The following is a 72,089-nucleotide window of genomic DNA, read 5'->3' on the forward strand; positions in this document are numbered from 1 at the left end:
CGTTTCGATAAAATATCCCCCTTTCCCTATTTGTTTCGATAGAAAAATCAGTTCGCATATATACATATATATTTGGTTCATTCATCCTACTCTTCATCTTCATCGTGTCAATTGTTCTCCGTGGTTTTTTTTGGGGAAAGTTTTTTTTGTTGCTAGTTAAAACCGTTCTAATTTTCCTATCCTTCCGGTGAATCATTCTTTTGCGTGATCTTTGTGAGTATTTTGGGAAATCAATCGATTAGTCGAGTTAAGTTTTTTATAAATCGAATCCGTAGGTTTGAAATTTGTTTAGAGGCGGTCTAGAATCAAAATTCGTTTGAAATAATCCTTTGTGCAAGTACAAGTATTCCGATAAATATAAAACCAAGTTCTATATAATATTAAGATATATATATATGAATATATTTATTTATTTAGTAGAAAGATAGAAATATAAAATTATAAATAAGTTCCACCTTAAAAATTATATAAGATACAAAAAAACTACAACCGAATACATCCTATAGTCTTTTTATCGAGCTCTGAACAACTGATTCTCTCTATGATAATTTATTCAAACCTATTTTTCTTCAACAAAAATATATATTTAACTATATCTATACGACTTATTTCAAGTGTTTAGCGAACCATTTTAACATGATCTTGTGAGCCTTTTCCGCTCTTCTTACAGCTCTCTTGTCCGTCTCGTTATAACCTAATGTCCAACCATGTTCGGCCTTAGGGAAGATCTTCACATAGCTATCAACCTGCGGAAAAGTAAAGAAAAAATCACCACTTTCTTTTTCATAAGATAGAAACATCTCAATTTTTCGAAATTTAATGTTATTACATTGGGCTTTGTCTCCAAAATTTTGTCAAACTCCTTTATAGTGGCCGGAGTTGTGAGGTTGTCCTTCCCGCCTCCCAAAATGGCAATCGGAGAATTAACTTCTGCAATATTTTTCATGTAAAAATTAATAGGTTAGTTATTTATGATAAATCTTATAACTTTTTCTAAAAATATTATTCAAAAAATATAATATATATAAGTAATAATAAAAGTTGAACAATAACACACTTATGATGTAAAAGATAATGCATTAATTAACTTAATATTAATCATAATAATATCTAAAACGCCCTTATAGAATGAACTATGATCGTGAGATAATGAATTTAAAAATATCTTAGATTATCGAGAATTTATCTACTACACATTCAAAAAATAGTAATTGCATACTCCATGTCCCAAAAATAAATAAATAAAATAAAAAATCTAAAATGTCTAAATTTATATAAACATTTTTTACCAAATAATTTTTTTTTTCAAATTTTATTAATACAAATATAAATAATATAATAAATAAAATAATACATTATAATATTATTTTAATATTTAAAATATTTTATTACAAATCAAAGCTAATTATTATTATTATTTTTTTATTATTATACAATCATCTTGGACTTTTATATTTGTATTTTGGGTTTGTTTGATTTTGGCCCAAACAAAAATCAATAATGTATGTATTTAATATATGTATTTATTATTATCTTTTTTTACAAAATATCATACAAAAATACCGATATAAATTAAAATTCAAATAAACTATTTTTATAGAAATGTTATAATTGTATAATAAAAATAAAAAATTGAAAAAGACAAAAGTCAAGTAAACAGAGCTTAAACTAATTAAAAATTAATTTAATGTCGGTAACAAATTTGATTAAGTGAGATTAAATTTTAAATTTAATAAATTAATTAAAAAATGCAAATTAATCGAGATAAAACTCATAATAAAACAATATATATATCTTACTTTCAATATCCGTATGATTTACGAACGAAGGATGGAGAAGGACACCCGTGTCTACCCGACTATCTTTGTTCAACACTTCTATGGCAACCTTACCTAAAACAACATTTTGATTAGAAAATTGAACAAATATTTATTATATCATAAACTATACGATAATATAATAGATAACGAACTAACCTCCCCAACAAAAGCCGGCAACTCCAAACTTTGTCACACCTTTTCTTTCGAGGCTGTCAATAATTGTCTTAACATCTTTATACTTTCCGTCCTAAGGAAATAAAATTGAGTTTTTAAATACTCCTCGATGAAATGATTATTGACAAAAACATATGTTCTTACACGGAATATTTTCTTACTACGCGAAACATTCGTATTATTTGTAAGTATATCTTTAAGATATGAGAAAATTATAATTTGGAATCTTTCAAAATTTATGATTTGTACATTGTTCATTGAAAAAAAATATATATATAATATTACATATCACGAAAATGAATTCAAAATTTTGAAAGTCTTATTCTTGTTGTCTACTTATAATTTCTAATTTATTTTCACACTATTTAACAAACATCACATCAAAATTTATTGTTTTATTTCAAATATTACTTCAAAATTTTAGTTTCTATTATAAATACTCCATCCGTCCAATTTCTGTTGTCCTAAAGTATATTTGCACAATTTTTCAGGTGATTGTCTTTTTGTTATGAAGGGACAAATTTGCCCTTAATTGTATGGTAGAGATTAAAAGTAATAAATGAATGAAGGGTAAAAATGTAAAATTTGTGTTTAAGAAAAAAAAAATAGTACAATAGTTGTTAGACGTCTCAAATAGAAAAATAGGACATTAGTTTGTGAACGAATGAATGATTAAATTGAATAGCTATTTACACCACAACAAACATCTATTTTTATTTAATTGCATACTAATATTATTTTTGAATTGTGATTTTGCAAAATTAATAATTAAAAATATAAATATTTTTTTATAAAAATTAAAATGTAAAAAAATTCAAATACTCATTGCAAAAAATTAAAAGATAAAAAGAAAAACTCCAAATACTTATACAAAATGTCATAAAAAGTCAAATATTCGATTTAAAATAATATATTTTATATTTTTTACATAATTCTTTATACCATACATCAAAAATAATTTCATCTAAAAGCCTTGGATGAACAGATTATTTATAAATATTTTATTTTAATAATAGTTAATGATATTATTTGTATGAAAAAAAAAAATTATTTTTGTCATTGTATATTATTTCGATGTAATAAAAATAAATATAAATTTGATGGTACGTGTAATAGTATATAAATAGTAATAAATACTTTGATTTATTTACTTTAGTAATCTAAAGCGTATAAAATTGAATAAAATCTCACCGTTTTATGATTCTTGTACCATTTGGTCATATTTTGATCGCTCGTATAAGCATCTCCATCGAAGAAATCCGGCACAACCGGGTAAAATCCCGCGGCAGCAACCTTATCTGCAATCATTCTGTGGAAATTGTGCAAATATTATTAATATATTTATTTTTATTAATTTTTAAATATTATATATAAAAAATATATTTTTTATTAAAACCAAATGCATATACATGATAAAATTGCAAAAATATATATATATATATCTGTATTATTTATATTTTATATGTTTCTGGAAAAAAAATAAGTTTTAGATGTATTAGACTTCAATTTATTATTGCTATCATTATTAGTTCATTTATTTTAAAGAGAGTTACCTCAAGTGGGGCCTTTCAAAACCTGCATAGCCAAAAAGATAAAAGAATCAAATCAATTAATTAAGAGTGTTGGATTTTGAGTTGGAATTTGAATAGTAAAAATTTTGAATTTGAATAATTGTATGATGTGATATAAATAGGTGTTTATGTGATGTTTTGAATGTAAAATTGATTTTTAGTATAATATAAAAAATGAAAAATAGGTGTTTGATTTGATATCTTTGGAGGAAAAAAATAGATAAATAGTGTAAATCCAATCCAATCCCCAAACAAACACACCCAAAAAGAATTTGAGCAAAGAATATACATCAAAACAAAAATTGTATTCTTTATCATACCACAAACAAAATTATAAAAATATATACGTAATGAGATTTCTAAAAAATAAAAAAAAAATTATACAAATATAAAGATATTTTTAATGTTAAGTACAATGAAATAAAAAATGAATATGACTCTTAGAGGCGAACCGAGAAAATATAACTTTTCTATTTATTTTTAGTAAAAGTAATCGTACACTAATATCAAAATTTTTTTAATTTAATTACTCCCTCCGTCCCACATACCGTGTCTGCTACACTGTAGACAAGGTATTTTAAGAGGAGTGTAATCAGTATATAATTAAGAATATATTAGTAAAAATAATTATCCTATAATATAAATAATTATAAATTAAGATTAAAATAACTAATTATTTTAATTAAAATTTTTAAAAAAATAAAATTAAAAAGTTTAAAATGAGATTAAAGTGTGTAATCATCTTTAAAAAAATAAGAAAAGTGATATGGTACATGAGACGGACAGAAACGGCAACATGTACATAGTATATGGGGACGGAGAGAGGGAATATTATTTAAAATACAAATATACCATTACTATATTATAATTTTTATAAATAAAATTAAAAGCAAATATACCAAAACTTTTACACATTTCAAAAAAAAAAGAAGATATGTATGAATATACCAAAAACGTCTGAAATGAGAATGACGACCCGACTGTTTGGACGAAAACCGCTCTTTCTCACGTAGCTTTCCAATCCTCCAATTCGTTCCTCTTCCCCTCTTTCTTCCAATTCCTTCGCCGCCGATCTGATTCCTCCTGCCAAATTATCTACAATTCATCAATTTAATTAACTATATATATCTATATATACATATAATTGTATTTCGATTTTGATTTCTAATTCGATTCCTACTTACCACTCGATCGGTTCTTCCATCGATCGATTAATAGAAAAGCTTAATAATGCAATTGAGATCTACTGTGATAAAATTAATTACCTAAGGAGGCTCCGATGCAAAGAGCGATGAAGAAGAGCAACTGCTGCTGCGTCCGTGCCGTTGCCGCCATTGTTGTTCAAAACTGCTGCTGAGCTTTCTTCTTTTCTTCTTCTTTTTGATCGGGCGTAGTATATATAGATTCTGTATCTTTTGTGAAATGGCGGTTTTGTCCCTGTAGAATATGTTCTGCGTTATATGAAATGACAGTTGTGTCCTTAGTATGCATAGGTAAGCACGGGCGTGGCGTTTTGAGAGAAAAAAATAATCTGTACGGAAATAGCAGTATAGCACGTTCTAGAAAGCAGCCTTATATTGTTATTACCCCTCTCGAACCTATGAGTATTTCTATCAAATTTTTTTTATTCATCAATTTATTTTTTTTAAAAAAATATTAAATTAAATATTTATTTTTAATTTTTTATATTATATTAAAAATTATTATATTCTAAGATATTATATCAATTTTTATTTATAAAAAAAAAAGACTAAAATCAAAACCTCTAAATAAACACATTTACTGGATCGATTAAGAAAGTTATTAGTAGTTTAAACTAATTTTTGTATTTTTTTATAAAGATATTATTAAGATTTTATAAAATAATAATAAGAGTTTTGAAGTAAAATGAATAGTGGCAATAATGTAAATAAATAATAATAATAATAATAATAATAATAATAATAATAATAATTACAAATTTTAGAGAATATCTGTTTTTTCTGTCACAAGCATGGTGCAACAACGAGAATTGAGGTCAATAGTATTAAATAGAATAATTTGGGAATTAAATAGTATGCTGTGAAAAAAATTTTATATTTATTTACGTGATGTGATGAAATAAAATATGTGATAAAAATTAAATATATCTAATTATTTCTTATTCTAGAAATAACTACAAAATATTTAAAACATACCAAAAATGCAATATTACAGAATACTTAAAACGAGGGGATATTTATTATTATTATTATTAAAGTGACAATGAGCAGGTTTTAATTTATTTAAATAAAAATTTGACTATTAAATATTTTCTTAGTTCACCTTGTACGTTTATTTCTAGCAAAAAAATTGGTAGTATTAATTTTTATAAAGATATTTATGTTTTAACTAAAAAATCAAATGATATAATCGTAAAATAAATATAAAAATATGAGCATTGTAATTGCTAGTAAAATCTATATTTAGTAAAGAAATAAATATATATTATTTTTTATTAGACAAGAAAATAAATATGTATATATAGTAAAAATGGATGGAAGAATATGATACCTCCTCCATCCTATATAATTTGTTCTTATTTTCTATTTTCGTCCGTCCCATATAATTTGTCCATTTCTTTTTTGGAAATATAATTATACACTTTAATCTCATTTTAAAATTTATAATTTATTTAATCTTAATTAAAATATTTAGTTATTTTAACCTTAATTCACAATTATTTTTATTATACAATAATTATTTTTACTAATACACTTCTTAATTACTTACTAATCACAGTTTACTTAAATTCTCGTATCTACAGTAATAGGCCCATAATACATGGGACGGAGAGAATATGTTTATTAAGGGTGTGTTTGTTTGGGGGTTAGTATTTTGAGTTGGAATTTGAATAGTAAAAATTTTGAATTTGAATAGTTGTATGATGTGATATAAATAGGTATGATGTAATGTTTTGAATGTAAAATTGATTTTTAGTATAATATAAAAATGAAAAATAGGTGTTTGATTTGATGTTTTTTTGAGAGAAAAAATTGGATGAATAATATAAATCCGATCGAATAATTATATTTTTTTGAAATTCACAGTTAACCTTCACACCATTGTCAGTGAGAAAAGTCATTTTCGTAGATATTTGACCGTGTGATTTTACATTTACTAGTCAAATAATAGTTTGAAAAAAATTTAGTTTGAATTTTGTATTAAAATAATGTACGATAAGATATTTTGTGAGAAAAAAAATGTATATATTTTTTTAAAATATAGAGTCCAAATAATAGAAATATCGTATTTTTTTTTCAAAAGAAACATATGAATTTCTAGGACAAATTTATTTTATTATTATAAAGTTTTATTGATTAAAAAATGAATATTAGAATTCAAAAGCAAGAAAAAGGACAAAGAATTTTGGGTGCGGTTTATTTGACTTCAAAATTAAAATTAATATTATTTGACTTGTACAGTTGTAAAATTATTATTATAACCAAACACATAATACACCATAAGACTATTTTAAATATTTTAAGAATAGTAAATTAAAAATTAAAAATAGAGTATTTAATATAATCTTTTGAAAAAAAATATATAATTTATATTTAATATTTTTAATACATATATATTTTTAAAAAATATTATAATATATATGGTTGTTTGATTTTGATTTTAATATTATTTTAATATGATTTCCTTTTTTTTTTTTAAATAACTTCAACAATATGAATTGAATAACATTATTTTGAATTAGGTAACATTTTTTTTTTTGGAAAAAACAAAATATATTATTATTATTATTATTATTTTCAGATAATATCTTATCTAACTCTTATTTAAACGTAAAAAAATACAAACATAAATAAAAAGCCATATAAACACTTTTAAATAAATATATTTAAACATTAAATATAATATTTAAATAATATTTTAAATATAATATATTAAGCTTACATATTTTCATTATTTTTATAAAATTTGACGGATGATTAGGGTTATTTGAAAAATTAAATGACTTTTTGGTCAACAAAATGAATATTGGAATTTAAAAGAAAGAGAAACCGACTAAGAATCAATATAGAAACTTCTGTTTTTGTTTACGTGTATATTTTTAAATAATTTAATACGATTTATTATTAATATATATATATATATTTAAAAAAATATCCTATCAAATATATATCTAATGATAAAATATCATATTAAATACTTATTAATTTTAAAATTCCACAAAAATTCTAAAATTTTTAAAATAAATAATTCATTCAGTTGTATTTGATTTTGGTCCCAAACTAAAACGAGTAATTAACGTTATTCAGCTCACATGTTTTTTAATAAAAATATACTCTCTGTTTTAATACAATAGTCCTGTTTGTCATTTTTATCAGTTTCAAAGCAATAGTCTTATTTCTGTAAATAATCACATTATTATAAAACTACATTTACTTTTTTATTATTATTACACAATCGCCACTATTTTTTACAATAATACATTCACAAGGGCAAAAAAATCTTTTACCCGTACTATTTACCCGGGATGGAAGGAATATTATTTTTTTATTACAAAATATATCATCATATCAAAATATCATTTAAATAAAAAATTAAATAAATCCATATTTAATGAATTTAAGTCAATTCCTTTTGAAACTTTCAGCAATGAAACTTCTATTTGAATTTAATACCAATAATTTTCCAATAATTATTATTATTATTATTATTATTATTATTATTATTATTATATACTTCACAATTTCTAATACATACCATTTTTTTTTTAATTTCTACAAAAGAAGGGATTGCTTTGTTTTGATTTAAAAATTGATTTAAATTTGTGATTAAATAGTATTTTGATATGATATTTTATAAGAAAAAATAATTTATTTTTATTAAAAATTGTACAAAATAATTATTTGTGTTTGAAATTATATTAAACAAATCTATATTTTTATTGAAACATATACAAATTAAATATAATTGTATTTTTTATTTGAAAAATAAAAACACACTGTAAACCTAACAATTACTTCATTTTTAAAACAACAAAATTTATTTTTTAACTCTATTTTAAGTTTTTACCATTTAATTATCATGTTTCATAATAAAATAATATATATTTTATATATTATCAAATTAAAATACTACTTAGATCAAAATCTAACTTATACACAAGTACAAAGAGAATAATAGTAATAAAGAAAGAACAAAAGATACAAATCCAAAATATTTTAACTTGAATTCAAAATATAGATAATCAAATTAAAAATAAAAAATTGTTAGTTGACTTCACTTCAATTCATAGACTTTAAATAATATAATTTTTTTTATTAAAATGATTTCTTGATATGATATAATAAATATAATATAAAAAATAAATAAATAATTTAATATTTAATATTTTTTTATAGAAATAATAAAAATTCTCAAAAAGATCTCCAAACAAACTCAACCTAAAACATTTAAATTTCATCCTCAACCCTAATATAGCACTTAATGAGTAATAATTGCTTTTAGACTTTATAAACTACAAATTTAAAAATGTTATAAATATTTTAATAAAATATTAAAAGAGCATAATAGAGAATTGAATAAAAAAAAGTGTTTAATAAAATTCTTCCCCTTCAAATTCTCCTAAATTGAAAGGAAATAAAAATTAAAAAAAAAATTAATTCTACTCCTCCTAACACAAAATTTTTTAAAATTCTATTATTTTTCCTCTCCTCTCCTCCTAAACTCTTGAACCAAACAGATACTAAATTTTAAATGAGACTATATATATAACTAAAAAAAAATATATATTTAATTTAAAAACAAATTAAATATTTTTAAAAACTAAAAAGCATATTCACTTTGGTGCTTTGCTCTTCATTTTAATTTTTTTTATTTAAATAATACCATTTTCATCCGGTTCTAAAAATTCTATATTAATTACTCCTTTCGTCCCACATAATTTGTCCCTATTTTCTATTTTCGTCAGTTCCACATAACTTGTAATTTCTATTTTTGGAAATATAATTATGTACTTTAATCGTATTTTAAATTTTAAATTTTATAATTTTTTTAAATTTTAATTAAACTATTTACTTATCTTAATCTTAATCTATAATTATTTATACTAAATAATAATTATTTTTACTAATACACTTGTTAATTATTTACTAATTATATTTTACCTAAATTCTCGTGTCTACGGTAATACACCCATATTACGTGGGACGGAGGGAATATTATATATAAAATGGTAATAAAAAAAATAAAAAATACTTCCAATTAGTGTAGAAGGACAAAAATATAAAGGACAATAATTTTGACAGCATATGATTGCAAAAAGTATTGAAACGGTAAACAAAGCTACCCTTGCATATGAGTTGCGTGATATTCGTTCAAAATAGGATTTATATGTTTAATTAAAAAAAAAATAACGAAAATAACTATAGACTGTTTTTATTTCTTGCATAAACTCAATTGCTTTTGCATATATTTTGTGTAAAATAAATACTAATAAATAAAAAAATATTTATTATTTATTATTTATTATTTATTTACTTATGTTTTTTAAAGATATCAATAGGTTAGAATCACACACCCTACCATCAACCAAACTCTTCCTTGATGTACGTTGGTTCAAACGGGGGCACTGCAATCGAATCAAAATCGCGAAGTCCCTGTCGATGCACAGTAACAGCGTCGGGTCGGGGGGGTTTTAGCAAGGTTTTTCCATTTTCATCCACCCAACATAAGGGATTTTCTCTGCTCTTTTTCATTCGCCAACAGAAATGGGGTCTCTGCGAAATGATGACCACGGATTGCCGGAGAAGGAGACCTCAGAAAACGGAGAGGAAGAGCCGATTCTCATGGATAAACCCCAGAAATTCACAATGTTCCCAATCGAGTATCCCCAGCTTTGGGAAATGTACAAGAAGGCAGAGGCCAGTTTTTGGACTGGTAATTCTATAATTTCTTGGGGGTTTCGTTTAAATTTGGGCCTTCGAATTGTGTTTTTGTGTGTATTGGATTCGATTTTTTTTGTGGAATGATTGCATGATTGAGGGGAATATGTTTTCGAAATTTTGTGCTTGAATTTGGAGTGGATTTGTTTTGTGTTCTGTGTGTATTATGGAAGGGATTTTTTTAGGTAGTCTGGTTTTGTTTTATTTTATTTTAAAGTCTACTTTCGGTTCTTGAAATTGGATTTTTATGGTTCTTTGGGATATGGTGTTTTTTTGTGGCGTTATGGTTGTTCATAATGTTGCAATTTGGTTTGATGGAATTCGAGTATTTAAGTATGGAAACGATTGTTTTTGGGGTTGTAGTTTTGGTTCTTGAAATTGGATTTTTGTAGTTTTATAGGATATGGTGTTTTTGTGGCGTTATGCTTGTTCATAATGATGGAATTTAGTATGACGAAATTCGATTTTTTAGTATGGAAAAGTGATGGTTTTAGGTAGTGTAGTTTGGGTTCTTGAAATTGGATTTTTATTGTTCTTTGGGATATGGTGTTTTTGCGGCCTCATGCTTGTTCATAATGTTGCAATTTAGTTACCGAATTTGATTATTTTAGTGTGAGTGATGGTTTTAGGTAGTAGTTTCGGTTCTTGAAATTGGTTTTTTTATGGTTCTTTGGGATATGGTGTTTTTGTGGTGTTATGCTTGTTCATAATGATGGAATTTAGTTTGAAATTCGATTTTTTTAGTATGGAAGTGATGGTTTTAGGTAGCGTAGTTTCGGTTCTTGAAATTGGAATTTTTATGGTTCTTTGGGATATGGTGTTTGTGTGGCGCATAAGCTTGTTCATAATGATGGAATTTAGCTTGATGACATTTGATTATTTTAGTGTGGAAGTGATGGTTTTAGGTAGCGTTGTTTCGGTCTTTAAAATTGGATTTTTATGGTTCTTTGGGATATAGTGTTTTCGTGGCCTGATGCTTTTTGGTAATGTTTCAATTTTGTTTGACGGAATTCGATTATCTTAGCATGGAAGTGATGGTTTTAGGTTCTTGAAATTGGAATTTTATAGTTTTTTGGGATATGGTGTTTTTTTCTTTTTTTCACCTTATGCTTATTAGTAATGTTTCAATTCAGTTTGACAGAATTCGATTATTTTAGCATGGAAGTGATGGTTTTTGGCAGTGTAGATTCACTTCTTGAAATTAAATTTCTATGGATTTTTTGGGATATGGTGTTTTTGTGGCATTATGCTTATTCATAATGATGCAATTAAGTTTGATGGAATTCGATAATCTTAGTATGATAATGATTGTTTTACACAGTGTAATTTCGGCTCTTGAAATTGGGTTGTGGTTTGTCAGAAAATAGTGTTTTTGTGTGGCCTTATTTTTATTAATAATAGTACAATTTAGCTCGACAAGCAATATAAATATTGGGATATCCTTGTATGTAGTATTACGGTTATATGGGTATGGAATTGATTGTTTTAAGTAGTTTTGTTTCACTTCTTGAAATTTGGTTGTGGCACCTCGGAATATGGTGTTTATGTCGATGCTTAATAAGGAGATTGGGATATACTTACTTGTAATGTTATGATCAAATAATATCGATATATATATATATATATCTCCGTGCTTAATATGAAATGTTAAACGAACTGAAGAAAACCACTAAATAATGTTATTTGTCCTTTTCTTTTCTTATTGCATAATGTGTCTTATTTATTTATTTTTTGTTTCTTGATTCGGAGCAATTTGGTGTTCTTTGATAGAATCATAGAATGTGACCGGAAACTCGAACTATTGGTTCTCACCCTGTTTAGTCGATTGCTGTAACGCTGCCCTTCTTCCATGATGTATTTTATGTCCGTGGATGCTTTTGTGCAGCCGAAGAGGTTGATCTATCACAAGACGTACAGCAGTGGGAAGCTTTGACGCCATCGGAGAAGCACTTCATAAGTCATGTTCTGGCGTTCTTTGCAGCATCGGATGGGATTGTATTGGAAAACTTGGCTGCTAGATTTCTCAACGATGTGAAAATTCCTGAGGTAAATAGGTTATGGAGAAATCGGCATTAAATGAGCTATGGAAAATAGGTTAGTTTATAATCTTTGATGCGCACTTTTATTGAATTAAGAAGTGACGGTGCTCGGATGTTTATGTGAGGTTGTTTTTTCCTATAATCTTGGCACGACAAATGTTTCTGATCCCGACGTTAGGATGTTAAAGTGGTTTGCAAGTGATGATAACTCTTCATCTGTTATCTGGAGACTTGTGTGTTTGATTTTGATTTAAAATTGACCTTTTGATTTGAGTTTTGGTTTAAATTGTATTTTGATTTGATGTTTTCTGAGAAAAGATAATGTATTTTTATTGAGAATCGTAAGGGAAGAATAATATTGATTTGTATTGGGAATATATAAATATTGGTATTGATTTGAGATCCATAGCGTGTACGAATTTTTAATCCTTTTTATTTTGTCCTAAAGAGAAGGTTTATTTTGTCGGGATGTTACATAAAATTTAATTGTTGTCGTAAGAACATTGGATCAAACCTAATGAAAAGTCCTTATAATTAACCTTCTTGTTACTGACAGGCTCGGGCATTTTATGGATTTCAAATTGCTATCGAAAATATACATTCAGGTACAGATCTTTGAATTTGTGGCAGTCTATAAAATTGTATACTCTAGAAATCTAATTTTTATTTTGAAATTTCTTACAGAAATGTATAGCTTGCTCTTGGAAACGTATATCAAGGACTCGAAGGAGAAGAACAGCTTGTTTAATGCTATCGAAAACATTTCGTGCATTGCTCGGAAAGCCAAGTGGGCTCTGAATTGGATTACGAGGTGTTCATTTAATGCTTTTCTACGCTGTTGTGCTGTCGTATTTTTTGAATCGTGTTTCTAATTTTGTTGTGATATTTCTCGGAAGTTTATGAGAAATCTTAATTTGTCACATGTTCAAAGCTCAGTTTCGAGACTAAGGTTATAAAATACCGTTAGTTTGTGTGGCCCAAAAATGTCGTGTTCATGTTTAATCCCATCAAAAATGTCAATCACTATTTTAGTCTTATTAGTAATGTCATTTGAAGTTGTCACAATTAATATTGATTAGAAAAATGTTGCACTAGATACTCACGGCGATTGAACTGATTGTATCTTGCACAGATTTTTCTATCGATCGTAAACTTCGAAATCGATGAGCTTTAGGTGACTAAAAATTGATCAATTATCGCAACAAACTTAAAAATGCGGTTAAAATTACGTCTGCCAGACAATACAATTAAAATTGCAATTGATTTTTGTATTGGCTCTATCATCTTCTTGTCAATTTCTGCGACGGTTTTGTTGAGATTGTGTTGGAATATAATGCATAAGAAAACTTTTATCAATGTGCAGTTCGAGCTCATTTGCGGAGAGGCTCGTTGCTTTTGCTTGCGTCGAAGGAATTTTCTTCTCCGGGAGGTATTCTATTCAGAAAATATCTTCTTTTTTTTTTGTTTTTGGATTGATTTCATTTTCACGATGCGATTTTCTTCTGTTCTCAGCTTCTGTGCTATTTTTTGGCTTAAGAAAAGGGGATTGATGCCAGGCTTGACATTCTCCAACGAACTTATTTCGAGAGACGAAGGTCTCCACTGTGATTTTGCTTGTCTTCTGTACAGGTAAGTAATCCGTTCTCGCTTCAGTGTTTGCATTCGATCGGGGTGGAGTTAGTTGACTTCTATTTGCTTCAATTATATACATACATATATATATATATATATTTGCAGTTTACTTAGGAAGAAACTCGATAGGGAGAGAGTTTATCTTATCATTGAAGAAGCTGTAGAGATTGAGATCGAATTTGTTTGCGATGCTTTGCCTTGTGCGCTCATTGGTATGAATTCGACTTTAATGAGCCAGTATATAAAGTTCGTTGCTGATCGACTTTTGGTACATGCCATTTCTCTCTTTCTCTCTCTCTATACATATATATATATGTATGTATGAAATATTTATGAGATACGAGTCAGTTTCTTTAACTAATTTTTTTCAGATTTTATGATTTGGACTCTGCTATTCTCGAAAAAAATACATAAAATATCCCATCAAATATTATTTTAATACCAAGCTCAAACTAATTTTTCCCAAATTCAACAAAAAGAAATTCTCTTTTTAGATTTTCGCAATAAATATATATATATATATCTTCACCTATAGTCACTTAAAGTTTTGAATTTCACAAAGGTAAACTGTATTTTACGTGATCTGTCTTTTTTATCGCCATCACACCTATGCATACATATTTTTTGCGCGGGAAACATTCACATATTTTCAATTTTGCTTCTCAGGCAACTTTGGAGTACCCGAAGAAATATGGTGCGGAAAATCCTTTCGAGTGGATGGAGTTCATATCTCTACAGTAAGCGTTACATTCGCGCGAGATTAATATAGCATTTGAAAGCCATTTCTTGAGTCATAAAATTCACGTAGAAATTGAAATTGCTCGCTACATTTGCGCATATTCTTAGTATCAAACCTTTATTACCCCTTGTTATCAACGCCGTGTGATTTCTTTATTCCGTTTTATCGTTATTGATTGTTGCTTAACTTTGTACAGAGGAAAGTCTAACTTCTTCGAGAGAAGAGTCGGGGACTATCAAAAGGCGTCTGTGATGTCGAATTTGCTGAACGGTTCCCAGGATTACGAGTTCAAAATGGACGAGGACTTTTAGGCGTTACTTAGATTTCGTTATCGAAAGGTAGAATTATGATTCGGAAACTAAGGGCTTAGAATTTTTTTGAGCAAACACACGATTTGTAGAATATATATATCAGTGTCTTGCCACGGTGATTGCTCAATCGACCTCGTCTTGTAGAAGTTGCCGCTTGGGCGTACTTGGTTAAATCGCTATAGTATATGGAGGATTTTACGATTGCTCGAATTTTTTCTTCGCACATTTTTAGTTTTCTATGTATAGAGTATTGTAGCGTAGTTTTCTTATTACGTTCAAACTTAGCGCATCGACGCTGTAGAAAGTTCAGAGATCAAAATGGCTTAGGATAATCGAACTTTAAGAGAGTTGATTGTATATGATTTGGCACAAAAACGATTATGCATAAATTTTAGGGTGCGTTTCTTTAGGGAGTTTTGAAGAAATTTGGGTTTGAATTTGATTTTTATTTGAATTTTGAAGTGAGTTTGAACTTACGTGTTTTTTTTTTGTGTTTAGATTTGGGTTGGATTTGGAGAGTTTTGATGTGTATTGATTTGATTGTAATAAGTATAATAATATAAATGTGTATTAATTTGTAAAATTTGATTATAAATTTATATTATATCTATATATATATTTTTAAATTTTTATTTATTTGTATTATAAATTTTTTTATTATAATTTGACATATCAGTCATTTACCTACTCTTCCATGAAATTGTCCATTATGAGAAGATTGAAATGAAGATTGATTGATTTTTGCAATATGTACAATCTGGAGAATATTTGTGCCATGCCAATATGACCGATATTTATGTATACTCTCTCTCTCTCTCTATCAAATTTATTTTCATATTTTTTTTTCAATCTATTCGCTAAACTTATCCGATTACTAATTTTGACAAAATTAATAAATTAATATTTAACTATTGTCCTCTATTGAACACTTATTTACCACTAATGTCACTACATTTATTATATTATTTCTCATCATTTTTTTAATTTCTAACTATATTTTCAAAATTATCTCAAATTATCTTTTTACTTTTATCGTATTTTAAATAAAATATTTATTTTTGTTATTTTTGTTAATTTTCGTGCCGGATCCAAATATTCAAAAATTTTTGTGGACAGTATTTCAGGTAAGAAACCCCACAAACACTTGCAAGAATTGAACACCCTATATAACTAATGACCAAATCGAGCTAAATATTTTAATTTTCACTTAAAGATGCCGTAAAAGATTGACTTTACGATTATCTTGAGTATCTAGTCTCGGATTCTGCCATACCCAACTCATCAAATGCCATCTCTAATTCCAGCAATATGTTCCATAGTTCGAAGGAAATCAAGATGGAAGATTTCCACTTAGTCACATCATATTGAAGATAACACAAAAATCTTCCTACTTTTTATTATCCACATTGCATTATTACTACCTTTTTATCTTTTGCAACAATAGAGATGGTTCATTCATTACATTATTAAAACCTTTTATCTTCTTGTAACAAATAGAGATAGATGATAACGAATTAGGATGGGCCCGACACTGCCTGAACTCGACTCATTTAATTCGGATCGTATTTAATAATTTGAGTAGAGAGTATCATGTTGAATTCGACGTACATTTAAAAAATATATAATTATAATTTATGTTTTAGAATATAATAAAAGCTTATTATGATCTTAAGTAAATACATTTCGATCACTTAATAGCAATGTTTATAATTTGAAACAAACAAACAAAAAAAATAATGTACTATGAGGCTGAAATTGGAGTCAAGAAAGTATTCTACTTTCAGCTTCTTGACCGATCGAATTTTTGGGCTAACAGTGCCCAGATCGTTACCTTAGGACCGTTATAGTTATGGCCGCCAGTCTATGCAATTTATTGGGCCACACTGAGTTTTGACATACACTTTTATATATATTGATATACTCTCTCTCTAATTAACATTTGAAAATACTAGTGAAAATATCTTGCTTGCCGCCCCCAATGTAGTTTATTCTGATCAAATTGGGTTAACAAATCTTTGCATTCTTACGTGATTTCTTGATCGCTCTTGATTTTCTAACTCCCGCAATACAAACCCTATATTTTGTAGCAATCATGGGGTGTGTTGGTTTTCAGATTCATGTGTTTTTTTTATGTTAGGTATAAAAAATCATAATATTAATATAAAAAAAATAATATTTTGGGTTGATTTGTCAATTTTTTGTGAGTGAATAAAATATCTACTATATATTGTATGAATGTATATATATATATTATATTTTGGATAAACTGATCTGGACTATTTATCATTTTAGTCCGTAACCGGAGACTGTCTTAAAATAGTCACTAAGTGAAAATTTTTTGCATTTTAGTCATCAATGTCTATGTAGCATGCTGACGGACACATGTCGGCTAGGTCAACGCCATGTGGCTAACACGTGTTCGCCACGTGGATTGTTTTTATTTTTATTTTTTTTAATATAAAAAAATTACAAATATAAAAATAGAAATAAAATATAAAAATATAAAAATAAAATCTTAAAAATTAAAATTAAAAATAAATAAAATAAAAATAAAAATTATCCATATGTCCGTCAAGTCAGCGCCACATGACCTTTAATAATTTATTAGTATACTTTTTAATTATATTTTTTTTTATTTTTAAGATAAAAAATATAAATTATCCACGTAGCGACCACGTAGCGTTGACCTGACGGGCATGTGGATAACTTTAATTTTTATATTTTTATATTTTTTAATTTTAATTTTTTTTTTTTTATAAACCCTAAACCCTAAAATGATAAAGGGGTCAACGAGACTAAAAAATAGTTTATCTTTTTATTTTTTAGTAATATTCACCGAAAATCGTATCACCCAAAATAGGTTAGGTGAACAATCCCATGATTGTTGCATAGTAAAACTATTGAAATCAAACTTCAAAAGAACACAAGTGTTGTTAAACTTATTCGGATCGAATCACGGGTACATTGCCCACATTTGTTGTCGTAATGTTGTCCAAACATGGTCACCACAGTTGTTCTTGTCATTACAAAGAGAACCACACTTTAGGACATAAACAAAAGGGCCACACCTTGTCCCATCTTTGAATTTAAATTAGCTGTATACATTTAAAAAACACACAAATACAATCATCTTTGTGTTGATAAAGATCTTATCTTCGATTCCTTTTTTTTTTTTCTTTGCAATCTTTTTTTTTTTTAGGTTTAGGATAAGGCATCGAAACAAGAGATTTAAAATGAACAAATCCCTTATCTGCCACGCTTTTAAACGACATTTGGAACCCACATTTTGACCGCGTGAGTAGGGTAGTTGGGCGAGCACTTATTGTTATACTCCCTTAGTCATTTAAATTTATGCTCATTTTTCTTTGTTGGTTGTCATTAAAAAGTGTGTTTGTTTCATTTTTTTTTTTTAGTAAAAACTACTACTCTCTCTGTCCCATATACCTTGTAATATTTTTATTTTTGGCATGTCCCACATACTCTGCAATATTTCAAAAATAAGAAATAATTAATTATATACATAACACTTTATCATATCACATTACTCAACAAAAAAAAAAATACAATTTTTTTCTCTTATCACATTACTTAATTCCCAAATTATATTCTAAAAGGAAAATATTAATATTTTTACCTATTTTTTTAAAACTTGTGTCCGATCAAACGTGCATAATTTTAGATGACGGAGAGAGTAAATAGAAATGAAGATGTCTTGATGATATTATGGATGGGGCTGTTAATAAATTTTACCGGAGGTACTTTGACATTTGAACTTAATGTATCGTTACATGTATTGAATTATAATCAAATTGCTCTAGGATGGTTCCCTGCGTAAATAATTGACTATTACACAATTTGAATAATTTCTACAAATTCACCTCAAATAAAAATGCATATATAAAATTCTTGATTGAAAATTTATTTACAAATTCAAAATCATGTTCGTGTTGTGTCGACATGTGACTTGAATTTCTTTTGGTAAGTCATCTAAGTTACTTCAAAATAAATACGCAAACTATAAATCCCTACTAGATTTTTTAAAATATAATTATAACAAACCATTTTCCATTTTATTTACTATTTTTTCTTTTGGCATAATATTTTTTGATGATATATTTTTGATAGTTTTTTTTTTTCAAATGGTTTACCTTTTACTTTTTGTTTGAAATGATTTTTTAGTAGTAAATTAAGACAAATTGAAATTTTTTAAAAAAATATTTTAAATAAAAAATAATAGCGAAAGAATTTGAAATCGAAGAAATATTACACTCCAATATTAGTCCGACATGATGTGCTGATATGACAACAAAGTTGATCCCTTCGCATATCATATACACATGTGAGGCCACAATTCGACATATTGCTCTTTGTAAAGTTGAGATATATATATATTTTTTTATACAATAATTATGATTTTCTATAAAATTATATTATTTTTTTTTCGATAAATATTATTTTCATAGTATTATTCAAATAAAAAATATAACAAAATCACATTTCAAAAGAACACACTTAGGAAGTAAAAGGTGAATTCATTTAAGATTTAGATTTTTTTTACTATTTGAATTCCATGTTATCTCAAAAACAATAATATAAATATATTACAAAATATTAAATTAAATATTATTTAAATAAAAGATCAATCCGATCAAATCTCAAATGAACACGTTTGTTTCTCTAGAAAGTTCAACTATCAAGATAAACATATATTATAGGTAAGAAGAAGACAAAGAAACGATAATGTAAGAGGTAGGGCTGGAATAATCTTGTATATATAATTCTTAAGATCGATCATATCACACGCACGGCTGGAAAGAATAAACACGAATTAATATAATCGCAATAAAAAAGATTGGATCGAAGCTAAGGAACATGTGTGCATGCTTCCTTGGATCTTCAATTATTACATATACTTAGATATTTATTCGCAAAAATTTCTAAGATATATAAATACATCTTCATCTTCGAGTAACGGTGTACAAAATAGATACATTTCAAATACAAAATAGGTGAATATATATACAATACATGTACTATATTAAAAAATAAATATTTAATTCGATGTTTTTAGGAAACTTTGTTTTAAAGATTTTCTGGAATTTTTACTATTTACAAAATTTTTTCTTCAAGAAAGCATCAAAGTAAATACTTAATTATATTTTATGTTTTTTATTACACTATTAATCAATTTTATATTCAAAATATTACACTAACTTCTATTTATATCATATCAAATAACTATTTAAAATCCAAACTCCAAACAAACACATGTCATAATAGTACCCGATATTTTACATGCATGCCCAATAAATTTTTGTACTTAAAAAGATTGTGTCGGATTTGAATAAAAAAAAATATATATGTTGAAATTTTTGTTAACTCAACTTGAATTACAGGAAGTAGAAGTATCCGACCCATGGCTACCCATAATAGAAGACACGGACAGACAATTATTTTTGACACATTCGATGGGGTCATCACACATGATGTCTGTGGATTTTTGGGGCACAAACTGTCCCTACAAAGTGCCTTAAAACTCTTCGGATATCCCCACGTTTCAGACAAATGAATCCTATAAATTCTCGAACATTATTCTTACAAGGTCTTGACAATGATATTGATGTTCCTTGGCGCCAGTCGAAACTCTTTGAGTCATCAAAGCATGAGGAAGATGGTGAGCAAGTGGAAAAGAATGCTTAGGCAAATGAGGGCAAAGCTCTACATAATTCGAGTTTGTGTTACGATGTTGCTTTGTTGGGGCGACGATGATGATGATGGGGACGAGTATTGTTAGATACGACAACCTCATTTTGTGTTCTTGTCCTAAGGGAGAGTTTTCTTAACTTCTTACTTCTACTAATTATACGAGAAAAATAGTACACGGTGGAATCTAAAAGGTTTGTAAGTGTTTAGCTAGTTTGTATAGAGTGTTTTTGTAGGTATTTATGTGTATATTGTAGAAAAGATTAATAGAAGAAGAAGAAGAAAAAATCTATGGCGAACTTACGGGCTCGTGGTGTTTTTTCTATTTTCTTTTTAGTGTTTGCGCTTTTCTTATACATCTTCGAGGGATTGTGCAAAAGATTTTGTGAAAATTTAAGGAAAAATTTCATTATAATCGAGTGTATTGACATAATTTTGGCGTGAAGATACAAGAAGTATTGTACACATAATCGATTGGAGATACCTCGATTACATTAGAGTAGAAAATTGTTGCGGTATGTAAAGAATGAACAATTTAGATGAAAAAGCTCGCCGTCTTTTAAAATCCCTCGAGCATGTGGCCTTTAGACAATAAATCGACGGGGATGGCTTGGTTCCGAGGGTCGTGTGCTGGCTTTATTTTACTTTCTTGTGCTAATCTCCAAGCGATTGGTTGGTCGTCTTGTTTCTTCGCCACTTGTCCTTATTTTTTTGTTGTTGTCCTTCTTGCAATGGATTCGAAATAATTATTGATAAAAAAATAAAATAATTTTTTATAATTCATTTGTAATTTGAAAATTTTGCATAATTTTCACTTATAATTTAAAAACTATACAAGATTCTTTTTGTATATTAAAAAAATTGCACAAGTGAGTTATAATAACTTAATGTGTTTGCGGAAAAAGGTTATTATTAGTTAATTTGTTCTATAAGGAGGAATGTATGCTTACTTTTACGTGAAACGATCATTAAAGACATCAAAAATAAATAAACAATGGTAGGGATTCGAGACAAGTGTTTTAGATGAAGCTTGTGAACTTTGGGCTGTTAATTGCCGGGCCAACGGGACATTGGCCACCGATGGAGCCGCCATAGTGGTAGTCACACCTATTGTACACCGTGAAAATGTTATCAATGTCTTTGATCGAGATATTATCAGTTTCTTTTACGGATTTTCTTGATTTTTCAAAGGTGAAAATACTGTGATTTTTTGTGAAAAATAGAGATTATATATATATATGCATTTAATCAATATAAAGATGGATTATATAATAATATATATATATCAGTTCATAAAATTGATGCTTATATGATAAATAATACTCTTAGGGGCTGTTTGGTTCATGGACTTTTTTGGTGGGATTGGAATTTCATAGGATTTATATGTGATGAGATTTATTATATTTAAGATTTGGAATCCCATATTTGGTAAAATATGGTGGGATTTATATTCCGTGGATTTGGATTTTTATATTCTAAATGACATAATTGTCCTCTTATGAATTTTATTTATTTTGACAAATTAAACCTCTAATTTATTATTAATATAAATTGAAAAGATATCAATAATTTTATAGGATGACAATAGATTCGCATAAACTCGAGATCCGACCGAGCCCGACCTATTTATTTGAAGTTGAGTCCAATTATTTGAGTATTAGGCATGAATCCGGATATGATCAGGGTAATATAATAATAATATATCAACCATACATATCAAAAAAATTTCGAATAATATAATTATATTAAAAATATTTTTTGAGTTTAACGTATTCATTATTTTATTATAATATTTTTCTAATAAAATACATAAATTTTAATATACATTGGATCCGGTACATGTGTAATTTTAAATTTAAATTTAAGAATTGTAAAAAAAATGGATTTTTCGGATTCATCAAGTCTTACCGGGTATAGTCTCGGTCGGATCTAGTATAATTGGATCCTTTTAATCTCGGATTTAACAATATATATTTGGGATGAATATCAGTTCCGACTGAACCCGACTCTTGGTCGTCCCTATAATTTTATAATTCAAATAAAATTTATTATAAATAATAATTTAAACAATGAATTTATTAGTTTATTTAAAAAATATTGTACAATAAAAAATAATATAAATTTAATTAAGTATATAATTCAAATAATAATTAATGTTAAAATTATTTAATTTTTTATATAAATATAATACTATTATTTTTTTTATAAGAGGATATAAATGTAAAAATTAAAATTTTAAGAATGAGATTTAAAAGTAACAGGGGTATCTCCATTACAAAAAAAAATCCCTTATTTGTAGGATTTTAGACACCATTTTCAAATCCCATCATTTTAAATTTCACATTCTTTTTCTTAACCAAACATGGATTTCACAGAATTTTAAAATCCAAATCCCGGAATCCCATCAAATCCTTGAACCAAACAGCCCCTTAATTAGTGTTATAAAAAAATAGACTTATTTATTTTTGGTATGAATTTTAATGTAATATATACTTTTTGCTTTTTATTATAAAAAAAATAAAAAATAGTATAATTTTTTGCTAGAAAATAGGTCTATATATTTTTTGATAATAAATAAAAAAATAATTTATTTTTAGATGAGAGAGTAATAAATATTGCATCAACTTAAATAAGTTCCTATCTTTTAATATTTAATAACTTTGTAACGTTATCTTGCATATACACTATTAACTGATCTTATTATTCGATAAAATTTCCAAAATATTATATGAAAATTTTATTTTTATATTCAAATATTATTTTGTAGACATCCGTGTCCAATCTTAGAGCACACAATTATTTGTCCTTACAAATGCCTCCACATGTAACATGGTTTGAGTCCATATATAAGCCATCTCCAACCATGCTCCAGATTTGGTATTTCAACATCATTTTTGCCGCCGAGCTGCTCCAATTCAGCACCATTCCCAACACCAAATTTAGATTTTGCTACAGTGCAACACCATTTTTGAACACCATTTTTGGCGTTGCACTGTAGCAAACGTAATTTTTTTTTTAATTTCTTTATTTTTTAAAATTATAAATTTAGTTTTTAAATTTAAATTTTATTTTTAATTTTTTTTAATTTTTTTTTAAATTATAAAAATAAAAAATTGTTTAAAATAATAGGAAAATTGAATATTTAAAGAATAATAGTAAAAAATGGAGTTATGGTTGGAGTAAAATTACTGTAGCAACTGCATATTTGGAGTTAAAACTGGATAAATGGAGATGATGGATTGGAGATGGCCTAACCAAAACATTTTAACAGAAATTGTTTGTTCGGGAGATTGCATTTTAAATCCACTATTTATTCTATATTTTTTTTTCCCAAAAATATCAAATCAAACACCTATTTTTCATTTTTTATATTATACTAAAAATCAATTTTACATTCGAAATACACTACAAGAAAAAATCATTTTTTAAACAAAATTTTTTTGTCTCTAAATCTACTTTTTCCGTTACTAATGACATTAGAGACGGAATTAGGAACGGAATTACGTTAGCTACGTGAACTTTAGGGACGGAATTCCGTTACAAATATATTATTTTTTTGTAGTGATATCACATCAACACTTATTTATATCACATCATACAACTATTCAAATTCAAAATTTTTACTATTAAAATCCCAACTCAAAATCCAAATCCGCAAACAAACTAGAATTTTCTCTCTTGACTGAAAAAAATTGTCTATTGCACAAAGTCTGATTCAAGTGCCTTCATATTTTTACTCGGAAAATAAGGCCACTTTATATAATTTTATATTTTGACTTGACAAAGGAAGTCTTGTTGTAGACAAGAATGGTAGCGATATGTGAGTCATTGTGTGTGTTCTTACAGACATTATTTTTCACTTAAAAATTGAATAGTTAAAAATTCTACTTTTCCGATCTAAAATGTAGATGTAGACGTCATTTATACATATATATATATATATATCTCAAATATCTTTTTTGATCTTTCAAATTTTGTAAAGTTAATTTGTGTAAGTCAACCAATTATGTAAATATGTACTCTCTCCGTCTGCTAGTAAGTTTTTCGTTTAACTTTTGTATTCAGATTTGTTGAAATATTTTAGATATTCGATTTTAGATTTAGTAGATTTATATTTAGATTTGATCTTATTTATTGATTAGATTACTTAGATTTGAGTCTATCGAGTCTGTTTTGTATTACCTATATATATGCTTCTTATTTTAATGATCAATAACATAATCTCATTATTTTTTCCCAAAAGTATTTTATAGATATGTAGTGTAAAAAAATAATATAATCTCTATTTTACCTTTGAAAAGTAGTATGAAAAGTAAAGAAGTAAAGATATTTTGATATTTAATTGATAATTATTTTTTTTTTAAATTTTTTTTTTTTTAATTTGTACAGATTAAAATGACAGATAGAAAATTGACTAGTGGAAGAATGGAATATTACTCATATTTAATAATAATAATTATTGAACGAAATATTTAGACTAAATTGTATAAAACTTATCGGTGTTTCATACAATTATGCCAAATCCCTTATACTTCTAAAATTGCGTCAAACTCTCTCGTCGTTTCATAAACTCTGCGTCTAATCATTTCAAGGATCTTTATTTAACGCTATTTGACATAAATGAGCTCAAACTGTAAATAAATTTTTAAATCTCAATTTGTAAACCCCTAAAAATTATAAATATATTCATTTTTCTTATCTTTAGGCTAAAAAAATAGTAAATATACTAAAAAATAGTTATTTTTCTTAGGTTTTAAAAAGTTTATTTTTACTATTGTTTTAGGCTAAATATATAAAAAATAAATATATTTGTAATTTTAGAGGTTTTGAAATTGCACTACAAGAAAATATTATTTTTGTAACAAAACGTTTTTGTCTCTAAATCTACTTTTTCCGTTACTAACGACATTAGAGACGAAATTAGGAATGGAATTACGTTAGCTACGTGAACTTTAGGGACGGAATTCCGTTACAAATATATTATTTTTTTGTAATTGATATTCTAAAATTTATTCGCAGTTTAAGCGCATTTAAGTCAAATACCGTTAAATAAAGACCACTGAGGGGGTTAGACGTAGAGTTTATGAAACCACGAGAAAATTTGATGCAGTTTTAAAAATTTGACGCAATTTCGTGAAACAAAGTCTAGATTTTGTAAAATTTAGCCAAATATTTGTATGACCTAGGAACATTAGATGGCAATTGGGAGTGAGTTAAGTCTGAACCCACTCTAGATGGCCACTAATGTAAAAAATATTCTATTTACACACATATATATTTAAAGTTTTTGGCACTATATATTAATTAATATAAATAATTTTAACAATATCACATTAAATATTTATTTCTCTCACCAACATTATAGCACTGACTATTTATTATTATTATTAGTAGTATTATTATTATTAGTATTATTATTGTTATATATATTTTTTTCTTCTTATTATTGTTATTTACAAAATTAAAAAAACTCCAAAAATCTTTATGGAAAGGTAACCGTTTACTTTAATGAGACTTATCATTAATTTTGTATTATGTACTTATATAGTTTCTTCTAATGACTATATTTTATTACATGATATTTCAAATTAGAAGTATTCTATTCTTTAATGTTATTTTTTTTTCTTAAATTTTGTACTACTTATGTAAAAAATAAAAAATAGAAATAGAAATTTATAGATTTTTTGTTTTTTTAATATAAAAGGAGAAAAAAAAAAGAACTTATCGTCTAGGTGGAGCAGGATAAACAAAATTAAATTAATTAACAGGGATGGTAATCAGTTAAAATTGTAATTAAGCAGCGAAAATAATTTAATACAAAGATGCAAATACGATGGTATCAAAAGTTGAAAATTTTCTTTGTTTATCCGTGGAGTTTCAACTATATTTTATTACTCAATATATATATATATATATGCAAATTTATCAAATTAAATTTATATACTCCCACCGTCCTACAAGTAAGTATCAATTTGTTTTTTTTCATATAATTTTAGAAATATTAGTATTATATTGGGATATAGTAGGAATAAAGTGGAAATAATTAAAATAACTTTATTATTATGTGTGATATAAATGTAATGATATTTGTGTAATATATTGTAAGTTGTAAGGGTATTTGTAATGTTAGGTAGATAATACAATTACTAAAAAAGGAAATGAATACTTTGTTATGAGACAGACTAAAATGGAAAAATGGATACTTTGTTATGGAACGGAAGGAATATATTTTTATTTTTTAATATTAAACTAAAAAGTAATTTTGTATTCAGAATATACAATGACTTTGGGGTCAAAATAACTGCGGTTACATGCTGAATATCACATCGTATGTTAAAAGAAAATATACAATATTATTATAAAAAATACGTATTCTCTCCATCCTACTTACCGTGTCTATTTTGTATGTTCTACTTATTATGTTACTTTTCGGAAAAAGAACTATACACTTTAATCTTATTTTATTTTATTTTTTAATTTTAATTAGCCTAATTAGTTTTTATCTAAAATTATCTTTATTATACTATAATTATTTTCATTAATACATTCTTAATTATTACAAATTATACTCCTCTTGAATTCCCGTGTCTATAGTAAACGAGACACTAAGAATTAATAATATAATATAAATATAAATAGAGTTCGCAGGGTACTAAGTTCGGTCGGAGGTTCATCCAGTGCGCACTTACATATAGCGGCGGCGGATTCCCACATTATAAAAAATAATATATATATAAATATAACATAAGAACTAATAATACATAACATACTCTTATATATCACATACCATATTTTCATAGAACCCCAAAATCTTAAATATGAACATATATCACATACTTTTATTTCACAAAACTGCATTAAGAGCATGTGCTGTTAGAGAAAATACTGATCTCCCAAATCAACATGATGCCGCATCAAAAGAAACACTCCCTTCCTTCGTTCATAATATTTTATTTTACTATTTTTGTTTATTTCACTCAACAATATTTTTTGTATTATTTTTTTTTTAAAAGTAAAAATAATTATATATTATCAAAATATATTTAATTTTTATTTAAATTACAGATATGTCACTTCATATATATAATTATTTTTTTTTTTTACATAAAGTAAAAAAAAATGTCAAAATATCTTCCACGTTATAAGGGAGGAGTATCTTAATTCAAAATTTTACTCATCGAAAATCCAAACCCTCCAAATCATATGGTGCTTAATTGAACTAAAGCATTGGATGACTGCATCAGATTTGAAATCGATCCCCATGGAGTTGAATTATTATTATTATTATTATTGAATATTTCGTTTGAGCTGATTTGTAATAATTACTAAAGACTTTGAATAAGATTAGAAGCAATATATTCGTGTATGACCAGGAGTTGATTCCGCTTTAATGGAAAAAAAGAGGAGATATGCCTGAACAGGTCAGAAGTAATAAATTAGGGTTTTTAATTTCTGCAACGCTGCCAAGACTTTGACTTCAAGAATTCCATTACGCCTAATGTCGTGATCGTGAAATTCTACAATTGTTTGGTCACTCATCACTATAAATAGATGAGCTGATATCCTAATAGTCCCACCCCAAAAATCTCATCATTCTATCGAATAAATTAAACACATTAATTCATGATGATGATGAAGATAACAACTTCAAGATTTTCGAAATTTTCCCTTTTCATAGTTCTTGCAGCTTTGTTCTTAATTTGTTTCCCAACTCCTGCTGAATCCCAGCAGATTGATCACAATAAATTTCTGCAATGTCTGTCCCTTCGTTTGCAGAATCATAGCCATGGAATTTCCGACGTTGTTTACACTCCCAACGAGCCCTCGTATTTGTCGATTCTTCGAAATTCCATAAACAACCGAAGATTCATGTCGGCTCCTACTGCTCGACCTCAGGTCATCGTCACGCCGTTGCAGGAATCCCAGATTCCTGCGATTGTCGTTTGTGCGAAACAAAATGGCATGCAAATCCGGACTCGAAGCGGCGGGCATGACTACGAGGGACTCTCGTATACCTCCCCAGTGCCGTTTGTTATCGTCGATTTGTTCAACCTCAATGATATAGCTATTGATGTCGCACAAATGACCGCATGGGTTCAAACCGGTGCGACCAACGGGCAATTGTATTATGCTATAGGCCAAAAAAGCAATACGATTGGTTTCCCGGCGGGATCATGCCCCACGGTCGGAGTTGGCGGGCTTTTTAGTGGAGGAGGCTATGGGCCGCTGTTTAGAAAATACGGTCTTTCTGCCGATAACATCGTCGATGCACGCATGGTTGATGCTAATGGGAGGATGCTCGATAGGAAATCTATGGGCGAAGATGTTTTTTGGGCCATACGAGGTGGTGGAGGTGCGAGCTTTGGCGTCATAACTGCATGGAAGATCAAATTGGTGACGGTACCGGAGACTATAAGATTATTTTCTGTTAGCAGGACTTTGCAGCAAAATGCGACAGAGCTCGTCCACAAATGGCAATACGTGGCGCCTTCTATGCCCAAAGATATTTTACTTTCACTCAGTGCTGGTCCGGTAACTATCTCCGGTACTGGAGAAAGAACAGTGCAAGCCAACTTTAATTCGATGTTTTTGGGAAGAATTGATCAGTTACTCGAGTTGTTGAAACAAAGCTTTCCGGAGTTAGGCGTGAGAAGAGAAGATTGTCTTGAAGTTAGCTATATTCAATCTGCGCTCTACTTTGGAGGTTACAGTGTTCAACAATCACCGGAGCTCTTAACCAGCAGAAATCCCGAAGTTCCAAGCGCAATTCGAGCCACAAGGTTTAGTTTTAAATCAAAAACTGATTACCTACTCAAGCCAATTCCAAAAAGTGGTATCGAAGGTATGTGGAAGTTATTGTTGGAACGTGCTCCCGACATGGCAGAATTGTTGATGGTTCCATACGGTGGAAGAATGAATGAAATTCCAGAATCCGCAATACCATTCCCTCATCGAGCTGGAACTCTCTACAAATTCCAACAATTTGCGTATTGGACACAACCCGAAGAATCTGAAGCATCCCTTAGTTGGGTAAGAAACTTTTATGGTTACTTGACTCCTTTTGTTTCGAAATCTCCTCGCCTCGGCTACCTCAATTATCGGGATCTTGATTTGGGAGTCAACAACGGAGATAAAACTAGCTATACAGAAGCTAGTAAATGGGGATTGAGGTACTATAAATCCAACTTTAATCGATTGGTTCGAGTGAAGACCATGATTGATCCGACTAACTACTTTAGAAATGAGCAAAGTATTCCTGTCGGACTTGGCCGCAAGAATTTCTAGAAAGTTTATTTCAATGGCGATGCTACCATCATTGGTTGTGGAAGACACTACTTCGTAGCAACTATGAATAATTCATTCATGTTTTTTTTTATTAAGATTATTGCAATGATATTTAGAGTTATATTTTCTTAATTGTATTGTTGTATGGTTTATATGTAGTTGATTTGTGGTGCCAATCATCATATTTCACAAAGTTATGACTATAATTCTAATTGATATAATTTTGTTTTTCAATATATTTATGAATTGTTCATTAAGTTAAATATTTATTTTTCACTAAAAAAATATTACATCCAAGGTTCACACTTCATTAAAAATATTTACAGAATCCTAACTCTATTTCGGATTAAACCAAATGCAAAAAATTTCATTCACCCAATTTATTTTTGAGTGAGATGATTTATATAAATATTAAAAAAAATCTACAATATATACATATAATAATAATAATAATAATAATAATAATAATAATAATAATATCGGATTTTAAAAAAAAGTTATAACTCAAAGTTTGATTTAAAAGACTAGGGTCTGTTTGTTGAGAAGTTAAATTTAAGGAGTATTGGACCTCCTTTTAGTTTTAGGACCATTTACCTTGTAGGTAATGAGCTCAAATTTAGTAAATTTAAGTAGTTTTGAAAACTATTATGGGTTTAGGGTCTATTTGTTTAGTAAAATTGTTTATATATTTACGTGAGATATAGATAATTATATAAGGTATATAAAAATAATAAATATATAATATATTAATTTTTTAAAAAAATATATTTTTGGGAAATTGGGAGAACAAACCCTTTTTAAACCAAACTTTGATTTAGGATTTTTATTTTATTTTAAAAAAACCATAATATATGTACTCTATTCATCAAAAAAAAAAAAAAAATCAATAGTTGAGTATAAAATATTACTTTTTTTGAAATTTTTTCATATTATATATTATGTTAATATTGTATTTTTTTAAATAATATTTATAGATAATTATTCTATGGTGAACAAACCAATTATTTCGAAGAACAATACACTTATTTTATATATTAAACATCCCATTCAATAAACTTTTGTTATTTTTTAGATGATTAATAATTATTTCATCTAAAAAATAAAAAAAAGTCAAAACTTATAAAATTTAAAAAGAACACACCCTATATGATTCATGATGCAAGGCTAAGTCAATCCACATTTGACAAAAACAAACTACATAAAATGGAAAGAGAAGATTCTCACGTTGATTGAGACAAATAAATTCCATTTTCTATCAACGCGTTCCTCTGTGTATAGATGTTGACTAATTATGAGCATATATATTTCTTTGTATTTTCGACACATTATTATATAATATTATTTAAATTAGATCAATGGCGAGTAGTTGAATAAATTATTGTGGACAGTTTCTTCACACGACAAGGATAGAAAAATTTGTCGTTTTTATATGATTTTGTAATGAAGAAAAGGTCATTAAAATAAATAGGGTTTTGAATTTGAAAGACGACCTTGAATTGAAGAATTTATACGAAATTAAGTGTGTGTATACGCGTTGGAAGATACTTATAAATAGACACGAGTCTTGAATCAAAAAATCACATCATCGATCTATCATTCCATTAATCCTTGATCATATATTTCTTTCGATTTTCGAGCAAACAAACAAACCCTAAAGCCCTAAATAGATACATATATATAACGATGAAGATGATCAGTACTACTACTGGTTCAAGATCATTCTCCAAGTTTTCCCTATTCATAGTACTTGCTGCAGCTGCGATCTTAATTTGTTTCTCAATTCCTGCTGAATCTCGAAATGAAGGTGATCACAATCAGTTTCTGCAATGTCTGTCCCTTCGCTTGCAGAATGACAGCCATAGAATTTCTGATGTTGTTTACACTCCCAATGACTCTTCTTCTTCTTCTTCATACTGGTGGGTTCTTCGAAAATCGATACACAACCTCAGATTCATGTTGGCTCCGACTGCTCGACCTCAGGTCATCGTCACGCCGCTGCACGAATCCCACATTCCTGCCATTGTCGTTTGCGCCAAACAAAATGAGATGCAAATCCGCACTCGAAGCGGCGGCCATGACTACGAGGGACTCTCGTATACCTCCCCAGTGCCGTTTGTTATCGTCGATTTGTTCAACCTCAATCATATAGACATTGACGTCGAGCGTATGACCGGATGGGTTCAAACCGGTGCCACCAACGGGCAATTGTATTATGCTATAGGCCAAAAAAGCAATACAATTGGTTTCCCGGCGGGATCATGCCCCACGGTCGGAGTTGGCGGGCTCTTTAGCGGAGGAGGCTATGGGCCGCTGTTTAGAAAATACGGTCTTGCTGCCGATAACATTGTCGATGCACGCATGGTCGACGCTAATGGGAGGATGCTCGATAGGAAGTCCATGGGCAAAGATGTTTTTTGGGCCATACGAGGCGGCGGAGGTGCGAGCTTCGGAGTCATAACCGCATGGAAGATCAAGTTAGTAACGGTACCGGAGACTGTCACAATATTTTCTGTTAGCAGGACTTTGCAACAAAATGCAACAGAGCTTGTTCACAAATGGCAATACGTGGCTCCTTTCATGTCCAATGATATGCTACTCGCAATCAATGTTGGTACAATAACTGTCCCCAGTACCGGAGAAAGAACGGTGCAAGCCAGCTTTAATTCGATGTTTTTGGGAAGGATTGATCAATTGCTCGAGTTGTTGCAACAAAGCTTTCCGGAGTTAGGTGTGAGAAGGGAAGATTGTCTTGAAGTTAGCTATATTCAAGCTGTGCTCTTCTTTGGAGGTTACAATGTTCTACAGTCACCGGAGCTCTTAACCAGCAGAAATCCCGAAGTTCCAAGCGCAATTCGAGCCACAAGATTTAGTTTTAAAGCAAAAACTGATTACCTACACAAGCCAATTCCAAAAAGTGGTATCGAAGGTATGTGGAAATTGTTGCTGGAACGTGCACCCGACATGGCAGAACTTTTGATGGTTCCGTATGGTGGAAGAATGAGTGACATTCCAGAATCCGCAATTCCATTCCCTCACCGTGCTGGAACCCTCTACAAATTCCAACAACTGGCTCATTGGATACGCCCTGAAGAATCCGAAGCATCCTTCAGGTGGGTAAGAAGCTTTTATGGTTATTTAACTCCTTTTGTTTCGAAATCTCCTCGCTTGGGCTACCTCAACTATCGGGATCTTGATTTGGGAGTCAACAACGGCGACAAAACTAGCTATAGAGAAGCTAGTAAGTGGGGATTGAGGTACTATAAATCCAACTTCAAAAGATTGGTTCAAGTGAAGACTATGATTGATCCGACTAACTATTTTAGAAATGAGCAAAGCATTCCCGTCCGACGCGCCCGCAAGAATTACTAAGATGAGTTACTACTTCAACGAAGGTGGAACCATCTCATGGCAAGGAAGATTCTTCTTTATATATTGAGACTAACAAATTCGTTCATATTTTTATTAAGGTTACTGTATCGATATTTATATTTAGATTTAGATTTCTTAATTGTACTCTTGTATGATTTTCTCGCCTTTTGTGGTGTAAGTTATCAGGCTAACTTTTTATTGATTACAATTGTAATTAGTTTGATTTCACTTTTCAATATATTCACGGTCTATTCATTTGCATTTTTTACCATATATTTTTTTTTTATCAATCTTTCAATTTTATTAAAAGAAATATATATCAGCATCTTGACTATCCTTACTCACACCACAGCCCGTACCAAAAGCTTACTATATTCAATTCATTTAGACATCATGCTCAGTTCCACATCAATCAAATTCATGTCACCAGGTCGGGGCATCCCCTCGCACCTCTTTTTTCCGGGCTGTCCGCGGTGCTATTATTATTATTTTTTTCCCTACAGATATGGGTGACCTACACTGCATTTCTGTGCGATAGAAAGCTAAAGATCATCTGTTGATTCTTGATTTCATTTCTAAGGACATTGTGTTTTCTTTTTCAACCATGACACTGTCGTAGTTGAATCACTTTTCTGATATAATTGTAATTTTTAATCTAATAATAATTTTGAAAATATATTTTTGAGAGTTGTGTTTGTGTAGTAGCAATGTCAAGAGCTAACTAATTTATTTGTTTTTAATCTAATAATGATTAGATGATATTGAGTGAAGATTATTATATTCAATAATATAATAAATAAATAACAAACTACAAAATACACATAAGATACATTAAACTAGATGTACAAGCTGTCCGCGTTGAATAAACTTTCAAGTCAACGGCTAGCCTATAAATTATGTCAAAATCGTTTGTGGCAAGTCTGACCGAAAAGGTGTTTGCTGGCTTTCAACTCATAAAATAGCTCGGTTTTTTGCATGTTTGATTTTACCGCTAATTTTATTACTCCCTCGTTTCGTCCCATAATTAAATATTTATTTTTTTCACGTAATTTTAAAAATATTAATATTATATTTGAATATAGTAGGAATAAAGTAGAAATATGACTAAAATAACCTTATTAGTACGTGTGATATAAAGGTAATGACATTTATGTAATATATTGTAAGTTATAAGGGTATTTGTAATGTTAGGTAGATAGTACAGTTACTAAAAAAAATTGATACTTTGTTATGGGATAGACTAAAATGGAAAAATAGATACTTTGTTATGGGACGGAGAGAGTATTTTAATTTATTTTTTTATATATATATCAAATCAAATACTTATTTTTTATTTATTTTATTACACCAAAATTTAATTTTACATTCAAAACACCACGTTAATATATATTTATATCACATTAAACAATTATTTCAATTCAAAATTTTATTATTCAAAACAAAAAACCAAAACTCAAAATCTTACGAGTAAACACACTCTACCGATTATAAGTTCACCAATCGCACTAATTTGGTCATAATTATTTATTTAATGCTCCATCCGTCCCTCGTTGGGTGTCTTAGTCACTGTAGACACGAGAATTTAGAATAAATATAATTAGTAGATAATTAAAAATGTATTAGTGAAAATAATTAACTTATAATATAAGATAACTAATTAGTTTAATTAAAATTTTAAAAAAAATTAAATTAGAAAATTTGAAATGACATTAAGATTGATAATCATTTTTCAAAAACTGTCATGAGATGTGGAACGAATAGAAACGAGAATATGGACATAATAAGTGGAACATAGAGAGTACTATTCATTTTCTTTTCTCATGATCAGAAAATAAAATTATATGCTCAAAAGTATCAAATGAATGCAGCGCGCGTCAGTGATAGAGAATATATTTTAAGTTTATAACAATCACTATATTTTTTTGTCATACTGAGCAGTGAAGCGGTTCACATGCTCAATAATCGATTGTCCATTCTCACCTAAAAAAAAAAAAATTAAGTATTTTGATGTCACAAGCAATGGCAATTAGCATCATATCACCTGCTCAATCGGGATAAGATTGATGATATGATGGTCAATTGATTGGGTGTATGTACTGCCCAAAAACTTCACAGACAGTATGCGTCAATATTTGAAAATTGATAATAAATTAAGGTGGCGGAATGCCTTTCACACCAACTTGTTGCCCCAAAAATATTTCACCGGCAGCGTGAAAATTGCCTGCCGAAAAAACAATCGGTGGACAATGATCCTTGACATAGCGGCTGAAAATAGCTACCCCCGGCACATCAAACTATCGCTGCCCCCAAAGGGCTGAAATAATTCTGATTTTTGGATATTATTAGTGTGGTAAAAAAAAATATTCAATTTTGTGATTAATGGTAGGAGTAATTGAGACATAATTGGTACATTTGAATATTTAACCATTTCTAGCAGTTCCAGGATTGAGCATTTAGTTTCATTTCTTTTTATCTATTGTAATTTTTCATTAGTAAGAAGTGAGTGAATCTCATAAAACACAAAAACAGAGTATTGTTCGTTCTGTTCTTCCTAAAATTTGCCTCGAATTTTTTGGTGTGATCTTAATTCAATCTAGTAGATAACCAACAACCCGACCCGTTCAATTTATTTTGGGTCTAGAAAAGCACATGGTTGATGTCAGGCTTAGGAATTCAGGCCCGGGCACAACCTAATTTTATTTTTTTAATAAATCTAATATAATTTTAAATGATAAATATTGGAATTGAACCTATAACCTACTGATAATAACAAAATCTCAATTATTAAACTATATTTCAATTTTTAATGTTAATTTATTTATAAGACTATTTATTTTGAATATATTTAATTTATAAAATCGGGTCAGGCCGGTTTATTGGCATGCCGTGGCAGGTACGATCCGAAAATTTTCGGCTCTATTTTTTTAGACCTTAGCACAGTTTTTCTGTGCCGTGTTCGAATATAATTTTTGGATCGTACCTATTTTGCCGGCTTTAGTTGCATACCCGACTTTTTGCCCTCTGACGATGCCTTACCAACAGCATTAAGATTGCATGTTGGTGGGACAATTATAGGTAAACATTCGAATTTTCAGTTCGGAATTTTCTAAATCCGAATCAATCCGAAAAGCGGATTGTTTTAAAATATCAATATGAACCGAACCTAGCTGTAGGAGTTCTCGTTTTGAGAATTTTGAAAATCAAATAATAATTAATTATTTACCCTATTATCAAAACCGAATTATAGTGAGTGAGAAATAGATAGGTAATATGATTATCCATGTCACTGAATTATGTGCCGAATCGAGTTGCGAATTCGGATCAGACGTCGGACCCAATCCGTGAGCTCACGGTTAGATAGAGAAATCTAAAAAAAATTCTATCCATACCAAACAGATAAGTCATATTTTAAATTAACTTTCATATCCAAATTTGGGATCATATCTTATGAGACGTGACTCTTGATATCATATCTTAATAGATATGATTCTAGATATCCTAACCGACCAATATACAAATAAGTCTACACATTCTTCTCTTCTCACTGTCAACTATTTGCTCTCTCTGTTCGCGCATCTTGCTTGTGATGTTACTTCGAAATAATATAAGTCGTTTTACTTTTGGAATGATACGGGTACACTGAAGCACTATCGTTCGTATGTCGAAGAGATATTCCTCAATCCGACTTCTTTTCTGCTGCCTCATTATGGCCCCATATTTTTCAACCGAAACGACACAAATCTAAATTAAATAATTCAAATCAAACAAAACTAATAAAATATAGAGATATAGTTAGAAAAATAAATAAATTCTAAATTTCACTTATATTATATATTTAAAAACTAGATTTTTTAAATTAACAACTACAAAAAAAAATAACATATTTTTTAAAAAAACTCACGTAGTAATTCATTCTTAATTATGTCCCTAACAAAAAAAAAAAAAGTGAATTTAACTACAAAAATGCTAACATATTATCTCTACTCTACTATTAAATCATCATATTTATTATAAGATCAAAGTTAAATAAACAGCCAATCATTACAATCGAAAACAATAGACGATGAGTTCTCATTCCCCAAACAAACTAACATGATATCAACTTATTCACATATATACAATATTATGATTAAGATGAAATAGTCGACTCAATTATTTGCACTCCATATATATATATATATATAAGAAATAATTAATTGTTGATGAGGGCGAGGGCCTCCCCGTGAGTCGGGAGCGCCGGAATTGCCCCTTTTTTGGTGGTGGTGATGGCTCCGCAGGCACACGAATATTTGATCACTTCCTTGAGCTTTGCTTCGTCATCAATAATCGACTGGTTGTCGACGATCTGGGTCAGGAGAGCGCCCACAAACGAGTCTCCGGCGCCGGTAGCGTCCACCGTGTTTACGGCAAATCCGCCAGCACTTCCATGGAAATTCTAACAAACATACAAATTAATTAAACATAACTAGTTAATTAACAGATGAATTAAAGAAATCGTAGCATATCATATGTATATATAATGGTATAGTATAGGATAGTATGTAAAACATCGTAAATTCGAAAATATGATCCCAATCAAATTTAAAATTTAAATTTGGTTTGGAGTTATAAAATTGATTTTGATTGAATATTTTACAAATTTGAATTTTTTGATCTGATATACTAAAAATCTGAACCAATGAAAAATATAATGTTTTGATAAATTTAATTATTATATACACTTAATATTGTAATAAAAATAAATAATACTATATAATAATAAAAACTCAAAATTAGTCTTTTTGTTTTAATATACTTTTTCTTATTTATAATATATACTTCCACCCGTTATGAAATATGTCCATTTAATTAGGAACGAATTTTACAAAAAATGAATATAAATATAAACATTTTGATTTTTTAGTAAAAAAAATTGAAAAAAAAAATAAGTTGCATAATTTATCACATAAAGAAATAAGAATCATTTCTTATATTAAAAAAAAAATAGATATAAATTTGAATATCAAATAAAATATTTAATATCATATAATAAAATTTAAAAGTTTAGAATTTCAAATTTTTTGATTTGATTGGGATTTCAATTATTTCAATTTGTTTAAAAAAAATAAAAAATTTCAAATTTCAAATCAGATTAACAAAATTCAAATCGAAAATTCGAATGCTTACCTTAGTGTAATAATTGCATCCCCTCGCCTCGAGAGTGACGAGGAGAAGCTTCAAGCTCGGGTGCCACATCGACATCGCCGTCTCGTCGCTGACATCATCCTTCTCCGTCAAGAACTGCAGCTCCTTGTAGCTCACCTTGATCACCTCCGCCGTCCCCCAAATGCTCAGAATCTGCCGCCGCGCCTCCTCCGTCGACGGCCATAGCGACAGGCGGAGATTAGGGTAGTAGGAGAGCAACGCGCCGCCGTCCTTGGCGGCCTCCATAGCCCGGAGGTGCGCCGACCGGCACGGCTCCACGATCAGACTTATCGACCCGTAATGGAACACTTTTGCGGATCGGATCAACCCGAGATCCAGTTCCTCGCGGGTCAGAAGCATGTCGGCGCTAGGGTTCCGGTAGAACATGAACTCACGCTCCCCATTGGCACGTAGGGTCACGAACGCCAGCGCCGTCCGGGCCTCGCCGTCGAAGCGGACGCCGGCCGTCGACACGCCGTTTTCCGTCAGGATTCCGGCGAGCATCTCGCCGAATTCCCCAGCTTTCCGACGAATGCCGCCGTCCCGCCCAGACGCGCCACCGCTATCGCCACGTTCGCCGGCGCGCCGCCTTTATGAACCCGGCACTTCCGCCAGCAACACTCCCGACACCGTCGGGACGAAGTCGATTAGCATTTCGCGGAAGCACACCACCCTGCCTTCCTTGCTGCTAGTAAGGTGCGCTGCCCGCCATTGTTAATGTATTGATCAGATTTGATGAATTAATATTTGAACGACGACGATGATTAGATATATATACACATATGCATTGGAGATTTGTGTAACTTGTAAATTGTGGATAAGTTAATTGGTTATATATAATATATATATGGATTGGATTGAATTTAGAAATAAAAAATATATCCATATATTATTGTTTCTTTATTTATATATAATTAATTAAAATAAGTTTTATACCTGTTACAACAATATATTATTGTTTCTTTATTTAAATAATTTTAATTTTATTTTTTGTAATATAATAATATTTTTATTGAATTTTTAATTTTTTATAAAATGTACATATATTATATATATCATGTCAATATACTGTTTTTTTTATATATATTTTTAATAATAATTATAATTATTTAAAATGTAATATTGTAAACATTTTTGAATTGTTAAAAATATAATATTAAATTAAAACTTATTTATCTAAAACTATTATATACATAATCATAATTTAAGGTGTTATCTAAATAAAATAATAATTATTTACTCAATATATATATAGGAAACTATATGTTAATCTTTATTGGTTAAAATTCATTAACTACTTTCATTATTTAGTCCATTATAGTTATTTAGCTTTGTGATTTCTTGAAAATGATTGAAATATATATAATATCTATTATTATTATTATTATTTTATTTATATTTTAAAAAATTTTGATCTTTTCAAATGAAAAAATCACATTCAATTTGGCTTAATTGTCTCTCAATGCATCTTGTTATTTTATTTGTTACATATAATTTATCTTTTTCAAAGAAAAAAATAATTATAATTTAGTCACATTTTTTAATTTCATAATCAATAATTTTTTAAATCATAATTATATTAATTAGTTATCTTAATTTAATTTATAATCATTTATATTATATAATAATTATTTACTAATTATATTTTAAATAAGTTAAAATATATAAAAGAGGGAGAAACATATAAATATATAAAGGAAGTAATACATTAGAATATATACTTTTATAAAGAAATTGATGTATAATTAATGATTTGATTTGATTTGAAATAAACATTTATCCTGTTTTCTATAAAATATTCATAATACTTGTACAGTATGTAGAATTCATTAATGATTTGATTTGAAAATAACCATTTATCTTGATTTCTAAAAAAATATTTATAATATTTTTACAATATGTAGAATTTACATACAAATTCTACATGTTTGGTTATTTTTTTATATATATTTTTACTTATTTTGGTATCTACTTATTGAAGTTTATTAAAAATAGGGTATTAGTGTGATTATAAAATATATAAAATTATATTTTATATAGAAAAATATATATCAATATAAATAAATAAAAATTCACCGAGCTTTATATTTTTAGTTTTTTTATTAAAAATAAGAGTATTTCAAACTAACCTGGTTTAGAGAAAAGAAAAAGAATTCAAAATAATGTTCATTATTTTTTAAAATTTTTTAGTAATATTCAATATATAATGATCCTTTTTTTAATATAATATTTAATCAAATTTTTTATTCAAAAATAATGTTTGTATTCTATATTATTCAATTTTATTACAAATACATAAAATTTATACATCACAGAATATATTTACTACAAACTGATTTTAGTTATTTTGTTTTTCGGCTGATTTGCATAAGGAATAATCTTAAATTAAATCCATAACCCATCCCCGATTCTCATTTCACCCAAGGGGAACCGAACCGGCAGTGAACTCAGGCGCTATTGATGTCGCCGGTGGTGAACGATGGTGCAAAAATATTTTTGATCTGATTGCGGACAATGTTATATTATTAAGATGGAATTTATTTGTGTTTGCTATTGTTGTTGTATTTTTATAACTACTTTATTGTTGTTTTTGGTACATTTTTTTTGGGTGAGGAACTATTTAGACATAACCCCAGGAAGGGAACAAATGTATAATAGGATGTGTAAGAAAATTCTAAGTAGAAAATTCATTAGTGATGTTGACGGCTTCTAAATTATTGTATGAACTGTTCGGAGGTCTATAAGATCAATAATAGTATACAGTGTCTGTGCAAGCATTGTAAAAATAAGATATTCCTATCAATAGATAATGTGAAGTACCATATGTACTTCTAAAGGTTTTGTACAGAACTATGTTAGGTGAACATGTTATGGTGAGAAAAATGACGAAAGTGGTTGCTCATAACAATTTGAGCCAGTAACTTTTCATGTGGCGCCCGATGAAGAACCTAACTTCGAAGATAAAAATTTGTATGATCTCGTCCAAGTAGTTGGCGAGGAGTTGTGGCATGGATGTACGGAGGAAACATTATTGTCAACCATATCAAGAATGTTGAATATTATAACTTATTTCAACTTGCCACGACGGCCGTGAACTGCAATTCAAAGGCGACTCGTATAAAGGCACATCAAACAATTTATATTATATTAATGTTCCATGTTAATTAATATCAACGGTTAGTATAATGTTTATGATATTTACCAATTTAAGGAGGACATAAGTACGATCGAGAAAGGAATGTCTCGGCTCGGCTAAACATAGTATTGTCATGATAAGATATTTCTTTTCATGGTCCACCAGGATAAGAAAAAGATAATTTTTGGACTTGAGTGGCTCCCGTTGACAGTGCCACTGGACCAGACTTCCTCTTCCAGCGATGGTCGTAAGCCAAGCACTCTGGATTACAACCAACGTTTGGCAGAGATGGAGGCACGTACACAACATAGTGAGGGCTACGCCATGACCATATATCATGGAGCAGCTCGAGAAGATCAACGCACGCTTGGCTAGATGCGACCATGATAGCAATTCGGGTACGCCATTAGTTTGTTGACTTTTATGTTTTTGGAACAATGTTCATATTTTGGATTGGAAGATTGTATAACTGTATACTCTAACTAAGGTGCGTTGGTGATTGTAACGGTAAGATTTTTCTATATTATGGAAATTGATAATAAAGTTTTAGTTGATTTAATACCCTTGTCCGGTTGTAGTTTGAAATTTAGTTTTATATCCATATATTATTTGTGATGGAATTGATCCGTCACAAAATAAAACACGATGAACATGATTTGTAGTTGCTGATCCCGTCACTAGAATTCTATACGGGATTGAAAACGGACAAATTCTGTAGCTAAACGGCCACAATGGAACTGATTGCAACCGAAATTTCCGTCGTCAATTCCTTCACGAATTTGTTTACAGACAGGCAAAAAAAAATCAGATAGCTACAAAATTTTTCGTCGCTAATCCGCAGTTTTTTTTTTATTATTATTATTTTATAGTGATAATACAAAGGTTATTATATGACAATTTGTAATATTTATATATATAAGTCATAAAAATATACATAGAAGTCAAACAAATATAATAAATGTATTAATTACATATTAACACGGTTTTTTTATTTGAAATTGACATTTTTATTTGAATTATAGTTAAAATAATATTTTGATTTAATATATTTTTAGTAAAAATTATACAAACTGAATAGTATTAAACTATGTTTAAAATAAATATAAACAAAACTCCACAATTCTTGAAATAATAAAGATAATTATTGTGTCAAAGTAATGTAATATAGAGTTGGTACATTGACATTTTAAATTATTTTAAACACTAATATTTTTTAAAAATATATTGTGAGAATATCTATTACATCAATCAATTGATAATGGGGATGGTTAGGAAAAATCAGCACAACACAAATTATATGTACAAACAATACACGATATTATTATATACATCATATGTTATGTATAATAAAGATATATACTTTTTTTATAATAACAATTGTATTGTATAAGAGTATGTCATGTGCTAAAATCAACTGTTGTGTGTTGTATGAGACTATAACATATGTTGTTAGTTCATGTATTGTATTTGTATCTGTAATAATATTGTGAGCTGTCACATAATGTGTTGTTGAGACTATAACATGTGTTATTTGATATATGATGTATTTATATTATATTAAGATATACAGTGTGTTGTATGTAGTAATATAATGCACTGCCAAACAGCACACCATGTGTTGTTCAATATAATGCTGAATTTCTAATTCAACGGTGTAGCCGCCACCACCATTGATAATCTTAATATAAAACAGTGAAATTTTTTTAGTTTTGATGTTGTAGATTAAAATAATTTTATATGAAGTTATTATTAAAAAAATATATCCAAAATAATTAAAATGGGACAAAAATAGTTGTAGTACCCGTATAACAATATGAGAATGTGCCAACACCAGAACAACATAACACATAAATGTGATGTGCCCAATGCTAAGGCTAAAATATTATAAAAACAAGTATAGACATTCTGCTTTCTGAAAATGTTCAAATATTTTTCCAGCACCACAAGTATGCCAAAACATGCAATTGTAGAAGTTCATTACACATATTCAAAACTTTTAATGTATTTCAAAAGTTAAATGTTTGCAATCACAACTTTGAACAATATTCAATTTAAAAAGTCATGCATGCTTGATAAAAGTCTCATCCCTATTATATGTATCAAATGAATAAAGGTCCAAAATTCAACTTTACATGTACAAAAGTAGTATCATCCGTTAAAGCTGATTAAGAAACACAATAATCATAAACCACAAATTATCACGCTAGCCTAGCACTGTCATCGCCCAATTATACAATTAAGAGTTGGCCTGGTCCCGTAAGGGATGGCCTGGTGGTGTAGGGGTTGGACGTATGACCGTGATGTTATGGTTCAAACCCCCGATGCCTCAGGTTACCTGTCACACATAGTTTGCCTAGTGTAACTTGTCTGTCGGGCCTAGTTTGTAGGGTATTAGGTTCGATGCGTACTTTCGGGTAGCGACTGCGAGTTCCCATATCATAAAAAAATAATAATAAAAAAAAAAAAAACAAAGAGTTTGGCTTGGCACCAACTTAATCATTTATCGCATTAGCTACCCTAGCACCGGTTTTCCTAATTTACAAATCGAGAATTAAGCATAACATAGAGCATAATCACATATGTACACAATCACATTGTAAGACATCTCAACTCATATCAATTCTCCTATGCAAAATTGTATGTTCATCGAGTTTTTATACCACTTTACATTGACATATAATCATTCTCAAAGCCTATCAATCATGCAACAATTAAATGGCTCATTGGGTATGCAATATTTAACCTCTTAGCTTACATAGAGGGAGCTAACAAACTCAATTACTAGTGACTAGTGCGATACCGGAGATTTCAATTTCCTCCGACGAATAGCGCATGTCGAATGCAGAATGACTGTTTCACCTAAAAGTATTTTTAGGTGAAACAGTCATTCTGCATTTGACATGGTATCAGAGTCTAGGCTAGGTCTCGATATCTAGTCACACCGTTCTCATTTGTGGCATATGCATATGCAAGTTTCGCATACCCCCATTTGCACTTGAGAAAGCATGTTGGGAACTCCCGTTTGCGGATAAATAATTAATAGTTGTGTTTCCCTAACAGTACCATGTCGAATGCGCAGAATGATTGAGACGGTCACTCTGCATTTGACAGCGGCGAACAACGAAGGCGAGCAGTAGTTTCCAGCGACGAATAGATCTTCAAATCTTCGAACATCGATCGACTCTGATTCTTCCGATTTTCTCCTATCCACTTCAATCTTTTTCCAGTGAGACTAAGAGGTGTCGATTTCATCTAAGCACATTTAGTGTGAAATTCCGAGGTAACCACGCGTAAAGGTGGAGGTCGGCGTGTCATTCTAAACCTCGATACCTATCAGAATCGGCACAAAAAGGACTTCGAATTCTCTATCTTGCCCTTCTCCCCTGTCTCTATCGGTTTCCACACACTGAAAACTTACTCAACACAAAAGACTCTCTCACTTTATATCTTGAAAAACTTCCCCAAACTAAACCAACATACAGTTATACATCTATTATATTTTCGAAGTACTAGTTGAATTAGACATAGCCAAAATTTCCAACATATTTAATTACTATTTCATCACAAAATAATATAAATCAAAATTTATTGAAGTACAAAAAGAACACACCCGATATGATTCATGAGACGAGGCTAAGTCAATGCACATTCGACAAAAACATACTAAATCAAATGAAAAGAGAAGATTCATTCTAACATGTTGATTGAGACAAATAAATTCAATTTTCTATCCACGCGTTCCTCTATATATAGATGTTGACTACTTAATTATGACCATATTTATTTGTATTTTCGACACATTATATACATACATATATTTTTAATTAGAATATATTTAAATAAAAGAATATAGTTAAAATATAAAAACCTTTCACAACATACTGTATATATCCGGTGATTTTATTTGATTTGTGATTTAAATAATAGATTAGAAGTGATATCATCATATAGGGAGAAATAATGTATTTTTATAAATAAAATAAAATAAAATGATAAGATAATATAGAAACGAAATTTTAAAAAATGTGTACACAAGTATTTTTGATACAAAATTATTTTATTAATATTAAAATGTCTAATATATGGCGAGTCGTTGAATAAATTATTGTGGACAGTTTCTTCACACGACAAGGAAGGAGTAGTTTGTCGTTTTTGTAGTCTTATGATTTTGTATTAAAGAAAAGGTCATAATTAAAAACTATACAAATAATAAGGTTTTGAATTTGAAAGACGACTTTGAATTGAAGATCGAATACGAAGTTAAATTAAATAAATTGAATTAAGTACGCGTTGGGAGATACCTATAAATAGAGACGAGTCTTTAATCAAAAAATCATATCATCGATCATTTCCTTAATCCTCAATCATATCTTTCTTTCGACTTCCCAACAACCAAACAAACCCTAAAGCCCGAAATATTTATATAACGATGAAGATGATCAGTACTACTACTGGTTCAAGATCATTCTCCAAGTTTTCCCTATTCGCAGTACTTGTTGCAGCTGTTCTCTTGATTTGTTTCCCAATTTCTGCTGAATCCCGACATGAAGGTCATCATCACAATGAATTTCTGCAATGTCTGTCCCTTCGTTTGCAGAATCATAGCCATGGAATTTCCGATGTTGTTTACACTCCCAACGAGCCCTCGTATTTGTCAATTCTTCGAAAATCCATAAACAACCTGAGATTCATGTTGTCTCCTACTACTCGACCTCAGGTCGTCGTCACGCCGCTGCACGAATCCCAGATTCCTGCCATTGTCGTTTGCGCCAAACAAAATGGGATGCAAATCCGCACTCGAAGCGGCGGCCATGACTACGAGGGACTCTCGTATACCTCCCGAGTGCCGTTTGTTATCGTCGATTTGTTCAACCTCAATCATATAGACATTGACGTCGAGCGTATGACCGGATGGGTTCAAACCGGTGCCACCAACGGGCAGTTGTATTATGCTATAGGCCAAAAAAGTAAGACAATTGGATTTCCGGCAGGGTCATGCCCCACGGTCGGAGTTGGCGGGCTTTTCAGCGGAGGAGGCTATGGGCCACTGTTTAGAAAATACGGTCTTGCTGCCGATAACATCGTCGATGCACGCATGGTCGACGCTAATGGGAGGATGCTCGATAGGAAGTCCATGGGCGAAGATGTTTTTTGGGCCATACGAGGCGGCGGAGGTGCGAGCTTCGGAGTCATAACCGCATGGAAGATCAAGTTAGTAACGGTACCGGAGACTGTCACAATATTTTCTGTTAGCAGGACTTTGCAACAAAATGCAACAGAGCTTGTTCACAAATGGCAATACGTGGCTCCTTTCATGTCCAATGATATGCTACTCGCAATCAATGTTGGTACAATAACTGTCCCCAGCACCGGAGAAAGAACGGTGCAAGCCAGCTTTAATTCGATGTTTCTGGGAAGGATTGATCAATTGCTCGAGTTGTTGCAACAAAGCTTTCCGGAGTTAGGTGTGAGAAGGGAAGATTGTCTTGAAGTTAGCTATATGCAATCTGTACTCTTCAATGGAGGTTACAATGTTCTACAGTCACCGGAGCTCTTAACCAGCAGAAATCCCGAAGTTCCAAGCGCAATTCGAGCCACAAGATTTAGTTTTAAAGCAAAAACTGATTACCTACACAAGCCAATTCCAAAAAGTGGTATCGAAGGTATGTGGAAATTGTTGCTGGAACGTGCACCCGACATGGCAGAACTGTTGATGGTTCCATACGGTGGAAGAATGAATGAAATATCAGAATCGGCAATTCCATTCCCTCATCGAGCTGGAACCCTCTACAAATTCCAACAATTGGCTCATTGGACACGCCCTGAAGAATCTGAAGCATCCTTTAGGTGGGTAAGAAGCTTTTATGGATATTTAACTCCTTTTGCTTCGAAATCTCCTCGCTTGGGCTACCTCAACTATCGGGATCTTGATTTGGGAGTCAACAAGGGCGACAAAACTAGCTATAGAGAAGCTAGTAAATGGGGATTGAGGTACTATAAATCCAACTTCAAAAGATTGGTTCAAGTGAAGACTATGATTGATCCGACTAACTATTTTAGAAATGAGCAAAGCATTCCCGTCCGACGCGCCCGCAAGAATTACTAAGATGAGTTACTACTTCAACGAAGGTGGAACCATCTCTTGGCAAGGATAATCCGACTAACACATTCTTTCATATTTTTATTAAGTTTATTGTATCGATATTTATATTTAGAATCCTTAATTTTATTGTTGTACGATTTATGGGTCTTTTGTGGTGTCAACTATAATGCTAACTTTTATTGATTACAATTGTAATTGATATAATTTTACTTTTCAATATATTCATGTCTATTCATTCCATATTTTATCATATGTTCTTTTAGCAATCTTTTAATTATACTAAAACAATATTATATCTAATGCTTATATTTCATACATAACATGATATCATTATATTATATAATTATCTTATTTAAAAAATATTTTTAAAAATTCTTACAAAATATTAATTAAATACAACCACTATTTAAATATATATATATATATATATTGAAGAAAAAAAATCCAATATAGGGAAAAAAAAAAATCCAACCATGAGGAAACAAATCTAAATCTATTTGTAATGAGAACAAATGCAACAAAGTAATACTCGTTTTGTTTTCATGGATTTGTATATGTGGAATCTCAAATATATTGCTAGCCTTTCGTAAGTCTTACAAGATAAGTATTAGTTTCTACGCCTCAAAAGAATGCAAAATTCAATATCGTGGTGAGTAGGGTTGTCGTTGCCACATGGATGAACAAAGGAATTTAATGACTTTGTTATCTATATTTATATATATATATATATATTCTGGGGGTTTGATTTGTTGCACGAAACGAAACAAAGAAAGAAACAAAATTCAAACAACGAAAGAAAATATATCAAGTTGTAAAGATAAATAAATTCCAATGATGATTGAACTCTAGTGTGGATATGAATTTTCGTTCAAGATATGAAAACTTGTTTATCGACAAATATCACATTTATTGGTTAATTGGATAAATGTATTATAATATTAGTTCCTACACCTCAAACAAATGCAAAATTCAATATAGCGGTGAGTAGGATCATCACTACAAGAATGCGCAAATGATTTAATTACTTGGTTATCTAAATATATTGTGGGGGTTTGATTTGTTGCACTATATAAACAAAGAAAGAAACATAATTCAAACAATAAAAGAATATATATATATATATTAAATTGTAAAGATAAATGAATTCCAATGGTGATTGAACTCTAACCTAAGCATGAATTTTCATTTAGGATATAAAAATTTGTTCAATTGACAAAAATCCACTTTATTGGTTAATTGAATAAATATGTTATTATTTATCTACACACATTCACGGTACAATTGTTAGTTATTTTTCTAAGCGAGTAAAAACCTTAGATATGACCATAGTGGTTATTGACTCGACAACATTGAGATCTAGAAATATCCAATTCAATTTAGCAATATTCCTACGAACATTTATTCAAAAGTGATTTTAATTCCTTATTAAAGTATCTTTCCTTTAAGTAGCTACTTTAATTGAAATATTATACAATTACGGGTGTCAATTTTCAATATAGCTACCAAATCTCAAATTAGTACGTGACTACAAATATTAAATTTAAGACTTCTAATCTTATATGGCAGGGGAATAAAAAATATTCAATACCAATAAATATCAAATTAAAACCAAATCAACGTCTCATAAATTCATAACTCAAATTTCAATTAATACCTAAATTAGAAAACAAGTTTACTCACAATCCATAAAACTCAAAAACACATACAAAAAAATTATCATCTCAATCTTGGGAATTGATAGAGAAATCACGATCTGAAGATGATATAGAAAGCTCCTAGGTGCTCAATGAGTGGATGGTCGATGAAGACATAATTTCTGTGATTCCCTTCCTTCCATGGACGGACTTACATGGGGACAGCTGAGCTCGATTCTCCAAAATTTATGTATTTTTTAGTGTAAAAAATAATAAAATTATATATTTTTTTATTAATTTGGCCCCCTCCCCCGCCCTAATTTTTATTTTAAAGTGTAAAAAATAATAAAAATTATGCTTATTTGTTGATTTACACTTTTAAAATTTAATTTTTTTAGTAAATAATATTAAATTATATATAGTTTTGTTAAATTTTTCTCTAAAACACTTAATTTTTTCTTTTTTAGACAAATAAAAAAAAGACAATATTGAATCAATTAAAAAAAACTGATATTTTACGTCTGGTTCCATCACTGCTTCCATCCGTCTTTGTGTGTCGTCTCTCACTGTGCGTGCATATGTGTTTTCTTTTCTCTTAGTCCTATATCCCTTTTGCTATTTAATATCCAATTGTCGAGGAATTTCAATTTAGCCCGGAGAACCTTTGTGCAATTTTCAAAGCCTTATCCATACAACATCCACGGATTCCTTAATTGTGGTCACAACTAATAAGGCTCTCATCCGTTATGCTCCATATATTTTTGACCGGAAAATTGCAAAAAATATTTTGTATATATACCTAATTATTAATCTTATTTTTTAATTCTCACTCTAGTAAAATATATCCTGTAAAGGTCACAATTTTGTACATTGATTTTCACTTTTATATTAAAATATTATTATATCTTTTTACATGTATAGTTAATATTACTCATGTAAAAAGTTTTAATCGGAAGAATGCATTTGAATTTTATTAGATCTAGTCACACCTCATTTGAGCAGAAGCAGAATAATATGAAAATACCTTTTTTTTTTAAAAATATCATTTCAAACTTTTACCATTCGATCTCTTGAATATTTATTTATCTTGCTTAGCTCCTTGTGTACATGCATCTACGTAAACTGTAACCATAATCCAAGCTCAGTAGGTGAACAGTTTCATAGAATAATTAATATAAGAAGAATATAAATTAATTAATAAAATAAAGTTGTAGATGGATATATAAGACATAGTCAATTAAGGGTGTGTTTGTTTGGGGGTTTGGATTTTGAGTTGGGATTTGAATAGTAAAAATTTTGAATTTGAATAATTGTATGATGTGATATAAATAAGTGTTGATGTGATGTTTTGAATGTAAAATTGATTTTTAGTATAATATAAAAAATGAAAAATAGGTGTTTGATTTGATGTTTTTGGGTGGAAAAAATTGGATAAATAGTGGAAATCCAATCCAATCCCCAAAACAATTATGTCAATTGATCCATTGGTCTATAACTTTGACCAAGAAGCATCCAAAAAAAACAATAAAAGGAATTAATATAAGTGTGTATCTTTAAAAATATAGAAGAACAAAAATATATGGATTTGTTTATTCATTATATATGATTAGGTGTAAATCAATACTAAGAACTCCAATTAATATATTAATTTTTACATTCAAAAGTTAATGAAAATACTCTACATTTTAGTTTTGAAAGTGCATGATGTTTATATATATATATATATATATATAATCTTTTTTAAAAAGTACTATATTATATGTAAGTCACTCACGGTTAAAATCTTGTGAGGCCTGTCCAGTAAGGGATGGTCTGGTGGTGTGGTTTGCCTAGTGTGACTTGTAAACTTGCTATCGTAAAATCATCTGTTCAAATTTTCGACACCTTGCCCGTAGAAACAACAAACAAACAAACAATGTAAAATAAATAATTATTTTGAGACATTATTTCTAGAGAGAAATTAATAGGTGAAGAAAATTTACTTCTACAGAGAGATTCATGGATTAATTAAGTCTAAACATATAAAAAGTATATTTTGAGACCTTATTGATATAAACCCATGAAAACATAAGGAGTATTACTTTGTTGCATATGTTTCCATTATAGAAATATATTTGTATTTGTTTCCTCATGGTTGGTTTTTGTTTCTATGTTTGATATTGTATTTTATTTTATCTTCTTTATTTAAATAGTGATTGTATATAAATTTTGTAAGACTTTTTTAGATATTTTTAAATGAAATAATTGTTGATATAATAATATGTAGGAAATATAAGTATTAGATATAATATTGTTTTAGTAAAATTAAAAGATTGCTAAAAGAACATATTGTGGAAAAAAAATAATAATAATAATAATTGGAAGGAATCGACCATGGACATATTGAAAAGGGAAATCATAACAATTACAATTGTAGTCGATAAAAGTTAGCATGATAATTGACACCACAAAAGACCCCTTAATCGTATAACAATACAATTAAGAAATCTAAAAATAAATATAAATATCGATACAATAAACTTAATAAAAATATGAAAGAATGTGTTAGTCGGATTATCCTTGCAACGAGATGGTTCCACCTTCGTTGAAGTAGTAACTCATCTTAGTAATTCTTGCGGGCGCGTCGGACGGGAATGCTTTGCTCATTTCTAAAATAGTTAGTCGGATCAATCATAGTCTTCACTTGAACCAATCTTTTGAAGTTGGATTTATAGTACCTCAATCCCCACTTACTAGCTTCTCTATAGCTAGTTTTGTCGCCGTTGTTGACTCCCAAATCAAGATCCCGATAGTTGAGGTAGCCCAAGCGAGGAGATTTCGAAACAAAAGGAGTTAAATAACCATAAAAGCTTCTTACCCACCTGAAGGATGCTTCGGATTCTTCAGGGCGTATCCAATGAGCCAGTTGTTGGAATTTGTAGAGGGTTCCAGCACGGTGAGGGAATGGAATTGCGGATTCTGGAATGTCACTCATTCTTCCACCATACGGAACCATCAAAAGTTCTGCCATGTCGGGAGCACGTTCCAGCAACAATTTCCACATACCTTCGATACCACTTTTTGGAATTGGCTTGTGTAGGTAATCAGTTTTTGCTTTAAAACTAAATCTTGTGGCTCGAATTGCGCTTGGAACTTCGGGATTTCTGCTGGTTAAGAGCTCCGGTGACTGTAGAACATTGTAACCTCCAAAGAAGAGCACAGCTTGAATATAGCTAACTTCAAGACAATCTTCCCTTCTCACACCTAACTCCGGAAAGCTTTGTTGCAACAACTCGAGCAATTGATCAATTCTTCCCAAAAACATGGAATTAAAGCTGGCTTGCACCGTTCTTTCTCCGGTGCTGGGGACAGTTATTGTACCAACATTGATTGCGAGTAGCATATCATTGGACATGAAAGGAGCCACGTATTGCCATTTGTGAACAAGCTCTGTTGCATTTTGTTGCAAAGTCCTGCTAACAGAAAATATTGTGACAGTCTCCGGTACCGTTACTAACTTGATCTTCCATGCGGTTATGACTCCGAAGCTCGCACCTCCGCCGCCTCGTATGGCCCAAAAAACATCTTCGCCCATGGACTTCCTATCGAGCATCCTCCCATTAGCGTCGACCATGCGTGCATCGACGATGTTATCGGCAGCAAGACCGTATTTTCTAAACAGTGGCCCATAGCCTCCTCCGCTGAAAAGCCCGCCAACTCCGACCGTGGGGCATGACCCTGCCGGAAATCCAATTGTCTTACTTTTTTGGCCTATAGCATAATACAACTGCCCGTTGGTGGCACCGGTTTGAACCCATCCGGTCATACGCTCGACGTCAATGTCTATATGATTGAGGTTGAACAAATCGACGATAACAAACGGCACTGGGGAGGTATACGAGAGTCCCTCGTAGTCATGGCCGCCGCTTCGAGTGCGGATTTGCATCCCATTTAGTTTGGCGCAAACGACAATGGCAGGAATGTGGGATTCGTGCAGGGGCGTGACGATGACCTGAGGTCGAGCAGCAGGAGCCAACATGAATCTGAGGTTGTGTATCGATTTTCGAAGAACCGACCAGTATGAAGAAGACGAAGAAGAAGAGCCGTTGGGAGTGTAAACTACATCGGAAATTCCATGGCTATGATTCTGCAGACGAAGGGACAGACATTGCAGAAATTCATTGTGATCGCCATGTCGGGATTCAGCAGAAATTGGGAAAGAAATTAAGAGCGCAGCTGCAACAAGTACTATCAATAGGGAAAATGATCTTGAACTAGTAGTAGTACTCATCATCTTCATGGTTATATATATATATATATATATATCTTAGGGCTTTAGGGTTTGTTTGTTTGTTGGAAAGTCGAAAGAAAGATATGATTGAGGATTAAGGAAATGATCGATGATGTGATTTTTTGATTCAAGATTCGTGTCTATTTATAAGTATCTTCCAACGCGTATACACACACTTAATTTCGTATAAATTCTTCAATTCAAGGTCGTCTTTCAAATTCAAAACCTAAATTATTAATTTGTAAGACCTTTTCTTTATTACAAAATCATATAAAAACGACAAATTTCTCTATCCATGTCGTGTGAAGAAACAGTCCACAATAATATATATTCAACTACTCGCCACACATTATTAATTAATTAGACCTTTTAATAATAATAAAACAATTCTGTATGGCAGCGCTGGTTTGCTTTTAATATTTTTCTTCTATTTGTTTTCATAATACAATATGGTCATAATTAGTCAACATCTATACATAGGAGCGCGTAGATAGAAAATTGAATTTAATCAACATGTTAGAATTAATTATTTGATTTAGTAATTCTTTTTGTTCCTCAGTTGTGGATTGACTTAGCCTTGGCTCTATTTATTTAATTTAATTTATTATTATTTTTAAAATAAGGTAAGAATCCACAGATATTATGTTCGAGTGTATCTTCGATACTTTTTGATCGAATCTAATAGCTAGTAAACTAAGCCGGTAAGATAAGTCACACTAGTTATATATATATATATATATTTATAAAAATGTTGTGCTTTTTTTTTTTTTTTTGTATTAGTATAATTTTTTTCTAAAAAAACCAAAAATCAATATTAGGCTCAATCACGTTCATTTTTTTTTCTTTTTTATGGTTTCATTCAAAATAGTTATCAAAACTAGTCTTATACAAAAAAATAAATTATTATTTTTGTTCTACCTTTGAAATTTCATCGAAACATGCTCAAATGACATCTACTTCGGATTAAACTAAGCGGTACGTGTTATATAGAACACATCTGCGTCTAATTCAGATAAAAAAAAAAAAAAAAAAAAAAAAAAAAAAACAGCCGTCTTATCATTATTAGATGAAATGTTTTCCATGTTAAATGAACAATTTACTTTTATTCCTAACAAATGAATTTCATAGAACTGTAGGAAAATGCAAAAAAAAAAATAAAAATAGCTGTCCTAAGTTTTCGATTTGTTCAGTTAATTTTATGTTGTTCTCAAATTTAAATATATATATATATATTTTAAATCATTATATCTAATATTTAATTTTCATTCAAAAAAAGTAGATTTAGGGCGTGTTTGGCAATTAGCTGATTCAATTAGCCGATAGTTGTTAGCTGATTCAATTAGCTTGTTTGACTAGCTGATTCGATTAGCTATTTGTATTAAAATGTTTGATAAAACAATTGTTTGATATTAGCTGTTTATACCTAAAATGACAATTGAGGACATTTCTATTTTATTTTATTTTTAATATATTCAATTGTGTTATTTTGAGTTTAGCATGTTTGAAATTTTTTGTTATTAGTTATTGAAAATTGTAAAAGTATTATAAAATACTCCCTCCATCAACGGATAAAGTATACATTTACTTTTGGCGCAGAGTTTAAAAAATAATAGTATGGTAGGTAAAAGTAGTGTAATGACATTTTTGCCCTTGCTTTTTGGTATAAAAGTAATAATATGACGTAAAATAAGGGTATTTGTAAAAAAAAAGTGGGTTATTTAATGAAATAGTTACTTTGTAATTTAACGTCCCAAAATAGAAATATGTATACTTTATAGCTGGACGAAGGGAGTAATATTTATTTTTATTATAGTTAGATTTAAAAAATAATATTTTTTTATTGAAAAATATAAATAGTTTTTTCTATTGAAAATGATGTAAAATATAAAATAATAAATTTTTTGGGTATATATTTATTATGTTAATTATCGATTAGTAAATTATATTTATAATTTTCAATAAATTTAATTTATTTTTAGTATAAAATTTATATAATGTAATTTTAATATAAAAATAAATTATTAATATTTCTATTTTCTATTTTGTGTTGATTTTAATAAATCTATATATTTTACAATTAAAATAATTTATATATAAAAATTTATTATTTTAAATTTATAAAAGTAAAACTATAATATAATAAAATATTAATAAATAATCAAAATATATTTATTTGTGTAAAATACATAATAAATTTTTAAGGATAAATAAGAAATAAAAAAATTTAAATTGAAAAAACTATTTCAAAATGCCGGGTAAATTACGTTTTCAGAAATTAGTTTTTTTTTTTGTCCAAAAAGCTATTCTAAAAAGTTAATTTATCAAATACCTAAATTAACGGTTTAATCGGTCAAACAGTTAAAAACGATTCAATAAGTAAAAAACCTCTTGATAATAATTCCATCTAAAAAATCAAGTAGAAAACATAAAGATCGAATAAACAAATACAATATATTAGTTTTAATTTAATAGTCAATTCAAAATGAGACACATACAATTTTATCCCAAGAAATAGAACTAAATAATATGCAATTGGTTGTTATATTTTAATATATTTGGTATCAATATATTCAAATGAGAAAATCATAAATACTCATTAGTTTACTTAAGCCATTAGCAACTATTACTATTCACACAAACGAAAAAGAAAATGAAATGGCTTCGTATATAAATTATACTTCGTCTCATAACAAAGTATCCATTTTTTCATTTTAGTCCGTCACATAACAAATTATTCATATCCTTTTTTAGTAACTGTACTGTTTACCTAAAATTACAAATACCCTTACAACTTACAATATACTACACAAATGTCATTACATTTATATCACACATACTAATAAGGTTATTTTAGTGATTTCTACTTTATTCTTACTATATCCCAATATAATACTAATATTTCTAATGTACAAAAAGCAAATTGATACTTCTTTATGGACGGAGGGAGTACTTCTTGCGTCTATACTAATTATTTCATTTTATTTGGACACAAAGACAATACTTTAATATATATGTAGGGTAATCAAACAAATAAAGTAAGGATACTATAAAATAAATTATTTGAAGAATTGACTAAAATATGATGTGATAAGTAAAAAAAGTAACGATAAATTGTTAATTATTTGTTAAAGTATGAATAATAAAATTATAAGTGAATAAAATTATTTATTATAAAGGCTAAATTGCATAATATTTATCCTTGGTTTCATAAAATTGCTCTAAATCCCCTATACTTTTAAAACTAAGTCAAATTTTCTCGTGGTTTCATAAACTCAGCATCTAACCTCATCGGCGGTCCTTATTTAACGGTATTTAACCTTAATGCGCTAAAACTTCGAATAAATTTTAGAATCTCAAGTTCTAAACTCCTAAAATTACAAATATATTTATTTTTCTTAGATTTAGCCTAAAAAAATAGTAAATATACTAAAAAATAGTTATTTTTCTTAGATTTTAAAAATTTATTTTTACTGTTTTTTTAGACTAAATTTGTGCAATGATATGTTTGAAATTTAGGTAAAAGTTAAGAGTATTTTGGTATTAATGAATAATTACTTTTACTAAAATAGAAAAGATTTACTTTAGAATTAAATAAACAAAAATTGTAAAAATAGTACTTTGAGTTGGACGACAGGAGTATTATTTAAACCAAATATCATATTCAAATAAAAACCAAATAAATAATAGTAAATAGTATATTTATACTATGAAGATGATAAATAATTTATTTATATAATATTTTAATTAAGTATATTTTAGAATATATAAGCATATTTTATATTATCTTAATTAATATCTATATAATAGAAAAGTATAAGCTATTATTTTAAGAGTTTCAATAGTTCAATAATATATAAATTGAATATGAAATATTACCATGTACTTGACTAACAAGGCCATGGTCTAGAAAATATATTCAATACCGTTTGAATACATATATTAATATATAAATAAATAGATAATATCTTGAGTCAAAAAATTTTTGTTTTTTTTTTATTAATAATGTGGAATTTTTCTGTCGTAATTCAACAAGTGCGTTCTATATAAATTCACGATTGAACCTAATAACCTGCAAACTAGATCCGACAAGACAAGTCGCACCAGATGAACCATGTATAGCAGCTAAAATTTGAAAGCGTTGAAAGTAGAACGGAGTCAATTCTTAGTTAGGTGGAATAATGATTTGGCAGTATGTTTAAATATATATATGTTTTTACTATACATTCACCACAAATTAGCTAAATCATATTAGTATTATTATTTCCGTCCGACTTTAAGGATATAAATTACTTATTGCATATTAATATTTGAATATTAATTATTATATCAAAATATAGTAAGAATTAAGAAAAAAAATTACAAAAAAACTTCCATTGTCGTCTTCCAATACTAATAAAAGGACATTCGTATAAAAAATTATATAAATATAAGGATATTTTTAATGTTAAATACAATGACGCAAAAGATAAATGTGATAGTTAAAGAGAGACGAAGGGAGTATTATTTTATTAATTTTTTTTCATACAAAATATTACACTATTTTACCCAAAAAAAAAAAAAAAAAATCAAAATACAAATTCAAAGTAAGCAATCCCTGAATCAATCTAGAAACTTATATATCTAAACACTCACTTGTGTTTAATAAAATTATATAGACAATTTGATAGTTTAGATAATAATCTAATCATGTGCAATGTACGTTTCTTATATAAAACAAAAATTTTATTTTTTTTATTATTTTTTTTTATGACGTGAAAACTCGCGGTTACTACCCGAAAATGCGCACTAGATAAACCCCTGGTCAAACTTAATACCATGAAAACAAAAACTTTACTCTTTTGTCGTAGAATTGCCACATGAGTAAAAAATAATAATAAAAAAAATTATTACCGAAAAAGAACTTTCTCTCTCCTAGACATGAAAGAGAGAGAATTTGTATTTTTTTTAAATATATATTTTTTCTGTCCCGGTGTAAGGTTGTCGTTTATTTTTCGCATGTAGATTTTGTAGTATTAGTATTACAATGGGTTGAGGTGAAAAAGACAAAAATACCCCTATTAGTATCGTGTAATATAAAAATAGTGATATTTGTGTAATATAGTGTAAATTAGAAGCGTATATATTATGTTAGGTAGGTAATACAATTACTAAATTAGAAAATAGTAACCTTATTTTGGATCGGACGAAAATGAAAAGTGGCAACCTTTCAATGGGATGGGGGAGTATTACTTCTATGTTTGTTTGTAAAGGTTATATTTATCTTTTACGTTATTGTAGTTAACATTAAAAATATTATTATATCTGTATATATATTTTTACAAACGTCTTTTCTATTAGTATTATAGACACTAATAGAAATATTTTTGTCATTTTTTTATTTGTACTACGTTTTAATATAATAATTAATATTAAAAAATTAATACGCAACAAGTAAATGTAGTTCTTAGAAACAGACGAATGGAGTATTAATTATAATTATATTTTATTTATTATTTATAATTTTAAGTAATACTAATATTTTTATGTTATAAATTAATTATAGTTTTTAAATAAAATTTATATAGTGAATTTATATATTTTATTAGTAATTTTGTAAAATATAATTATATATATAAATATTAACTAAATATAGATATTACAATATATATATATATTATATTAAATAAAAGAATAAATTTGTTAATATAAAGAGAGAAAACTATAAAACAATTCTTATGGTTTTGCATGGTGAATGGTCTTAGAACTTTTTAATTAGGCTAAATAATTAAATCCAACGTTCTATTTATATATAAAATCATTGTGAGAAATTTTAGACATAACATATATCTAATAATTTAGCTAAAGATCATACTAGTTTTAATTTAACATTGAAATAACTAGATTAGTGAATAACTTTAGAGATAACTACTTTAAGAATATATTATCAATACTAAAAAAAATAAAAATTGTCATCGCTAAAAAATATTTTATATTGACTCATCGAGCGAGATATTCGGTGGTTCTCCCGCCTTTTAAAAAAAGATTTTTTAGTCGTATTTAAAAAGATAGCTAAATGTAATAAAATGAAAAATAAAATACGAAAGCAATTTAAAAAAAGAAAAAGCCAATAAAGAAGGTAAAGAAAATTAATACAAGAAAAAGAAATTGATAGAAGTTGAATTGATCCTATCCTTTAGGACACCTAAATATATATATATATATGTCAAGTTTACCCAGAGGGCAGCCGAATAGTAGGGATTGCAGATTTTTGTATTAAAAAAAATAATAAAAAAATTTTATATCCAATTTTGTTATGTTATTTTATATATTTCCAAAATTCTCATTATCCTAACAACCTCTCCAAGCATCAAGGCTTTTCCATTCTTTGGGTCCGAATATCTTTATTTCAAATAATATTTTGGGATAATAAAAACAATGACTTTAAAAGACAAAAATATTTTGAGTTTCCTTTAAATATTTATATGAAGTATATGAGCGTTGGATGTAATATATATAAATATATCCTCCCTCATTACAGGAAGAAGAGTGTCATTTACTTTTTATACGTATAGATATATTATAAATTGTAAAAATATTTATTATTTTTGATAATATGTATAATTATTAAATTAAAAAATAGAAATCATTTTTTTTGAAACGGAAATAAATTAAAAATGGTTTCTTATAGAACGGATAAAGTATATTATTTTTTAGCAAAAGTAAAAATATAATTGAATAAAACAAAGCATGGTAAAAAAAAAATCTCATAGAATAGGTCGTGGATATAATAAAAAAAGACAATATTATATCAATTACAATTATAATCATAACTTTGTGATGATTCAACTACATATAAACCATACAACAATACAATTAAGAAATATAAATCTAAACTCTAAATATCAGTACAACAATAATCTTAATAAAAACATGAATGAATTGTTCATAGTTGCTATGAAATTTCTTCAACAAGTACTGGTAGAATCTCCATTGAAATAACTCTTACAAACTCTTGCGGGCATGTCCGACAGGAATACTTTGCTCATTTCTAAAATAGTTAGTCGGATCAATCATGGTCTTTACTTGAACCAATCTTTTAAAATTTGATTTGTAGTACCTCAATCCCCATCGACTAGCTTCTCTATAGCTAGTTTTGTCTCCATTGTTGACTCCCAAATCAAGATCCCGATAATTGAGGTATGCCAGACGAGGAGATTTCGAAACAAAAGGAGTCAAGTAATTGTAAAAGTTTCTTACCCAGCTAAAGGATGGTTTAGATTGTTCAGGGCGTGTCCAATGAGCAATTTGTTGGAATTTGTAGAGGGTTCCAGCTCGATGAGGGAATGGAATTTCGGATTCTGATATTTCATTCATTCTTCCTCCGTATGGAACCATCAAAAGTTCTGCCATGTCGGGTGCACGTTCCAGCAACAATTTCCACATGCCTTCGATACCATATTTTGGAATTGGCTTGAGCAAATAATCAGTTTTCGATTTAAAACTAAACCTTGTGGCTCGAATTGCGCTTGGAATTTCAGGATTTCTGCTGGTTAAAAGCTCTGGTGATTGTTGAACATTGTAACCTCCAAAGAAGAGCACAGCTTGAATATAGCTAACTTCAAGACAATCTTCCCTTCTCACGCCTAACTCCGGAAAGCTTTGTTGCAACAACTCGAGCAATCCATCAATTCTTCCCAAAAACATCGAGTTAAAGTTGGCTTGCACTGTTCTTTCTCCGGTGCTCGAGATAGTTACAGGACCAACATTGATTGAAAGTAACATATCTTTCGGCATATAAGGAGCCACGTATTGCCATTTGTGGACGAGCTCTGTTGCATTTTGCTGCAAAGTCCTGCTAACAGAAAATATTGTTACAGTCTCTGGTACCGTCACCAATTTGATCTTCCATGCAGTTATGATGCCAAAGCTCGCACCACCACCGCCTCGTATGGCCCAAAAAACATCTTCGCCCATGGATTTTCTATCGAGAATCCTCCCATTTACATCAACCATGTGTGCATCGACGATGTTATCAGCGGCAAGACCGTATTTTCTAAACAGCGGCCCATAGCCTCCTCCGCTAAAGAGCCCGCCAACGCCGACCGTGGGGCATGACCCCGCCGGGAAACCAATTGTATTACTTGTTTGGCCTAATGCATAATACAATTGCCCGTTGGTCGCACCGGTTTGAACCCATGCTGTCATTTGTGCGACATCAATAGCTATGTCGTTGAGGTTGAACAAATCGACGATAACAAACGGCACTGGGGAGGTATACGAGAGTCCCTCGTAGTCATGCCCGCCGCTTCGAGTCCGGATTTGCATGCCATTTTGTTTCGCGCAAACGACAATGGCAGGAATCTGAGATTCTTGCAGCGGCGTGACGATCACCTGCGGTCGAGCAGTAGCAGCCAACATGAACCTTAGGTTGTTTATGGATTTTCGAAGAATCGACCAATACGACGACTCATTCGGAGTGTAAACAACATCGGAAATTCCATGGCTATGATTTTGCAAACGAAGGGACAGACATTGCAGAAATTCATTGTGATCGCCATTTCGAGATTCAGCAGAAATTGGGAAAGAAATTAAAAGAACAGCTGCAAGAAATATGATCAGGGAAAAGTTCGAAAATCTTGAAGAACTGATCTTCATCATCATCATCATCGATAATTATTAATATGTTTAATCTGTTCGATCGAATGATATGATCTGATGTGGTGTGGGACTCTTAGGACATCACCTCATCTATATTTATAGTGACAAAAAACACAATGTAGAATTTCACGACATAAGCGTAGTCGAATTTTTGAGGTCAAAGTCTTCGTAGCGTTGTAGAAAACCCTAATTTTATGACTCTGACCTATTCAGACATCTCCTCTTTCCATTACCTTATGGTCATACACGAATATACTGTTTCTCATTCAAAGTCTTTAGTGATGTTATTAATAGAAATCGTCTATAACTAAAATTTCAAAATAATAATAATAATAATAATAATAGTTTAACTCCATCGGGATTACAAATTTGATGCAGTCAACGGTGTTTTTTAGTACAATTAATTTAATGAATGACCATATAATTTGGATGTCGTTAGAAAATATACAACTTTGATAGCATCATCTTTGCATTTTTTTTTTTTATTTTTTATTTTATGACGTGGCAACCCGCAACTGTTACCCGAAAGTACGCACTGGGTAAACCTCCGGTCGAACCTAATACCCTGCAAACCAGGTTTGACGGGAAAGTCATACTAGTCGAACCATGTGTGGCTGGCAGGTGACCAGAGACGTCCGAGGTTTGAACATAATCATCTTTGCATCTTTGTTTTAAGTTATATTAGCTAATGAATTACAATTTTAATTAATCATCATCTTGTTAAATTGCTAGCTTTTAACCGGTAACTGATTTAATTATTAATAGTTGTTCCCGGATTCGATTAAGTTGTTTGAGTAGCTGAATATATTTACTAAATGGGCTAAAATGTTTGGTAAAATAGTTATTTATACGATAAAATAACAATTAAGAATATTTAATATCTTATTTTTAAAATATTTAGTTGCATTATTTCGGTGTATAGAATATTTTAAAAAATTTTATTACCCATTATTGAAAATTTTGTTAAAATATTTGCTTTTATTATTATTTTTTAATATTTTTTAAAAAAATTAATGTATTTTTATTGAAACATATGAGTATATTTTTACTAAAACAATCTAAAAGAAAAAAATAACAAATTATTTGTATATATATTTTTATTAGGTTAATTTTTAATTAATTTTTTTTTTTTTATCAAATTTATAATTTTAAATAAATTTATTCTAATATATTTGTTTTTAATAAAAAAATGTGAAAAAAAAATATATATAAATAAATTCTTAATATTAATATGTTGCTTTTGCTTTTATTTAATAAACTTAAAAAATTTTACAAATAAAATTACTTGCATATAAAAAAATAATAATAATTTCAATTACTGTAAACTTATAAAAATAAATTTATAAATTATTAGAAGAAATATATTAAAATAATTAATAAATATTGCAATAAAAATATATTAATGTATATGAAATAGATATTTAATTCAAAAGACTAATTTACTAAATATTTAAATTAATTTTTTCACTCACCAAACAGCTAAAAAGATTTCAAAAATTTAAAAGGTTCTTCAAAAAATATATTTTTCAAACACCTTAATCTAGTAGACAAGAACAACAGCAGGTTCGGAATTGATTTTGCAGAACTTGCTCCCACGCCTAAGCACCAAATAAACATACCGAGTTCAAGATTGACCGATAAAATTGTTTTTTCAAAATCATGTATAATTTTTTGTTTCAATTTTTTCATCTATATAATTCGTACAATATAATACTCCCTTTGTCTCGGGTAAGATGACCCTATAGTTAGGATCCGGTATTTTTAGACCGTGATGGGGTTTATATTTTTAAAATAAAAATCAATATATATGATTAAAAGAAATAAAAAGATTTTGAAAGAGTTCACTGTGTAAGATGTTTGAAATTTATTAATTAATTTATACTTGTTTAAAATTGTTAAATTTATCAGAGATTATCTTATGTGATACGGATTAAAAAAATATATATATTATATATGGCGGGACATAAGAAGTATTAAAAAAAAAATTAAACATTAAACATAGAAGAGGTCTAATTGCATATATAAAACAATAAAACATTAAATCAATAAAAAAGTAAATCTTATTATATGCAATACATTGTGCGTATAAGTTTAGAATTTATATTTATTTAGGGATGGCGGTGGAAACAAGGTGTTGAATAGTGAATTGGATTGGAATGTGCAACTACAAAAGATGAAATTGTGTGAAATTTTCAAAATAGATATCAACGAAATCTAATACTCCTCTTCGTCATTTAAATTTATTTTTATTTTTCTTTTTTGTTGTCATTCAAATTTATTCTCATTTTATTTTTAAGTAAAAAAATACCATTTTTCTTTACAAAAAAAGTAAAAATTTCTATTCTTACATATTTTTCTTAAAACACGTGCATGATCAAATGAGTACACATGACGAATGGAGTATTAATATAGAATTGGAAATCTCCACAATATATATATATATAATTATATAATTACATGATTTAGTTCCACTACTTTTATTAAACGTGTTGTTCAAACCTAAAGGCATCACAAGTTTCATCTACACTCAAGGTGTAAGGACATGGGATCTTTTATCCTTGAAATTTTTTCCAAATAGTCTTTACAAGATTAGGGTGAATCGAACCCAAATGTATATGTAGTAGTTAAAACGGTAAAGTAACAAGCAAGTAGATAAACTGGAGGTCATGAGTTCAAATCTCGACGCCTTCGGGCCTTGCCTGCTACGTATGACTCGTCTAGTGTGATTTGACTTGTCGGACTTAATTTGCAGATTATTAGATCCGGTCATATTTATAGATCTATAAGGATCTAAACTGTTCTTTTATAGATCCAAATCAAACAACACAAATTTGTTTTAGAACATTTACAAAAAAACTTGCAAGTTTTATGATTCCACTTATTTTTATAAGATAAAATCATTTTGACCACGACGAAACAATTTTATCAAACTATAAAACGATTTCAACTCAAGATTCAACCCGCTACACTGAATCAGTAGGGGTTGAATACAACTAAAAAAGTTTCATAGTTTGTTTTTAACAAGAAAGTTTAAGGAAAATTACTTTCGCTAAAATAAAAAATGTTTTGTTCAAATAAACCATTAGCACGCTTATTCAGCCAAACCACACTAGATTAGTAGTAGTTGAGAAGCCGTCAGGGGTGATCTGGTGGTGTGGAGATGAACTCGCGTCCGTGAGGTAAGAGGTTCAAACCGCCGGCACCTCAGGTCTAACTGTTACACATGGTTTGTCTAGTTTGACTTGCCTTGTTGGACCTAGCTTGCAAGGTATTAGGTTTGATCGAAAGTTTATTCAAAGCACACTCGACAAGTAGCGACTGCATATTGTAATGTAATTCACTCGAAAGGTTGAGAAAAAAAAACAAATATTGTAACTTGGCTGATTTAGCCAAGTTTAGCTCATTTCAACCATATTCTCAAGTTGCAAGGGCTATTTACAATAGAACATTTTAGATTCAAGCAAAATAACAACAAACAAAATTGAATTAAACAAAAACAGTAAATAGGTATGACCTAAATATTAGATAGATTATATATACGGCATGTGAAAAGTAGACTCACACGAAATAAATTAGAAATACTCAAAAATTGCATTACTATTCATCAAAGAAAATAAAGATCTATAAATATGTATGACATACAGGCTAGATAGACTCAAACCATAACAACCAAACCTAATTGATCAAACCAAAATATAAAATAACTAAATTCAATCTAAAACTAAATAACTAAAATATCTCAACAAATTTAAATTTAAATGTTTTACAAGATTTACATATTTCCGATTTCCAAAGCGAAATGAATATCATCATATAATAGAATTACAATATATATATATATATATACATATATGTATAACTATATATGCCCCTAATGGGCTATGTACAATATATACAAACACAAGCAAAAAAACTACTTATTTATAGCAAGACAACATCCATTAAAGGATGTCGAAAAAAGAAAAAAAGAAAAAAAATATTAAGTGAAAGCTCTATACTAATGTAAAAAATTGTAGAATCAATATTTAATTTTTCTTTTAAATACACAAGTAAAAGTAAAAAAATTAATGATTTTTTTTCATTCAACCCGAAAAATACAGTCAGTTAACAAAATGTTGAGGCTCATGCCCCCAACACCCAAATACAAACAAAAATCCGCACAAACAATACGAATCAATCTAAAAACCGTGACAACTCACATCTAATAGCCCCTATCCTCTCACAAAATTGAAAAGAAACCTTGCACTATTGAAAAGGGCCTCAAAATTTTTGAAATTTTATTATATATACTATGTTTTTAATTAAAAAAGCTCAAAATAACAAGTTTAAGAATATATTTTAATTTCTAAAGATCTAATTTCAAACTCATTCTAATGCAAATGGATTTAAGTTTGTTTCTAAATAAACAAATTAAAAAAAGAAGAAATTTGAAGGAAGCCTTTACATTTCATTAGATCAAAATCCATCAAAACAAACTTAGTTCATTAATTTTGTTTTCTTTTAAATCTTTTAGTATTAATTTCTACTTCCTTCGTCTCACATAATTTATCTCTATTTTCTATTTTCGTTCATTTTATATAATTAGTCATTTTATTTTTTGAAAATATCATTATACACTTTAATCACATTTTAAATTTTATATTTTATAAGTTTTTTAATATTAATTAAACTATTTAGTTTTCTTAATCTTAATTTATAATTATTTTCAATAATTATTTTTACTAATACACTTCTTAATTACTTATTAATTATATTTTACCTAAATTTTTGTATTTACAGTAATAGACGGACAAGGAGAGAGTACTAAATATAAATATTGAATGTAATATTTTTTAATAAATTCTAATTGTTAAATAATAAAAGCATGGTAAAAATGAATATATTGAAATTAGAAATTATATTTATTACAATTATAAATGATGACTTCGTTAAATATGATGATGGACACCAGATATCAACACTAACCCATGTAAAAATACAATAAAAAACATTAAATCTAAATTTAAATCCATATATAAATATTAGTGAATAATCTTAATTTAAACAAATATGAATTTGAATTGGTCATAGCTGCTATGATGAAATTCTCAGCTACCAATTTTGGTAGCATCTCCGTTGAAATAACTCTTCTTACTTATTCTTGCGGGCACCTCGGACGGGAATACTTTGCTCATTTCTAAAATAGTTGGTCGGATCAATCATAGTCTTTACTCGAACCAATCTTTTGAAGTTGGATTTATAGTACCTCAATCCCCATTTACTAGCTTCTCTATAGCTAGTTTTGTCGCCATTGTTGACTCCCAAATCAAGATCCCGATAGTTGAGGTAGCCCAAGCGAGGAGAGTTCGAAACAAAAGGAGTTAAATATCCATAAAAGCTTCTTACCCACTTAAAAGATGCTTCTGATTCTTCAGGGCGTATCCAATGAGCCAGTTGTTGGAATTTGTAGAGGGTTCCAGCACGATGAGGGAATGGAATTGCGGATTCTGATATTTCATTCATCCTTCCACCGTACGGGGTCATCAACAGTTCTGCCATGTCGGGTGCACGTTCCAGCAATAATTTCCACATACCTTCAATACCACTTTTTGGAATTGGCTTGAGTAGGTAATCAGTTTTTGATTTAAAACTAAACCTTGTGGCTCGAATTGCGCTTGGAACTTCGGGATTTCTGCTAGTTAAGAGCTCCGGTGACTGTAGAACATTGTAACCTCCATTGAAGAGTACAGATTGCATATAGCTAACTTCAAGACAATCTTCTCTTTTCACACCTAACTCCGGAAAGTTTTGCTGCAACAACTCGAGCAATTGATCAATCCTTCCCAAAAACATCGAATTAAAGCTGGCTTGCACCGTTCTTTCTCCGGTGCTGGGGACAGTTATTTTACCAACATTGATTGCAAGTAGCATATCATTGGACATGAAAGGGGCCACATATTGCCATTTGTGAACAAGCTCTGTTGCATTTTGTTGCAAAGTCCTGCTAACAGAAAATATTGTGACAGTCTCCGGTACCGTTACCAATTTGATTTTCCAAGCAGTTATAACTCCAAAGCTCGCACCACCACCTCCTCGTATGGCCCAAAAAACATCTTCGCCCATGGATTTCCTATCGAGCATCCTCCCATTTGCATCGACCATGCGTGCATCAACTATGTTATCAGCAGCAAGACCGTGTTTTCTAAAGAGTGGCCCATAGCCTCCTCCGCTAAAGAGCCCGCCAACTCCGACCGTGGGGCATGACCCCGCCGGGAAACCAATTGTATTACTTTTTTGGCCTAATGCATAATACAATTGCCCGTTGGTCGCACCGGTTTGAACCCATGCGGTCATTTGTGCGACATCAATAGCTATGTCGTTGAGGTTGAACAAATCGACGATAACAAACGGCACTGGGGAGGTATACGAGAGTCCCTCGTAGTCATGCCCGCCGCTTCGAGTCCGGATTTGCATGCCATTTTGTTTCGCGCAAACGACAATCGCAGGAATCTGGGATTCCTGCAACGGCGTGACGATGACCTGAGGTCGAGCAGTAGGAGCCAACATGAATCTCAGGTTGTGTATGGATTTTCGAAGAACCGACAAATACGAGGACTCGTTGGGAGTGTAAACAACATTGGAAATTCCATGGCTATGATTCTGCAAACGAATGGACAGACATTGCAGAAATTCATGGTGATTATGACCTTCATGTCGGGATTCAGCAGGAATTGGGAAAGAAATCAAGAGAACAGCTGCAAGACATATGAAAATGGAAAAGTTCGAAATTCTTGAAGTGGTGATCTTGGTTGTCATGTTGATTTAGGGTTTGTTGGCTGAAATGATTTGTGGGATTGTGATGAAATGATCGATGGATGGCATCTCTATTTATACTCACCAAAGAAGTTAAGGAAGAAGAAGAACGACAAGGGACATACGCGTAGTTGGATTCATCAATTCAAAGGTTTTTTAGGCGTTGAAAAAAACCCTTTGAATTTGACACTTTCTTTCATTGGAAAACTTCTCAGAGAATATATGACACGGACTGAGCTCCAATAATGTTTTAAAATTTTTATAGATGTATTTATTTATACACAAAAAAATTTCCTCTTTTCCTATTTTAAATTTAATTGATAAAATTTAAAATTATTATTTAAAAAATGATTATTTTGGTTTTAATTATTTTTAGAAAATGAAGACAAAAATTTTAGTATTTTTTTTTTTATTTTTTTGTAAAAAATTAGTTTAACAAATATTTTGCTTAAAAAGTTGATAGGGCAAAAAATATTTGAAATTTTTTTAAAGAAAACTTAAAGTTTTAAATAAAATAAGAACATTAATATTAATATTATTATTATTATTATTATTATTATTATTACTACTTCAATATATATTGTTGGTTGACTTTTGTAATAAATGATGTGTATCACTACTAAGTTTTTAGGTAAAACAGTCATTAACATCATCTAAAATAGTAATAGAGTCGGAAAATCTTGTGTTCGAATCTCATCATTCACATTTAGTCTTTATACTTTACATAAAAAAATATATATATATCTCAAACCAAAACACTAACAAACAAATTTTTTATTAATGAAAACAAGAAGAATACATCCCTTGTATTTAAAAGTGTTTGAACAAATTATATATATACATATGTGTATATATGCATGTAGATATGTGTAGAATATCAACATATTTATAATTTAGAGTTTGTGTTTTAGTTTGAAATTAGTTTGCATGCGATGTTCTGTAAATATGTGTATATTATATTTTTATAAAATATTGTGAAGGTATGGTATTGGTAATTGAAATCAACTTCTAATAAAGTGTATAAAAAAAAATTTATTTTACGTGGAAATTTGCAGCCGCTATCCGAAAATATATATTAGGTAAACCCCCGGTTGAACCTAATACTCTGCAAATTAAGTCCGACAAATCAAATTACATTAGACGAACCATGTGTGACAGGTGAACGTCCGGAGTATTTATAAGATATTATTGAATATATGGGTTGGTCTTTTTCGTTGTAGTCTCAATCCATATAATATAAGAATTCTTCATTAGTTTTGATTTGGTATAATTTATTTTTTTTTTGTCAAAAACGTGTCCTTGTCAATAGCTTTTGAAAACAATGTACTAAACTAAATATAATATAATTTGATATTTGTCATCTTGTTGAGGTCAGCTCTATCTTTAGAAAGTACACATGTAAATGTAAATTCATCCTAGGAAAAAAATATCACTACAAAAAAATAATATATTTGTAACGAAATTCCGTCACTAAAGGTCACGTAGCTATGGTAATTTCATCATTAATTCCGTCTCTAATATCATTACTAACGGAAAAAGTGAATTTAAAGACGAAAAAATCTCATTATTAAAATGATATTTTCTTGTAGTGTATATAAAATGACAAGATATAGTTTGTTAATTTTTACATTGTTTAACATATTAATTTATCATCAAAAAATTTAAACTATGACTTAATATGTTGTTTTTTCGTTAAGAAATATATATATATGATTTGAGGGTATAAGAGTAACAAATTTATATGATTTAATATATTTACTTTATTATTACAAAGTCCGGGCTAGTAGAAAATAATATATAGTCAAAACTTCACCATTCTAGATGGCCCAAATAACACATTTGCTCATGTATTTACCGAAGCGCATCATCTCATTAGCATCAACTATGCGTGCATCGAAGATGTTATCAACGGCACGTTATATGTCCAGTATAATTTATCTTGTCAAATCTAATTTGAAAACTAACTATTAGTTTCAACTAGAAGTTTATCCAAAACACACTCGAAGAATAATGACTGCAAATTTTTGCACCGTAAAAAAAATACATACAGCAAAAACATATTTTTTCAATGTTGACCCATAGCATCCCCGCTAAAGAGCTAGTCAACTCTAACGGTGGGGCATCCACCCATTAGAAAAACCGATCGTATTACTTTTCCGGGTCATTAATATACAATTGCATGTTGCTCGCACAAGTTTGAAACCATGAGGTCATTTGCTCGACATGAATGGCAACATCTTTGAGGTTGAACAAATTGATGAAAAAATTAAATGGCTCTTGAAAGGTATACAAGAATCCATCGTAGTTGAACATATTTAGATTTAAATTTCTTAATTATATTGTCGTATGGTTTACAAGTCTTTTATAGTGTCAATCAATCATATTCGATATATTTGTGTTCTATTCACATGTTATTATATATACATATATATATATTAAAAGATATGTTTTATATACCTTGTAAAATATTATAGAGAAATAGAACAAGAAAAACATATGTATAAAATATTTTACAAGATAGTTGAGAATATATAATTAAATTCAATTTTATCATGTATATGAATATTATATAAAAATATTCACATTACTAGATATGGGCTATGTCTGTATTATTATTATTATTATTATTATTATTATTATTATTATACAATATTTAAAAAATATGTATAATATTTAAAACATACTGTTTGTTTGTTTTTTTGCTTTTTTTTATACTACAAGTTTGATTTACTTTTTTTATATTAGAGAATTCTTATTATTTTCAGGACGT

The 72,089-nt window shown here is 29.1% G+C and overlaps 8 protein-coding genes and 1 pseudogene across 9 annotated transcripts; 4 read left to right on the forward strand and 5 right to left on the reverse strand.

Moving 5' to 3' along the window:
- Window positions 1-429: 429 nt before the first annotated feature.
- LOC127250715 (endo-1,3;1,4-beta-D-glucanase-like) lies at window positions 430-4,956 on the reverse strand. Of its 2 annotated transcripts, none has more exons than XM_051274128.1 (8): window positions 4,831-4,949; window positions 4,514-4,660; window positions 3,548-3,569; window positions 3,186-3,303; window positions 1,977-2,067; window positions 1,800-1,892; window positions 830-930; window positions 430-746 (listed from the first exon to the last, which is right to left on the reverse strand). In XM_051274128.1, the coding sequence occupies exons 1-8, from the start codon at window positions 4,898-4,900 to the stop codon at window positions 606-608; spliced, it is 783 nt and encodes a 260-aa protein (XP_051130085.1). In that variant the 5' UTR covers window positions 4,901-4,949; the 3' UTR covers window positions 430-605. The 2 variants fall into 2 exon arrangements, with proteins under 2 accessions (XP_051130085.1, XP_051130086.1); XM_051274129.1 differs by having other exon boundaries at window positions 431-746; window positions 4,514-4,648; window positions 4,831-4,956.
- Window positions 4,957-10,120: 5,164 nt separating this feature from the next.
- Window positions 10,121-15,575, forward strand: LOC127250059 (ribonucleoside-diphosphate reductase small chain A). The gene is made up of 9 exons (XM_051273207.1): window positions 10,121-10,480; window positions 12,371-12,531; window positions 13,081-13,129; window positions 13,209-13,335; window positions 13,888-13,953; window positions 14,037-14,153; window positions 14,262-14,424; window positions 14,823-14,893; window positions 15,092-15,575. Exons 1-9 carry the CDS (start codon window positions 10,312-10,314, stop codon window positions 15,204-15,206), a joined length of 1,038 nt encoding a protein of 345 aa, XP_051129164.1. The 5' UTR covers window positions 10,121-10,311; the 3' UTR covers window positions 15,207-15,575.
- A 12,926-nt stretch (window positions 15,576-28,501) lies between these two features.
- LOC127250494 (tetrahydroberberine oxidase-like) lies at window positions 28,502-30,389 on the forward strand. Its single transcript, XM_051273810.1, has one exon. The coding sequence runs from the start codon at window positions 28,533-28,535 to the stop codon at window positions 30,192-30,194; it is 1,662 nt and encodes a 553-aa protein (XP_051129767.1). The 5' UTR covers window positions 28,502-28,532; the 3' UTR covers window positions 30,195-30,389.
- A 1,402-nt stretch (window positions 30,390-31,791) lies between these two features.
- Window positions 31,792-33,804, forward strand: LOC127250272 (tetrahydroberberine oxidase-like). Its single transcript, XM_051273460.1, has one exon. The coding sequence runs from the start codon at window positions 31,878-31,880 to the stop codon at window positions 33,561-33,563; it is 1,686 nt and encodes a 561-aa protein (XP_051129417.1). The 5' UTR covers window positions 31,792-31,877; the 3' UTR covers window positions 33,564-33,804.
- A 3,951-nt stretch (window positions 33,805-37,755) lies between these two features.
- Window positions 37,756-42,268, reverse strand: LOC127250179 (fructokinase-2-like; annotated as a pseudogene).
- A 3,967-nt stretch (window positions 42,269-46,235) lies between these two features.
- Window positions 46,236-48,199, forward strand: LOC127250274 (tetrahydroberberine oxidase-like). Its single transcript, XM_051273462.1, has one exon. The coding sequence runs from the start codon at window positions 46,313-46,315 to the stop codon at window positions 47,987-47,989; it is 1,677 nt and encodes a 558-aa protein (XP_051129419.1). The 5' UTR covers window positions 46,236-46,312; the 3' UTR covers window positions 47,990-48,199.
- Window positions 48,200-51,974: 3,775 nt separating this feature from the next.
- LOC127250273 (tetrahydroberberine oxidase-like) lies at window positions 51,975-53,991 on the reverse strand. The gene has a single exon (XM_051273461.1). It carries the CDS (start codon window positions 53,897-53,899, stop codon window positions 52,223-52,225), a length of 1,677 nt encoding a protein of 558 aa, XP_051129418.1. The 5' UTR covers window positions 53,900-53,991; the 3' UTR covers window positions 51,975-52,222.
- A 6,667-nt stretch (window positions 53,992-60,658) lies between these two features.
- LOC127250277 (tetrahydroberberine oxidase-like) lies at window positions 60,659-62,580 on the reverse strand. Its single transcript, XM_051273465.1, has one exon. The coding sequence runs from the start codon at window positions 62,534-62,536 to the stop codon at window positions 60,872-60,874; it is 1,665 nt and encodes a 554-aa protein (XP_051129422.1). The 5' UTR covers window positions 62,537-62,580; the 3' UTR covers window positions 60,659-60,871.
- Window positions 62,581-67,413: 4,833 nt separating this feature from the next.
- On the reverse strand, window positions 67,414-69,358 carry LOC127250275 (tetrahydroberberine oxidase-like). Its single transcript, XM_051273463.1, has one exon. The coding sequence runs from the start codon at window positions 69,320-69,322 to the stop codon at window positions 67,658-67,660; it is 1,665 nt and encodes a 554-aa protein (XP_051129420.1). The 5' UTR covers window positions 69,323-69,358; the 3' UTR covers window positions 67,414-67,657.
- Window positions 69,359-72,089: the final 2,731 nt, after the last annotated feature.

Source organism: Andrographis paniculata, unplaced genomic scaffold, assembly GCF_009805555.1.
Source record: "Andrographis paniculata isolate CXL003 unplaced genomic scaffold, ASM980555v1 Contig37END, whole genome shotgun sequence".
Taxonomy (NCBI): Eukaryota; Viridiplantae; Streptophyta; class Magnoliopsida; order Lamiales; family Acanthaceae; genus Andrographis; species Andrographis paniculata.

Excerpts from the sequence above, each read along its gene's own strand:
- LOC127250715 (XM_051274128.1), bottom strand. The coding sequence starts at position 4,900 with ATGGCGGCAACGGCACGGACGCAGCAGCAGTTGCTCTTCTTCATCGCT. Across the intron at positions 3,570-4,513 it reads TCTCATTTCAGACGTTTTTG|GTTTTGAAAGGCCCCACTTG; the intron begins GTATATTCATAC and ends TTGGCTATGCAG. Across the intron at positions 1,893-1,976 it reads TGCCGGCTTTTGTTGGGGAG|GTAAGGTTGCCATAGAAGTG; the intron begins GTTAGTTCGTTA and ends ATGTTGTTTTAG.
- LOC127250059 (XM_051273207.1), top strand. The coding sequence starts at position 10,312 with ATGGGGTCTCTGCGAAATGATGACCACGGATTGCCGGAGAAGGAGACC. Across the intron at positions 13,954-14,036 it reads GGAATTTTCTTCTCCGGGAG|CTTCTGTGCTATTTTTTGGC; the intron begins GTATTCTATTCA and ends TTCTGTTCTCAG. Across the intron at positions 14,154-14,261 it reads TTTGCTTGTCTTCTGTACAG|TTTACTTAGGAAGAAACTCG; the intron begins GTAAGTAATCCG and ends ATATATTTGCAG.
- LOC127250494 (XM_051273810.1), top strand. The coding sequence starts at position 28,533 with ATGATGATGATGAAGATAACAACTTCAAGATTTTCGAAATTTTCCCTT.
- LOC127250272 (XM_051273460.1), top strand. The coding sequence starts at position 31,878 with ATGAAGATGATCAGTACTACTACTGGTTCAAGATCATTCTCCAAGTTT.
- LOC127250274 (XM_051273462.1), top strand. The coding sequence starts at position 46,313 with ATGAAGATGATCAGTACTACTACTGGTTCAAGATCATTCTCCAAGTTT.
- LOC127250273 (XM_051273461.1), bottom strand. The coding sequence starts at position 53,899 with ATGAAGATGATGAGTACTACTACTAGTTCAAGATCATTTTCCCTATTG.
- LOC127250277 (XM_051273465.1), bottom strand. The coding sequence starts at position 62,536 with ATGATGATGATGATGAAGATCAGTTCTTCAAGATTTTCGAACTTTTCC.
- LOC127250275 (XM_051273463.1), bottom strand. The coding sequence starts at position 69,322 with ATGACAACCAAGATCACCACTTCAAGAATTTCGAACTTTTCCATTTTC.